A 72,089-nucleotide genomic window follows, 5' to 3' on the forward strand; every position below is an offset into this window, starting at 1 on the left:
ATAGCATGGTCGAACCATGGAAGCTCACGGCAAGGTCCTAAGTGAGGGACGTGGCCTCTTCTCCCCCGAAATTAGTTGGTTCCCATATTTTACGTTCATTAATCACACGTAATATGTTAACATGGCGAGAAAAGATTAAGATCGTGGTGGGAGAGACTATCTTGATCCGCTTGAACCATAGAAACTCACGGCCATTCCTCATGGGAGGTGGCCGAGAGTTCCCTTGGATCACACGGATTCAAGGAGACCTCTCTCACTTCGAAATAAATTGGGTCCCGCGTCTTCATATATTGTCATTGTATGAGACGATGCCATTTTATCGAGTTCTTTAAATACAATGTTTGTGTTTGCATTATGTGCTCGTTTGCATATTTAAGACCATGGTAGCATCGACTTTATAAAAATGTGTGTCATTGTCGTGCTTGATGTATTATGTATGCAAGAAATGGCTAAAACTGATATAGGAGACCATCAATGACCCAAGCCGCGTCAAGGGGATTCTCGGCCCTCTTCCTTAGAGAGTGGCTGAATGCTCCTTGACCTCCCTTGGGTTGGGTATGGCATCTCGTATCGCTTTAATACTGATTCTTGGAATTGATTGCAATTACATTTTTCATTTAATCATTAGTTTCGTGTTAGTTTGTATGTTAGGCGCGTTAATTTCGAACAATCATCTCATTAATCCATACCAATTGAGGTTCAAGGCCTCGATCACTAAACCATGACACAAACGGGAAATGGGACGTATCATTTGGTGAATTAAAATCATTTGGCTTAAATAAAATCATATGAACCAGTTATTGATTTATAAACGCGTCAACGAATCATGAACCAACGGAAATGCCCTTTTAAAATTCACAATTTCAAAATGCCAAGACGCGTAACACGAATAGAGTCGATGTCTAGGGTGGACTTGTGCACCTTGACTTGAGTCTGGGCCCGATTTGAGGCGGCTCAAGTCGAAGCACATAAGTCTCCTTTAGACCCTTTCGTGTCACGCGATTTCAATTTTTCACTAACTCTTTACACATTTCACAAACCAAAGGGCATGACCATTGTTTCATGATTCGTCGACATTCTAGGCGTTAAGGAGGTCGAAACACCTTGATCTATGGGTAGGAAAGGGCAGCCCGTTCGGGCGCGAGTCTTATTCACGTGGCCCATTTCATCCACTTTCGATGTTTCTGTCATCTTACCGTAGAGTCGGTAGTTAGCACTTTTATTTCTGTCACAAAACGTGTAAAATCGGACTAATCATTCACTCGGCTTATATAAACATTAGATAATGGCTAGGCGGAACTCTAGGTTCCAAATCTAGAGTCAAAACACAAGTTTGGCATATTCAGTGAAATTTCAGTGTCATTTGCAGAGTAAAGTCTTAAAACAAGCTCACACACATAGTTGACTTGAGAACTGCATTCTAGCACATTCATCTGCTTGCTTAGGGTAGGGAGATTGTTTGCCAAGTAACCCCGGTTAATAACTGATTAAGTCGCATAAATTCGGTCTAATACACAACTTGTCTGTAATCGTCTGTTTATCAGTTATTTGTCTGTTTTTATCTGTTTATATCAGTTTTCTTCTAGTTTCCACTTTTATTTGTTGATTTGTTGCGGTTCGGGTTCGAACCCATAGGTCACATATTACACGGGATCCAATGCCGCAAACCATCAATCACGGGGTCCAACGCCCCTCATACACTGAATGCGCGCAACCCGAGTGCGGAATGGGATCTAACCTCAAGTCACCATCACGCTCCAAGTACGGCCTATGTGGAAGGCGATTTGGATCGGGTGTGCGAATTGTGGTTAGATATCACCCGGGAGCTCGATCGGTTCAATGGTTACCATGAGAATCAATCGGTTCTCTTGACGCTCATCGATCTAATCGGACCCGGCCCTCGGCTATTTGAGCCTGCGTTGCTCTAATTCATTTGTAGGTCATTTCAAACACATAGTGAGCCGGAGTAGAATATTGACCCAATGCAAACTGATCGGGGATTCATTTATTCAGTTGTATTCTGTATTTTTTAGAGTACATTGTAAGGAACTTTATTTGTACATTCATTTGTAAGGATCCCTGATTCAGTGAGCGAGAGGTCTGAGTACAGAATCGATCGAGTCGGTTCATTTACCCGAACGACAAGTAGATTTAACGTTTCGTTGTTTCGGTTCATGCGGGGAATTGACCACCATGGTTCGACAAACCATAGCTAGGATAGCGAACCGTTTCTTTGACGCACGAACCTACTTCCCTTTCGGATTCTTGATTCGAATCGATCAATTCATCGGTTTTACGGCGACAAAACGGACAAGGAGAGTGCAACCTAATTCACGCAGTAAATAAATAATAAATGGCAAGCCTAGCAAACTAGAGTACCGAAAGGGCCTGCGGGATATAGGCCCGCACGTAATAGAATTCCCGAATTCGAAATTTCTTATTTCGTAAGACCATTGCCTTAACATTTAGGTGCACCTTGTATCCCTAGACCCGAGCAACTCAACGGCCCTCGACCCTCGGGTCGTAGACAGTAAGTGGCGACTCCTTCTCAGGCAGTGTCCGTCGCACATCCCCGGGAAGGTGGACACTCCCAAGCCGTGTTGCATAGGTGCGCGCACGCGTGCCCCGACGAGATTAAAATTCGGGTGCGCACAAGAGTGATTCACATTATTGAGTGTAAACACATAAGGGAGAGAATTGTGATGTCATTTCTTTCGAACTTTGTTTTGCAACAATCATGTCTCACAACAGTGCTAAGAATATTGCCGAAGGTGCTTTGGAATTGGCTGATCCAAAAGTACTTATGGAGGCCATGATGAGTGAGATGAGGCGTGTGATGAGGTTAGAGTTGGAGCAGGTTCATGAATAGATAGATCAGATGGAGAACACATGTGTGGAGCAGCCACGAAACGCTCGTAATGCGCGTAGAAAGGAAGTGAGGATTGAAGATGAAGGGAATTATAGGGCTGGTTTTGATGAAGAAGATGATCGGGATTTGGTTGTTAGTAATAGGAAACGTGGAGGGTGGTTTAGAGAAATTAGGAATCGGGAAGACAATAACTTGGGTAGTATTACGATGAAAATCCCATCGTTCTAAGGAAAGTGTGATCTCGAAGCATACCTTGAATGGGAGAAAATGGTGGAATCTGTATTTGACTGTCATAGTTATTTCGAGCTTAAGAAAGTCTAATTGGCAACCATTGAATTCTCGGATTAAGCAATTGTTTGGTGGGATCAATTTGTGATAAATAGGCGAAGTAATAGAGAGCCACCCATAGATACGTGGGAAGTGAAAGTAGTGATGAAGAAGCGATTTGTTCCTAGTTATTACTACCTTGAGTTGTATAATAAGTTGCAAAATCTTAGGCAAGGTAACCGGAGTGTAGAGGAATATTTTAAGGAGATGGAAGTGGCCATGATTCGAGCAAATGTAGAGGAGAATTAGGAGGCTACTATGGCAAGATTTTTGGAGGAATTGAACCGAGAAATTCAAAATGCCATGGAATTACAATATTATGTGGAGTTGGAGGATATGGTGCACATGGTCATAAAAATTGAGAATCAATTCAAGAGGATGGGCAGTACACGTGCAAGCCAAAGTCCAAGCACATCCACTTGGAACCAAATCAATGGAAGAAAGATAAGAAGCAATCCACGTCAAAGTAAAAAACCGAGCAAAACCAAGAAGCAACCAGTAACGTTCCTCAAGGTAAAATCCACACTTTTACCTCCAAGAATCGTGACATTAAGTGATTTAAATGCCAAGGCAGGGGACACATAGTAAGTCAATGCCCAAACAAGCGAGTCATGGTGATGCGAGACAATGGTGAAATTGTGACCGACAATGAAGATTCCGACATTGATGACATGCCACAATTAGAGGACGTTTTCATGGATGAATATTTAACCCCTGATGCATTGACATTGGTGGCAAGGAGAGCATCGAGCTTGCAAACAAAAAGAGTTGAAGAAGTACAGCGGGAGAACATCTTTCACACTAGGTGCTACATCAAAGACAAGGTATGTAGTGTGATTATTGATGGTGATAGTTGTATTAATGCCGCAAGCACAACAATGGTGGAAAAATTAGGATTGTCCATGTTGAAACACCCTTGGCCATACAAGTTACAATGGTTAAATGTTAGTGGTGAGATAAAGGTGAACAAGCGGGTGTTAGTTGCATTTCGAATTGGTAAATACGAAGATGAAGTGTTGTGTAATGTAGTATCGATGCAAGCAGGACACTTGTTGCTACGGCGTTTATGGCAGTTTGATAGGTGTCAACACCCCATTTTGGCCCACCGACTACAGTAGAGAACACACGATCAAAGCTCGGGTCACTATTCATGGTCAGACCGACGGAGGTGAACACGCGGGCATGGGGACATGGACTACAGAAGAGAGGTAGGGACCACCAAGAAGACATAGAGAGCAATTAGAAAAGCAAACGAGCAGCGAACCTTAAAACGATAGAAGCCGGCACTGTAGCACTAATCATCGCTAGAAGGTATCCAATAGGGGACTCTAAAAATCCCTCTTGGCACCAAAATGACCAATGGTGCCTCTGAGCGCATTTCAGAGATCTCCTGCTTAAGCCGGGGCACCCCCGAACATGCGCATACGCTTTCCTAAAGGGGTCCCGGGACGCCCAATCCACAAACAAATAAACGGCACTCGGAAACAGGCCTGCACACACCCTTGGGTCACCAGGACCAGGGAATAGGTTTCAGACTGCTTTTCGGAACTCATCTTGGTGTACTGAGTGGATCTCGACCTAGGTAAAATAGGCCATTTCTACAGAAAAACATAGCCGGAGACCCTTTAAACAAATCGTCAGTGCACGAAATCTACGCTAATCAATCCTAGGGACCTCAAGGGCTTGGGAAATAAACCCTAATCGCATTACACAACCCATTTAGGTTTCTCATGTACCATTTCGGCAACATAAAGGCCTCTTTCACTCGGAATCTTGCGCTCATAACTCATTCGGGGAAATGTTGACGTCCGAGCTCTGCACCACCCACTCCCAGTAACCCCTAGGGCCTGGGAAATTATTTCGGCTCGGACCAAGCAAATCATACCGGTCTCCCGAGTGGCGTTTCAATGGTCACGAACGCCTCACGGCAAGTCTTCGGGACTCGTTTCTGACAAACGGAGATCACAGCGATCTCTGAATACATCAGAATGCTTGGGAAACACTGAGAGAGCCCCGTTCGCGGATTCCTATGACGTCTCCGGTTATCGATCTCTAGCCGAGGTCGGCGAGTCAACCGTTTTGCCCAGAGAACAAAGCACGCCAACACGAGCAGCACAGCACGCAGAGGGGCGAACAAGCGACAAAAACGAATAACTTCGCTCCGATCATCCAAACGGAGCAAAACCGGCTTTTGAGTCTTCGGGCCAATTCCGCCTATCATTTTTGACATTTCTTCACTTTTTGTTTTGCAGATCGGGTCGATCCGAGTCACTTCTTGCAAAACGACCACCACAGCCACCTCCGGAGGCTTCTTAGGAGTCGAGAGCCACCGACCATGCATCAAAAAACCACCGGGAGCCACCTGTAGATCCGTTTTTTTATCGGGTGCCAGTCGGATTTGTTTTGCCCTTGTACGGACCCGAATGTGGACTCTCGTTGGGGCCCATATTGCGCGCTTTTGGATCGCGCGGCTTGGGAGTGTCCACCTTCCTGTGGGGACGCGTGACGGACACGCGTGAGAGAAGGAGTCGCCACTTATCATTTTACGACCCGAAGGTCGAGGGCGGATAAGTTACCCGGGTCTAGGGGTATGGAACACCTAGTTGTTGTTAAGGCATTGGTTTGTGCGGAACCGGAAAATCCATGTTCGGGGGTTCATGTTACGTGCGGGCCTATATCCCGCACACCCTTTCGGTACTCTGGTTTGCTAGGCTTGCATGTTTTATGATTTACCGCATGAATTAAGCTGCACTCGGCTCGCACGTTTTGACACCGAAAATTCGGTGAACTAAACGAGGTCGGTTGAGAAGCCGAGAGAGAATTAAACCCTTATGTCAGGGAGTTGGTTCACAATCTTGCGTTACAGTTCATCTAACCATGGAGGTTGAATCCCTGCGTGAACCAAAACCGCGAGTTCTTGGGCTTACTTTCCTTTGGGCAAGCATTAAACCGATTCCATTAATTCGACTCTAGGACCGTTCGCTCACCGACTGGAATTCTTACAGAACAAAATGTACAAAATAAAAGTCCTTACAATGCTCTCGAAAACAATAAATACAAATTACAAATGGCCGAATTCCAGTCGACTCGCGTTCGGTTATTATTCCACTCTAACTCACCGTGAGTTTAGGGAAAAAAACCGAAGAACTGAAATTCAATGGACGCTCTCACTGAATAGGGCATTGGACCCTATGAGTGTTGATTAGGGCGTTGAACCCTGTGCTCGATGATTAGGGTGTTGAACCCTAATATTATTCGGCCTAGGGATCAAGCTCGACCCGCATGGCAAACAAGTGCAGAAAGATAACACGCAACATGTTAATAACAGACAATGTGTTTTGTATTTACCGAATGTACGTGGATTAACAAGTTTATTAATCCAAAAGTGTTTTTGCAAGTAAATGCCATATGCTAAGCAATCAAATACGTGCCAATGTTTTAGTATTATGCTTTTGTTGGAAATTTGGAATAGAGAATCGAATATCATGTGTGTGGATTGCTTTTATAGTGATTCGGTGTTGTGACACTGAATTACCACTGAATTGATCCAAACTTGTATTTTGACTCTAGATTTGGAACCTAGAGTTCCACCTAACCATTTTCTAGGATTTGGTTAAGTCGAGTGAAATGATTAGTCCGATAATTGTATTTTGATACAGAATACCCAACTGACATCTTAAACTGCGCTAGGATGTCGGCGAATCACGAAATGATGTTCTTGCCCTTGATTTGAAAATTTGTTTTCAGAAAAGGAGAACAACACAATAAGGATTTGATAGTATGAGGGTTTTGAAAAGGGCATTAACACCGTTTGTAATTCGTCGACGCGAGTTACAAATTAATGTCCAATTCGTGCAAAGTTGTTTAAATTGAATGAATTAACCGTGTGAACGTCCCGATTAACCCGTTCGTGGAATTAATGCTTAAGGTTATTGCCGAATACTTTAATTGTGAAAACGATTCGTGATTCGACGACCAACACTAATCCGTAAGGATCGAGGATATTTGGTCCAATGACTAAAACTACCCTCGTAACCGAATGGACCCGAATGAGTCAACGATACCTGAATCCATGCATGTTTTGTTTTGAAAAGACATGTAATCGATGTTTTAACATGGGAATCGTGGAAATATCGAAACTACGATTTCATACAATCCGAGAAATGAATTAAACTCGAAATAAGGAAATCATTCTTGATTCAAAAAGGCCAAGAAGCCCTCGGCTTCACCTTGTCAAAGACGGCCGAATACTCTCATGGCTCGATTCAAATCACAAATAATTTCCTTGTCTTGGTTTAATCATTTTTCGCATGCTCAAACATCAAACATGATGAAAAACACGTTTTTGACAAAAGCCGGTATTACCATGATTTGATTAACTCATTTAAACATGCAAACATTCACAAACATGTTATTTAAGGAATCGATAAAATAATACCGGCTTCATGCATGCAAGACCAACAAAATAAACTCGGAAACTAACTTGGATCGTGCTAAGGAGACCAATCTTAACCCGAAAAGAGCAACTTAAGACTCGGCCATCCCATTTAGAGACTTGGCCGTGAGCTTGCTCGCCATTTCCGGGTCGGGATGGTCTTCCAAACGACAATCCAAACCTTTTTCTGACATGCTAGCAAGTTATAAGGTGGTAAACATGCATAACATAACATAAAAGTGTATAAAAATTAAGTCTTGCAAGTTAAGTATGCATAAAATACCATAATACTCCATAGCCACGCAAATAATGTAAAGAGCCCTAACTCCTCTAAGTCAAGAGTGATTTACCTAGCTTCGGGATACGAAAAAAGAGTCGGGGAAGTGTTCGAGAGTCGGGTGACTCGGTTGAACGCTTGGAAGAGTGTTTGGGTGCAAGGGATGCATGCTCGGGGAGCTAGGTGCACGGGAAGTGCGGCTGGAATGCACGGGAGGCGCGCGAGGTACGCGGGGCGCGGGCAGGCGCGCGGACGTGCAGGCGTGCGCGCGGGGCGCGCGGGCGTGCGCAGGGTGCGGGCACGGACGTGCAGGCATGCGCGGGGCGCGTAGCGTGCGCGCGGGCGTGCCCGCGGCTGGCGCTGGCGGGTCACTATTCACCCGAGAGTAGCGATTTCACCCGAAATGCACTATTTGACCTGAAACAATAATTTAAAGACTTCAAATGGAAAAACCAACTTCACCAATGAACTCCATGGGTCCAAAATGAGTGGGATATGAAGTTTGAGAATTTTTGAGCTTAAGTCAGGATGATGAACATCGGCTTCCGACTTAAGAACTCAAGGCTCTCTTTGGATCTTTTCGGTTTTCTTTTCTCTTCCTTCTAAGTGCTGAAGTTTTCTGGTTCTTGAGTGTTCTTGGCTATGGAGTTTGAGAGGATTTCTTGAAGGAGAAAGGTTGGAGAGAGTGTGTAAGAGGAGAAGTCCTTATTTTAATCACTTTTGGGCCATTTATAGACAAAGCTAATGACACAATTAGCAAAAGCAAGTGCTCTTAACCCCCATGCTTAGAAAATATCAAGCCTCATCCTCTTCCATTGCATTAATGAAGAAGAGATAAGACATTGATGAGCATTGATGAGCATTGATGAGAAGTTGAGTGTTGTCTTCAATCTCTCCAAGATATTTTGGCTAAGAGAGGGCAAGTTGGCTTCTTGAATTGAAGAAGAAGAAGAAGCTTCTAGAGTAAAGGGTGACTCATCTTGAGTAGCCCGTGGGTCCCACGACCGAAGAGGAGAAACCGGGAAAAAGCTCCGATCTCGATTGGTCGCGCATTCGAAGTTCGTGGTTTGAATTGAACGTCGAATTATCGATATACGCGAGGAAATGGATTTAATGAGTTCGAGATTGGCATTTTCCGTGAGAAATTGCCAAATGTCTGTATGAGGCTTGGAAGCCGGTTTTGCTCCTTTTATGCATTCAGAGCGAGGTTACCCACTTCTGACAGCATATCTTGTATCTGCATCCCACGTCGGTCATTTTGACATAAATTGTCAAATTACGTGGGCACTTGTCCCTTAAGCCGGTAAATACAAATATGGAGTCGGAGATGTCCTAGGAGGCCGAAACTGGATTTCTCAGATTGCTTTCTGAGTTTCTTGGGCGATCCGGAGATTACTGCGATCTCTGTTTGCTGAGATTGGGCCTCTAAGGATATGAAAAGTGCATCTGAGACCCTTAAAGCACTGCTCGAGGGGTCTAGATGAATTGTGTGATTCATTCCGACGATTCCACATTGAGCCTTGAGAAGGCTAGCATTGTGTAAGGTAAGCATCCGGCGTCAAGTTTCCCCAAAGAGGACCTCCGGATATGGATTTTCACTGAAAATGGCCTTTTGTGCCCCTCGGAGGTTACTCGGGAAACCGTGAAGGGTTTTGCTGTATGTTTTGCCCAATTGCGAATGTCCGCTGGAGTTTTCAGGGCAATGTAGTGTGAACTTCGTTTGCCGTAATTTCATCAGACCAGTCTCCGGTTACGCTCTTCCGAAGAAGGGTATGCCCGTTTTGTCGTTCGGAAGTCATTCACAGTGTCTGTATGGCTTCTAAAAGACAATATGAAGCACTACTCGTGCTCTGTATGATTGAGGGGCATGGCCGCATCTGATATTTGGAATTAACTTTTCTCCGAGAAACCGCCATTTTTAGACTTCCACTGAAAAATTGTCTGTATATAGAAAGTTGTTCTGTATAGAGCAGATGATTTGCAAAATGCCTTTGGGGACACTTTTCATCTGTTTGGCATTGGAGTGGATTTTTGGAGTCCAATATTGGCTATCTTCCGATGATTGAGCGAACTATCGGAAAATAGGACTGTCTGTGTGATATACTGAAAATGCCGGTTTTGGATATTGCTGAGCTCTCTAGTCACTCTGTTGCTCCTTGATGACCCCTGGACTCCTTCTGTCCAATGCATGTGTCATTTGCCCGATTTTGCCGACTTGTGGATGAATAGTGATTTTCTGCTCTGTTAAGTCGTTTTTCTGTATTCTGCTCAGGTTGTGGCTTGGATCATTGCTGATATTGTCGTTTGGGAAAGGTGAGCCAAAATGGGGTGCTGACAGCCCTAACTAGGTCTATCATTTTTTACTGATCCGACTTTGCTTTTAATTTTCGAAAAATCTACGTGTGCAATCTTCATGAAAACATAACAGGAGTGATCCTTAGTCTCTTGGGAATCCAACGCAACCGACCCGCGCGAAAAAGCTACCCCGATCAACCGGTACAGCCCCGACAAGTTGGACTGCTAGTCAGGTCTGCCAGCCGACCCGACTTCACCGATTCGGGTCTGTTCGTTCCAGGGGCAGAACCGACTTCCCAAACTCGTTTTTTCGACTATTCTCGGCTTTTCCCGCATCCCAGGGGTAGGTATAACTATTCTCGACTTAGAGAAGTTAGGTCTGTTACGTTTTCTTTGCATTTGTGGGGCGATAAGGAGGTCCATGACCATTTTGCATACAAGTTTGCGTTTTTATGTGTTTTTATGTCATATTATGCACGTCTTAGTCGTGCATGCTAGCATGTCGAGAAAAGGTTTGAATCAAAGTCGATGAAACCTTATTGGCTCGGGCAAGCCAAGGGAGCCTCTCGGCCTCACCCCAAGGGAGGTGGCTAAGAGCTCCTCTTGACTCTCCCGGGCCATACACGGCTCCTTTGGCCCGACTTAAGTCGTTTCCCGAGTTTTTACATTTTTCGCCTCCATGAGTCGGTGTCATTTTATCGATTCCTTTAAAAATAGTGCTTGTGTATGCTTGCGTGCTTGTATGTGTTTTCAAGATCATGACGGCGCCGAATTTGCAAAACATATGTATTATTGTTGCGTGATGCATGCGAGAAACATTCAAAATCGGGGTGAAGAAACCACTCAAAACCCAAGCCGAGTCAAGGTGGCTCATGACCTCTCCCTTGAGGAGTTGGCCGAGAGCTCCTTGACTCTAATCGGGGTCAAGGGTGGCCTCTTCATCCGCTTTCAAATTGATTCTCGAAATTGATTACAATCGCATTTTTTGTTTAATCGTTAGTTACGCGTTGGATTGCATGCTAGACACATTTGTTTAAGTACTTGCATGGGTTTGGGATATTGATAACTATCTCGAGCCCACGGGAATACAAGAGTGTATTGGCCTCCATAGACCGAGCATTCTTGACTCTCGAGGACCCGTCGTGGTTTTCACATCACAAATCGTCTCATTAACCCCTTTGCGCTCGAGGCTCAAGGCCACAATTATCAACAATTCCACAAACGGGAAAATGGGACGTGTCATTCGGCTAATTAAATCATCCGACTTAAATAAAATTGCACGAATCAATCATTAACTTGTAATCGCGTCGACGAATTACGAAATATCGGAAACGCCCTTTTAAAACCCACAATTTCGAAAGCATCGAGACACTTGACATGCGTAGCATGAGCATCTAGGGAATGCTCGTGCGCCTCGGCTCAAGTCCGGGCCCGATTTGAGGCGGCTCGGGTCGGGGTGTACGAACCTTCCTTAGACCACTCCCGGACGGAACGATCGTTTTCTCGGCTCTCTCAGGGTCGGCATGATCCTGATGGACCCAAGGGATCGATTGGCACCGGCTACCGACTTTCGATAGTTCGCGTCACGTGATCTCAAATTTTGCATGAACACTTTACACACTTTATAGTTCAAGTGCATAACCGTCTTTTCGTGAATCGCTGACTCCCTAAGCGTTAGGGTGATCCAAACACTTAGATCCATGGTTGGAGACGGGCAGCCCGTTCGGGTGCAAGCGTCATTTGCATAGCCCACTTCGTCATGTTTCAGTGTTTCCGTTATCCTACTGTAGATTCGGGTAGTTAGATCTGTATTTATGTAATAAAACATGTGAAATCCGACTAACCCTTCATCCGACTTAATCAAACATTAGACAATGGTTAGGCGGAACTCTAGGTTCCAAATCTAGAATCAAAACACAAGTTTGGCATATTCAATGTAACCACAGTGTCACTATACAGAACAAAGTCTTAAAATAAACTCAGACACATAGTTGACCTAGAACTGCATTCTAGCACATTCATCTGCTTGCCTAGGGTAGGGAGACTGTTTACCAACTAACCCCGGTTAATAATTGGCTAAATCACGTAAATTTGGCATAACACACAACTTGTCTGTATTGTATGTTTTTGTCGGTTTTCATTTGTTTTTATCAGTTTTTATCAGTTTTCCTCTGTTTTCCACTATTACTTGCTGTTTGTGGCGGTTCGGGTTCGAACCCTTAGGTAACGCATTGCACGGGGTATCGATCATGGGGTCCAATGCCCTCACACACATCGAGCGCGCGTAACCCGATTGCGGAATGGGGTCTAACCTTGAGTCACTATCTTGCTCCGAGTAGGGTCTATGCGAAAGACGACTTGGATCGGGTGTGTGAATCGTGGTTAGACATCGCCTGGGAGCTCGACCGGTCCAACGGTTATCTCGAGAATCGATCGGTTCTTTGGTCACCCGTCGGTCCGGTCGGACCCGACCCTCGGCTCTTTGAGTCCGCGTTGCGTTAATGTATTTATCGGTCGTTCAAAATTCACGACGAGCTGGACCGAAATATTGGCCTAGAGCAAACCGATCGGGATCCATGTATTTTATTCAGTTATCTTCTGTAATTATTGAGAGTACATTGTGAGAGCATTTATTTGTATATTTATTCATTTGTAAGGATCCTTGGTCGGCGAGCAAGAGGTCCGAGTGTCGAATCGATCAAGTCGGTCTATTGCAACCTAGAGATGAGTAAGCCAAGTACTCGCGGTCTCAATTCGCGCAGGGAGTTGACCACCACTGTCCGACGAACTGTAATGCGAAGATAGCGAACCAATTCCCCGATGTGTGGGCCTACTCTTCTTTCAGGTCCTTGGTCCGAAACGATCGTTTCGTCGAATTTTCGGTGTTAACATGGGCAAGGAGTGTCAACACCCCATTTTGGCCATCGGCTCCAATAGAGAACGCTCAACAGAAGCTCGGGTCACTATTCACAGTCGGATCAATAGAGGCAAACACGCAGGCATGGGGACATGAACTACAAAAGAGAGGCAGGGGCCACTAGGAAGATACGGAGGGCAATCAGAAAAGCAGACAAGCAGCGAACCCCAAAACCACAAATGCCGGCATTGTGGCACTATTCATCACCGGATCATCGGAGCTTCAAAAGGTGTCCAATATGGAACTCTAAAAATCCCTTTTGGTACCAAAATGTCTAATGGCACCCCTAAGCGCATTTCAGAAGTCTTCTGCTTAAGCTGGGGCACCCCCGAACATTTGTAAGCTCCTTCCCAACGGGGTTCTCGGAACGTCCGATCCACGAACTAATAAACGGCACCCTGAAACAGGTCTGCACACACCCAAGGGCCACCAGGACCAGGGAACAGGCTTCAGACTGCTTTTCAGAACTCATCTTGACCTCCCGAGTGGATCCTGACCCCGAAAAAGGGGTTATTTTTGCATAGAAACATAGCCGAAGACCCTTTTAACAAATCATTGGTGCACGAAATCTGCGTCAATCAACCCCAGGAACCTCAAGGGCTTGGGAAATAGACCCTGATCACATTGCGTAATCCATTTAGGTTTCCCGAGTACCATTCCGGTATTAAAAGGGCCCATTTCAAACGGAATCTCGCACTTAGAGCTCATTCGGGGAACTGTTGACGTCCGAGCTCTACACCACCCACTCCGAACAACTCCCAGGGGTTAGGATATCATTTTGGCTCGGACCAAGCAAAGCGTATCGATTTCTCAAGTGGCGTTTTAATGGTCACGAACACCTCCCGGCAAGCCTTCAGGACTTGTTTGAACAAACAAAGATCGTAGTGGTCTCCGAACACATCAGAACACTTGGGAAACACTGAGAAAGCCCCGTTTGCGGATTCCTAGCACATCTCCGGATATCGATCTCCAGCCGGGGTCGACGAGTCAACCATTCTACCCAAGGCACAAAGCACACCAACACAAGCAGTACAACACGCAAAGGCACAAACAGGCGATAGAAACGGACAACTTCGCTCCGATCGTCCGAACAGAGTAAAACCAGCTTCGAAGTCCCCGGGTCACCCGAGCATTCGCTTACAAGAAGCATGTCAATATTAGGCTCATTAAAACCATATTCGCGCTTACATTGATAATTCGTTGTTCAAGCGAACCACGAAAATCGAACGCACGATCAATCGAGCCCCGAGCTTCTTCCGGCTTTTCTCCTAGTCATGTAAGACCCTTGAGCTAGCCAAGCCAAGCCGAACCGAGCCAAGCCGCGAGTCATGGCTCTCCTCTAGAGGCAAGCCAAATGAGCCTCCTCCATTCAATTTCAAAATATCTCTTACACCCATCAACTCCACTCTTCCATCCATCACTTCCCATCAATTTTTGAAGACAACTTCTCCACCCTAATCCAACTTAAAAAATTCGGATTCCCCTAACCCCCTCCCTAATTGTGCTTTGCTTTCACTAATTGGGCCATTAAGCTCACCTATTTATGCCTCTTGGGTCATTAACTAAATCACAACACACTACTCATTCTCTCTAAAGCTCTCTCACTCTAGGAGATCCTCTCAAGCCTCCTTAGCACCAGCAAATTCCAGAAAATCGCTCAGCCCAAGCACAGCCCGTTACAAGGCAAAAATTGCCGGAAAACTCAACCGTTTTCCGGCGACCGCCACCCAACCCAAACCAAATTCAAACAAACTTCATACCCCACATGCAATCGACCTCCTAAGTCCATTTCTGAGCTTAATTTTTCAGTTTAAGTCCCCGAACCCCATGTTTCAGCTCAGCACAGAAACAACACAGAATCGGGCTTTCATAGTCACTCCCGGGTCCTAGATGTGCCATTCCTTCCCACGACCCTGGCAAGTCGTGCCCACATGTCCTAAGGACCCCCTCACGGTCCTCTCTCTCCCCGTGACAAGGTGGTCACGAGCCGAGAGCCGATCAACCTTGCACAGCCACCGTTTCACCCATTTCTTCTTACCGGGTTTCTTTAGTTTTTTTTTACCGGTTTTCTCTTTGTATTTTCGGTTTGCTGGAGTCTTGGCACGCCACGAGCTGATCAAGTACACCTCCAGCATCCTCTTGGGGGTCAGCATGAGTCGTGCCAGACCGTGCAACCATTCCGAGCTTCTCGTGCAAGTTGATCTTTCCCCGCAGCCCGCTATTTCTTTCCAGGACAGCTTCTGTGCTTTCCTTTCAGCCAAGTCTTCCGACTCTCTAAGCCACTTCTCCGACTCTTTCCTTGTATACTGAGGCAAGGTATAACCCCTCTACGACTTAGAGAAGTTAAGTCTTCGATATTTGGTTGTTGTGGGGAGACAAGGTGGTCAATAACCGAATCACATGCAAGTTTAGGTTTTTATTCATATTTATGCGTATTCATGCAGTTTGCCATGTTCGTACGTTATTATAATGCACGTATCATGGCTGGAAATGACCGAAGTCGAGGTGGGGGAGACCGCTATGGTATAGTTGAGCTATGGAAGCCCACGGTTAGATCTCATTGGAGGGAGCTGTGAGCTTCCCTAGCTCACCTGAGGCCATGATGGTCTCTTCTTCCCCGAATATTGTCATTTCCCGTGCTTTACGGATCTATCATTGTATTGCATGATATTATGACGGGAATAAGTCGATTTTGGTGTCGAGGAAACCACCTTGGCTCGGGAAAGCCAAGGGAGTCCCTCGGTTAACTCCTCAAGTGGAGATGGCCAAGACCTCTTGTGACTGGTCCAAGCCACAAATGGTTTCCCCCTCCTCGAAATAGACCGATTCCCGTATTTTACATTCTTGACATTGTATGAGTCGGTGCCGTTTTATCAATTCCTTTAAATTTCGTGTTTGTGTTTGCTTGCATGTTTGTTTGCGTTTCCAAAGAGCATGACGGCACCAGCTTTGTAAAATGTGTGTTATTATCGTGTTTAATATTTTATGCATGCAAGAAATAGTTTAGAATCGATGTAGGAAACCCTTCATGACCCAAGCCGGGTCAAGGGAACTCTCGGCCCTCCTCTTTAGAGATTGGCCGAATGTCTCTGACCTCCCTTGGATCGAGGACGACCTCCTCTATCGTTTTAAAACCGGTTCTTGGAGTTAATTGCAATTAGTTTTTTTGTCTAATCATTAGTTTCGCGTCAGTTTACATGTTAGGTGCGTCAATTTCGAACAACCATTTCATTAATCCATAACATTTGAGGTTCAAGGCCTCCCCCACTGAATAATTCCACAAACGGGAAAGCGGGACGTATCATTCGGTTAATTAAATCATTCGACTCAACTAAAATTGTATGAATCGGCGATCAATCTATAAACACGTCAACGAATCATGAACCGAAGGAAATGCCCTTTTGAAATTCACAATTTCAAAACGCAAAGACGCGTAACACGAATAGAGTCGATGTCTAGGGTGGACTTGTGCACTTTGACTCGACTCCGGGCCCGATTTGAGGCGGCTCAAGTCAAGGTACATAATTCTCCTTTAGACCCCTTCGTGTCACGCGATCTCAGTTTTTCACTAACGCCATACACATTTTGCAAACCAAGGGCATAACCGTCATGTCATGATTCGCCGATATTTTAGGCATTAAGGAGATCCAAACACCTCGATCTATGAGTAAAAGGGGCAATCCGTTCGGGTGCGAGTTTCATTTGCATGGCCCATTTCGCTCACTTTTGGTGTTTCTATCATCTTATCGTAGATTTGGTGGTTATCGTTGTTACCTCTATCATAAATTACATAAAACCGAAGTAAACGTTCACTCGGCTTATATAAACGTTAGACAATGGTTAGGCGGAACTCTAGGTCCCAAACCTAGAGTCAAAATACGAGTTTGGCGTATTCAATGAAACCGCAGTGTCACTAATAGAATAAAGTCTTAAAGGAAACCCACGCACATAGTTGACCTAGAACTGCATACTCGTACATCCATTTTGCTTGCCTAGGGTAGATAAATTGTTTGCCAAATAACCCCGGTTAATAACTGATTAAATAACGTAAATTTGACCTAATACACAACTTGTCTGTTTATCAGTTATTTGTCCGTTTTTATCTGTTTTTATCAGTATTTATCAGTTTTCTTCTATTTCTCCACTTTTATTTGTTGATTTGTTGCGGTTCGGGTCCGAACCCATAGGTTACGTATTGCACGTGGTCCAACGCCCCAAACCATCAATCACGGGGTCCAACGCCCCTCATACACTGAATGCGCGCAACCCGAGTGCGAAATGTGATCTAACCTCAAGTCACCATCACGCTCCAAGTACGACACATGTGGAGGGCAATTTGGATCGGGTGTGTAAATCGTGGTTAGATATCATTCGGGAGCTCGATCGGTTCAACGGTTACCATGAGAATCAATCGGTTCTCTTGTCGCTCATCGGTTCGATCGGACCCGACCCCCGGCTCTTTGAGCCCGCGTTGCTTTAATTTATTTGTCAGTCATTTCAAACACACGGTGAGCCGGAGTGGAATATTGACCCAATGCGAACTGATCGAGGATTCATTTATTCAGTTGTATTATGTATTTTTTTTAGAGTACATTGTAATGAACTTTATTTGTACATTCATTCATTTGTAAGGATCCCTGATTCGGCGAGCGAGAGGTCTAAGCGCAGTATTAATCGAATCAATTCATTTACCCGAATGGCAAGTAGATTTAACGTTTCGCGGTTTCGGTTCGTGCGGAGAATTGGCCACCATGGTTATACGAACCGTAGCTAGGATAGCGAACCGTTTCTTCGACGCACAAGCCTACTTCCCTTTCGGATTCATGATTCGAATCGATCAATTTATCGGTTTTACGGTGTCAAAACAGGCAAGGAGAGTACAACCTAATCCATTCGGTAAATAAATAATAAACGGCAAGCCTAGCAAGATAGAGTACCGAAAGGGCGTGTGGGATATAGGCCCACACGTAATAGAACCCCCGAATTCGAAATTTCCAGTTCCGTACAGACCATTGCCTTAACATACTATGTGTATCCCATACCCCTAGACCTGGGCGACTCAACGGCCCTCGACCTTCGAGTCGTAAACAGTAAGTGGCGACTCCTTCTCACGTGCGTCCGTCGGGCGTCCTCGAGGATACTTAGTGGGTTCGGGCTCGATCCGATCGTTTGCTTGTGTGCTTACCGGGTTATTTACCGCTTTCATTTAAATTCCGCATTTTATTCCCTCGTTTACATACGTGCATGCATTTCGCATCATTTAGCGGGTTTCCAAGTACCTCGTCCGAAATCCCACGGGCGCCAAAGTAGGGAGCTAGGTTAGTCAGAGGTTCCGAGTGAGGGAACGGATCGAGTCGGCTATGCCACCGAACCGGCCCCAAAGATCCTCGCTCGGTTTCAAAGAATTCACACCCTTGTACTGGGAACCCCCATCCATAGTTAGTGGTTATTCTAGTAGAACCGAAACGATGCATAAACAGGGATCATCATGCTAGATCAATTTAACCTTCATGCTGTCAACCGACCCCAAAGTCGAGTCTTTGAGTCGGCCTGTAGTTTTTTCTTCCTTAGGTGGACCTTCTGCTGTTTTTACTGAAAGAGTGATGTACAGTGTAAAGAACTGTGCTATAGTTTATTTTTTCTGCACTTGCATGCATGTTTTCAAACAACTAGGGTATTACATCAGTTTGTCTGTAAACATTAAACCGACATATTTTCCATTTAGGTAAGAATGGACCGCTCACATCCCTGTCTTAGGCTCGATGTCATCATTATACCGGTCGCAGATATTATTCGCCTTTGGAGAACATTTCGCCCAATTGACCGCGCGTTCCTCCGGCTCATTATAGGAGACTTGCCACTACTTGTTGATTCTCCCATCGACTGGACCTTGCTCAAAACCGCTATCAGCTTTCGAGACACTCAGCGAGCCGTATTCGACTTTTAGGGGATAGAGCAAGCTCCTACAGTAGAGGAATACAAGACACTTATCCAACGACCCATGCAGACTCGGGACTTCGTGGTGCCCAACCAGTTCACCACGATACAGAGTAGACTCGCCATTCTTTTAGGTCTTCGCGACGAAGAAGTTCGTCGTGAGCTCGAGAATGGATGGGAGCATAGTGTTAGGACTGCATGGCTCGTAAACTTCATACACATCCATGCACTCCGCGCTACAGGAGAATCCTATCAGTGTGACGCCTGTCATGGGTTCCTCCTACTCATATTCGAGACCATTCTATTCTGGTACTCGTCAAAACTCATAGACGGGGCACTTGCCCAAGTCATCCTCCAAGTGGTAGGAGGCCATAGTTACGTTGAAGTCGTTTTGGCTGAGATCATACGGTCTCTTGACTATGTACTAGAGGTTCGACGCGGTAGAATGAGAGGATCTCCGCATCTTCTGCAGATTTGGCTCCTCGCACACATCAGACCGTTCCGCTCATCCCACCATTTTTCCTACATCACTGTCAGCACCCTATTTTGGTCCGCCAACTCAAATAGAGAACACCCGACCAAAGCTCGGGTCACTATTCTCGGTTGGGCCGACGGATGCAAACATGCGGACTCGGGGACATGAACTACAGAAGAGAAGCAAGGACCACTAGAAGAGCACGGGAGGGCAATCAGAAGAACAGCTGAACAACGAACCCTGAAAGCAGCAGAGGCCGATATTGCGATACTATTCATCGCCGGATCATCGGAACGTCAAAAGGTATCCAATATGGGACTCTAAAAATCCCTCTTGGTACCAAAATGATCAATGACACCTCCCAGCGCATTTCGAAAGCCTCCTGCTTAAGTCAGGGCACCCTCGAACCTCCGCAAACGCCTTCCCTGACAAGGCCTCGGGAGGCCCGATTCACGAACAAATGAACGACACCCGAAAACAAGCCTGTGCACACTCAAGGGTCACCCAGACCGTGGAACAAGGGTTAGACTGCCTATCGGACTTCATCTTGATCTCCCGAGTAGATCCCGACCGGGAAAAAGGGGCCCTTCTAGACGGAACCTAGCACTCAGAGCTCATTCGGTGGAAAGTTAACGTCCGAGTTTCGCACCACTCACTCCTTACAACTCCTAGGACTAGGGAAATCATTTCGCCTCAAGCCAAGCAAGTCAGTCAGGTCTCCCGAGTGACATTTCAGTGGTCACGAACGCCTCTCGGCAAGTCTTTGGGGCATGTTCCTCACAAACTGCGGCCACAGCGGTCTCTAAACACCTCAGAACATTCGGGAAACACTGAGAAAACCTCGATCGCGGACCCCTAGGCCACCTCCGGCTATCGATCTTCGATCGAGGACGACGGGTCGACGGTTCCACACAGGATAAGAAGCACACCAAGACGAACAATACAATGCACGAAAGAGCAATTGGACAACGGGGACGGTCAAGTCCACTCAGAACGTCCAAATGGGGCAAAACCGAATTTCGAGGTGCCGAACCACCCGAATATTCATTTACATGAAGTATGGCAATATTGGGCTCGTTTGAATCCTTTTCATGCAAGCATTCCAAATCTATATGTACGGACCCAAATGTGGACTCTCGTCGGGGCCCGCATTGCGCGCTTTTGGATCGCGCGGCTTGGGAGTGTCCACCTTCCCGTGGGGACGCGAGACGGACACGCGTGAGAGAAGGAGTCGCCACTTATCATTTTACGACCCGAAGGTCGAGGGCGGATAAGTTACCCGGGGTCTAGGGGTATGGAACACCTAGTTGTTGTTAAGGCATTGGTTTGTGCGGAACCGGAAAATCCATGTTCGGGGGTTCATGTTACGTGCGGGCCTATATCCCGCACGCCCTTTCGGTACTATGGTTTACTAGGCTTGCATGTTTTATCTTTTACCGCTTGAATTAAGTTGCACTCAGCTCGCACGTTTTGACACCGAAGATTCGGTGAACCAAACGATGTCAGTTGAGAAGCCGAGAGAGAAGTAAACCCGTATGTCGGGGAGTTGGTTCACAATCTTGCGTTACAGTTCATCGAACCATGGAGGTTGAATCCCTGCGTGAACCAAAACCGCGAGTTCTTGGATTTACTTGTATCTGGGCAAGCATTAGACCGATTCGATTAATTCGACTCTCGGACCGTTCGTTCACCGACTGGAATTCTTACAGAATAAATGTACAAAATAAAATCCTTACAATGCTCTCGAAAACAATAAATACAAATTACAAAAGGGTCGAATTCCAGTCTTTTCGCGTTCGGTTATTATTCCACTCTAACTCACCGTGAGTTTAGGGAAAAGACCGAAGAACTGAAATTCAATGGACGCTCTCACTGAATAGGGCGTTGGACCCTGTGAGTGTTGATTAGGGCGTTGAACCCTGTGCTCGATGATTAGGGCGTTGAACCCTAATATTATTCGGCCTAGGAATCAGGCTCAACCCGTATAGCAAACAGGTGCGGAAAAATAACACGCAACAGGTAAATAACAGACAAGGTGTTTGTTATTATCGAGTGTACGTGTTTTAACAAGTTGTTAATCCGTGGTATTTTGGCATGCAAATCCTACCCTAGACAAACAAGCACGTGCCAATGTTTTAGCATTCGGCTTTGTTTTGAGAACTCGACAAAGAGAGTCAAATCTCATGTGTGTGGATTGCTTTTACAATTGTTCTGTATTGTGACACTGAATTTCCATTGAATTAGCCAAACTAGTGTTTTGACTCTAGATTTGGAATCTAGAATTCCTCCTAACCATTATCTAGTGTTTGGTTAGGTCGAGTGAAAGGTTAATAAGCATTTTTGCATGTTTTCTGACAAAGATAACCGTTCTAGTTACCCGAGTCTATGTTAGGATGACATAAACTCATCAGTTAGATAAGAAAAGGCTATGCAGATAAACCTGCACTTGAACATGTAGCCAGTTCTTCTCCCGTACTGTACTGTTTCTGTCATGCTAACCCTAGGAGTGTCGCTGAATTGTGAAAAGACGATTTTGCCCTTTATTTGAAAATTGTTTTTAGAAAAGGGGAAACATCGTAGTGCGGGCCACCTCGGCCTGTAGCCGGTGTCGACCAATTCCCTGGATCGTCCAGGGTTGTGCAAGAACCCCGAAAAAGTCAAAGGACATGTCGATTTGCCCGGAAGTGATCTAGAAAGATCTTCTGTATCTTGACCTGAGTTACCTGGAATCAGGTAAAAACTCAAGTTGAGACACATAAGCCCTTTTCAGACGTCCATGCTACATCGGACCGCGCGTTTCGGGTTTTTGAAATTGATAAGTTTGAAAAGGGCACCAACGTCATTTGACAACTCATCGACGCGAGTTATCAGTTAATGGCCAATTCGTGTAAACTTTATCAGTGTGAAGTGGGTTTAATCATGTGAGCGTCCCGATTAACCCGTTCGTGAAATTAATGCTTAAGGGTTGTGCCAAATGCATTAATTGTGACCGAAACTACCCTCGTAACCGAATGGACCCGAATGAGTCATCGATACTCGAATCCATGCATGCTTTGTTTTGGACAAACATTTCATGTGAGATTGCGACAATAATGGAAATTGCAAATTACACGAAAGCCGAGAACGGACTCAAAACGGGAAGAGGAAGCCTTATGCAACCCGTACGAGTCTAAGAGGCTTTCGGTTACTTCTCCTTGGAGATAGCCGAGAGGTCCCATGGCCCGAATGGGATTCCACGAGGTTTCCCCGTCTCGTTTCGAATCATTTCTCGCATGCTTAAATGTCAAACATGATAAATGACACGATTAAACGAAAGTCGGTATTGCCATGATTTGAATAACGCATTCGAACATGCAAACATGCACAAACAAGTTATTTAAGGAATCGATAAAACAATACCGACTTCATGCACGTGGGAAAATACGATGGAACTCGGGAATCGAACTTGGATTGGGTCAAGAAGATCGTTCCTTGCCCGAAAGGAGCAAGAGAGCATTCGGTCACCTCCCTTGGAGGGAAACTCGTGAGCTCTTTGCCTTTCCCGGGTCGGGATGTTCTTCTTGACTACGATCCAAACGTTTCCCGACATGCTACCATATAAATCAAGGATAAATATGCATGATATAACATGGAAAGTGCATAAAGATTAAAACTTGGAAATAAAACATACATAAAACCCCTTATAACTCCATAAACGCAATGAGAATGTAAAAGTCCTAGCTCCTCTAAGTCGGGAATGGCCATACCTAGTCCCGAGATGCGGGATGGGACCTTCAAGAGTCGGGTTGGACCGTTGATGGGTCGGGTTTGGGCTGTTTTCCGTTGAACAGACCCGAATGGCATCAAACAGACCCGGCTGAAATACTGGACAGACCCGACTGGCACAAGTCGGGTCGGACGTCGCCACGGAGGCTCCCGATGGAGTTTTGAGGCAAGGTCAGTGGCTCCTGACTCCTAACTGACCCCCGGAGGTGACTGTGGTGGTCGTTTGGTCCCAGAGTTATCGGGTCGACCCGTACAGCCCTGCAAAGATCACGGAAAACAGAGCACGTCTGGAAATTCGGACCCGTCTGGCACCAGTCGGGTCGGACGTCGCCACGGAGGTTCCCGATGGAATTTTTGAGCAAGGCCAACGGCTCCCGACTTCTAACTCACCTCCGGAGGTGGCTGTGGTGGTAGTTTTCCAAAAACAGTCTTGGATCGACCCGATCTACAAGAAAACCGTATAAACAGTCAGAAATTTCGACCCGACTGAGCAGTCGGGCTGTTTCTTCTTCCTGGGGTTAAACCGGCCGGTTTTTCTTGGATTTCTTGACTCCTTGACACCCTAGGGTTGTGTGGGGAGGTGTTTGATGGGTTTTGGTAGCTCAAACCGACTTGGAAAGGCTTGAAACCCGGTTTGTCATTTTTGACCCGAGAAGGACCAAATCTGTCCAGATTTTGTTCAAGGCTGGTTCTATGGCTTAGAGGCTTCAAACTTAAAATCTAAGTTCAGAAATGGATAGAGGGGGTCAAAAACATGTGGGATATGAAGTTTGGTGAAGTTTGGATTTAAGTCGGGATGGATTCCGACTTAAGTCTTAATTGTTTTGCTTTGTTTTTGGGTGGTTCTTGCTTGCTGCGATTTTGCTGAAGTTCTTGGGAGGTTGAGAGCACTTGTTTGAGTGAGAAATGCTAGAGAGAGAGTGCTTGAAGGTGTATGATTAAGTTAATGACTTAGAAAGTATATATAGGCTATGCTTAAGTGCAATTAGTGAAAGGAAAGTGCAATTAAGGGACATGGATTAGGAGATCCGAATTTGCTTAAGGAAATATCAAGCTTCATCCTCATCCATTGCATTAATGGAGAAGAGATAAGAGCATTGATGAGCTTGGAGTGTTGTCTTCAAACACTTAGATATTTTAAAGTGGAAGACAAAATGCAAGTTGCCTTGAAGGAAGAAGCCAAGGGACATGGAGGGCAATGGGCATGGGTGAGGCGGCAATGAGTTGGCCGTGGGTCCCACGGGTCGCGAGGTAAGTTCGGGCCAAAGTTCGGGTCTCGATTGGTCGCGCATTCGAAGTTCGTGATTCGAATTGAACGTCGAATTATCAACATGCGCAAGAAAACGGGTTTAATGAGCCCGAGATTGGCATTTTTCATGGAGAAATGTCCCGGAAGTATATGAGGCTCGAAAGCCGGTTTTGCTCATTGTAGGTGACCAGAGTGAAGTTGTCCACTTCTGACAGCATATCTTGTGTCTGCATCTCACGTTGGTCATTTTGACATAAATTGTCAGACAACGTGAACAATTGTCCCTTAAGCCGGTAATGCTAACGTGGGGCCGGAGACGTCCTAGGAGGCCGAAACTGAATTTCTCATAATGATTTCTCAGTTGCTTGGGCACTCCGGAGATTACTGTAATCTCTGTTTGTCGAGATCAGACCTCCAAGGACTTGAAAAGTGTATCTGAGACCTGTAAAGCATTGCTCGGGAGGTCTAGATGTGTCGTGTGATTTATTCTGACGATTCCACGTTGAGCCCTGAGAAGGCTAGTATGGTATAGGGTAGACACCCGGCGTCAAGTTTCCGTAAAAAGGACCTCCGAATATGCATTTCCACTGAAAATGGCCATTTCCGCTCCTCGAAGGTTACTCGGGAAACTGAAAAGGATTTTGCTGTCTGTTTTGCCCAATTGTGAATGTCTGCTAGAGTTTTCTGGGCAATGTGGTATGAACTTCGTTAGCCGTAATTCTATCAGACCATTCTCCGGCTATGCTCTTCCGAAGAGGGGTATGCTTGTTTTGCCGTTCGGAAGTCATTTGAAGTGTCTGTGTGACTTCCAAGAGACAATCTGAAGCATTGTTCATGCTCTGTGTGCTGGTGGGGCATGGCCGCGTCTGATATTTGGAATTAACTTTTCTCCAGGAAACCGGCATTTTTGGACTTCCACTGAAAAGTTGTCTGTATACAGAAAGTTGTTCTGTATAGAGCAGATGATTTGCAAAATGCCTTTGGGGATACTTTTCATCTGTTTGGCATTGGAGTGGATTTTTGGAGTCCAATATTGGCTATATTCCGATGATCGAGCGAACTATCGGAAAATAGAGCCGTCCGTGTGATATACTGAAAATGCCGGTTTTGGACATTGTTGAGCTCTCTGGTCGCTCTGTTGCCTTTTGGTGACTCTTAGAGTCCTTCTGTCAAGTGTATGTGTCGTTTCCCCGATTTCGCCGACTCGAGGATGAATAGTGATTTTCTGCTCTGTTAAGTCGTTTTTCTGTACTCTGCTCAAGTCATAGCTTGGATCATTGCTGATAATGTAATTTGAATCGGTGAGCCAAAATGGGGTGCTGATAGCTTGCCCCTCTTTGACTGCGTGCTCGAGTAGAGGATGCAGCCAAAGACTTCAGAAGCACCCCAGTTTGATAGCAATGATCGATGTGGAATTTCCTACATGGCCTTCTCCTTCTTGCTTTGGATATACGGGATATTGTGCCTATCATAAAGATAAAGGAAGTGAGGTGAGATTTGCATAAGTTTGGCAGTAAACAAATGGGATACATGCATACAGGAAATTGCAGTTAACGAGAAATGCTTTGTTTAATTAGAAATGCGGTATGCCAAATTTAATGAAAAGTGCTGATCTTAATGAAAGGTGCACTGCATTCCTGAGAAGGTGCACGCCAATTGAAAAGTGCCTTGCGGAAATAAAAGGTGCACTGCGTTCCTGAGAAGGTGCACGCCAATTGAAAAGTGCATTGCAGAAATAAAAGGTGCACTGCGTTCCTGAGAAGGTGCACGCCAATTGAAAAGTGCTTTTGCAAGAGGCATGGGCGCTTGCCCAATATGTTGCCCGATGTATGGACGCTTGCCCGGGGTTTTGCAATATGCACGGGGCGCATACCGAATGAACTGCATGGTTTAAAGGCGCCTACCCAGTGGACCTGCAGGGTGCACGAGCACTTGCTCGGCGGGTTTGCAAGGTGCACTGCATTCCTGAGAAGGTGCACGCCAATTAAAAGTGCATTGCATAAATAAAAGGTGCACTGCGTTCTTGAGAAGGTGCACGCCAATTGAAAAGTGCATTGCAGAAATAAAAGGTGCACTGCGTTCCTGAGAAGGTGCACGCGAATTGAAAAGTGCATTGCAGAAATAAAAGGTGCACTGCATTCCTGAGAAGGTGCACGCCAATTGAAAGGTGCATTGCAGAAATAAAAGGTGCACTGCGTTCCTGAGAAGGTGCACGCCAATTGAAAGGTGCATTGCGGAAATAAAAGGTGCACTGCGTTCCTGAGAAGGTGCACGTCAATTGAAAATTGCATTGCGGAAATAAAAGGTGCACTGCGTTCCTGAGAAGGTGCACGTCAATTGAAAAGTGCATTGCGGAAATAAAAGGTGCACTGCATTCCTAAGAAAGTGCACCCCAATTGAAAAGTGCATTGCGGAAATAAAAGGTGCACAAAGTAAATGCAAACGCTGAGGAGTTGCGTGAGGTGTGAAAGGAATCATTGTGATTCCTCCATCACTGAGCTTGCTCGTGTTGCAATTGATGTGGTGGCAAAATGCTTCGTTACTTGCCAACTGATTGCGATGCAACTGAGTGCCTGGAGTACTGCTCTGAAGATTCTCTTCTTGGGTTGAGATTGTCACCCGTCACATGAAGTAGAGATGAATCGATCTTGGGGAGACATCTTCCAAGGAGAGTTGATTTGTCGGAGGCAGGCGTTGATGCTGGGACGAAGTCATTTCACTGAAGCCTTACCTCTGTGGCAGTGATGTGTTTGATCTGCCGAAAGCCGGGCTCGCAGCTAGGCGGTTACCTATTGGGCTACCGGAAATCGACTTTGCTGCTGAGGAATGATTGTGCTTTGTCGGAGGCCAGCTCCGCTGCTTGGGCGGTCATGCTTTGACCTGCAAAAAGTTCGCCGAAAGTCGGCGTCTTGTATTACGAGGCTCGAGCTCTAAGACAGAGCGTCCACGTATCCCGTGGAACTAGGAATCAGAGTCTGTTGTAGTTCATGCCGTTTGCAGTACCTGTGATCCTGACATTACTAGTAAATCATGTTAGAAATACTAACAAGTAATGGACACAGGTAAGCATGAAAATGTTGTTGCGACACGCAGATCTTCAGTTTTGGGTCACCTGAGCAACCCATGAAGACTTTTGCTTTGACAGTGTAAGTGGGTCCCGTTTTCGGAGGCCTAGATGCGAGGCCTCATGGGGCTCCCGTTAGCCATGCTTGGGCATATCGAGACTTTCCAATGATGCCCTAGCAGTTCTATCGTTTGTTCGACGTGCCCGTCGGCTTTGAACCCTTCTCAATAAAGTACCGTAGGACGGCTGTATTTGCAACCCGCTTGGGGATTTCTGTTCAGATTCGGTCATACTCGGTCTGACCATTTCCAAAGCGTTATGACTAGACCCCCGGAGAGGAATGTCTGGGATTTTGGCTCTGTGGTAGCCTGTTAAAGGGTGGCTATGACCCATTTGGAGTTATGCAAAGACAAAGAGAAAAGAGAAAGCTTGGGAAGCACGTTGCCCCAAGCTAAAAGGATACACGGGTTCACGCCTGCAGTGAGATGTACCCTCATTTTCCTTCGTCCTTCTGTTGTGTAGGTTGTACTGAACTGCTTGGACGGCATATTCAGTTACGCACTGTGCTTGAGGAAGGTTCCTTCTTGGACGGTTGAATGGTATCGGAGAGCCGATCGGGGATTGTGTTGGAATAGATAAACTGGCCACTTCCCTTGGGGATCCCTTGTCCGTAGGATGTGCGAGAGACTAGGGGGCAATTTTATCTATCTCTCGTTTTGTTCTTCTTTTGCTACGGTCACCCACCTCGGGGCCGCACCTCTCAACCTAAAGGGGAAGAGCTCTCCTTTTGCTACGACCGCCCCAAAGGGTTTCCGGTCGTGCCTCTCTTTTTCCCTAGCTTTTGCCTAAGCCGCCCCAAAAGGGGTTTTCAACCTAGCGGGCTCGATTCATTTATCTCTCGAGTTTGCAAGGGTGAAGGGTTCGAAGGATTCAACCTCCAAATGCATTGTTTTTTTGTCTCCGTCGAGGAGTTGTATCTGCTGCTCCCCTTTTGTCGGGGTTTGTTGATTTCTCTAGATTGGCGGCGTCGGTGCTTTTGATGAACCTCGACATTGCCTTTCTTTTGTTAGTTGGCGGGTTTTTCCCGCTTCTTTTCTCTCTCTCTTCATTGGCGGGTTTTTCCCGCTTCTGTCCGCTCTGTTTTTTTTTTGCAGCCAGGGTTTGTTTTGTGCCCCGTGTCTTTGTTTGAAACTCCTGGACTTTGCATCGCCGAGGCCGCCTTGGTGCGCTTCGCCTCGTGGAGACTCGTTGCATGTTGCTAGCCCTATTTTGTGAGGGCTGGTTTTCTTGGAAGTTTGACTCTCGTGCACTTAGAAGTCGAATTCCGTGTCATTTGCCCTTGCAAGCATTGCATGTAAATTTCCCCTGTTGACTAGAAAGAAAATGTAGAATTGCCCCGTGAATAGGGAACCGAGGTTGCCCCGGTGTGAATATTGATCGGGGATGCCCCGGTCTTCATTTGTGGAAGTGACCTGTGGCAGGTGCCTTGTGCGATGTCTCCGATCATCTCTCGCTGATCTTTGCAGTACGTGCCTCTTGGAGGGTGCACGCTGCTGAAGTCACTGGATGTTCAAGGAAGACTGTTGCATAAATGCTGATTGATTCGTTCGATTGTCTTCGTCTTCGACTTCATAGGGGGTACCTCATCGTTGGACACCTCTCTCGTTAAAGTATAAGGAAAGGGTCCGAGACAAGTTCTCGGGAAAACGTGAACTCGTGCATCGCTCTTTGCCTGTGGTCAATGTGCCCCTGTGAAGGATGACAAAGAAGACAATGCATTAATTGATTATGCGAGGGATTATGTGGTAAGAAATATGGGGTGATCCCATGGGAAAATCCCTTTTTGTCCCGCTCGCGACCCATGGGGGTGCCGCGTGCATACGACATTTGTTTCCGGGAATCTGGTCATCACCACTCTGGAGTGGTTAGACCGTGACTGAGGTCACATAAGCATATTTTCCCTAATTGCGAGTAGGCTTGCGCAGCCGTCCTAGGGAAGGCTCGAGGAGCCGGGTCCCATGAGGACAGGCGAGTCGAATAGGTCCAACAGAACTAATAGGGCGTCGCAAAGACTGTCCTAATGCTCCATTGAAGGATTTGTTCATGTCGGGAGCCCATTTGTGGGAATGCATTTAAATTAAAGCAAAAGAGAGTTTAAAGAAGACTGCGTGTGTTGTTCCAGTATTCAATCGGCGACCACAACAGAGGTGAATGAGATCCATTCTGTGATTAGAGGCATGATCGTGCTAGTATCTCCTGTGATTAAGAGTTGGATCATGCTCTGTTTGTGGAACTGTCACTTCCGGTCTTTGCAGTTGAAGGATTAGACTTGCTCCTCGGAGTATCGCTTGGATGAATTTGAATCCAAGTCGATTTTGGATTTCAGATGAGTCTGAAAGCAGTAAATGCAAAGTGTCAAAATCAAAAAAGCAGTAAATGCGGGGCTGGAGCCCAAAAGCAGTAAATGCAGGGCTGAAGCCCGAAAGCTGTAGATGCGAGGCCGAAGCCCGAAAGCAGTAGATGCGGGGCCGAAGCCCGAAAGCAGTACATGCGAGCTCGAAGCCCGAAAGTGGGGCCGAAGCCCGATGCAGTAAATGTTGGGCCGAATCTCGATGCAGTCGGGGCAAAAGCCCAAAAGTTGGGCCGAAACCCGATGCAGTAAATGCTGGGCCGAAGCCCGATGCGGGGCAAAAGCCCAAAAATTGGGCCGAAGCCCGATGCAGTAAATGCTGGGCCGAAGCCCGATGCGGGGCAAAGCCCAAAAGTGGGGCCAAAGCCCGATGTGGGGTGGGAGCCCGATGTAGTAAATGCATGCTCGATAAGAAAGTGCAAGAGATGCAAAAGCAATGGTCAATGCTAAGCGACAGTGCAAGACGCTGCAAAGCAGTGACTCTGATTTTCTCGCATTCTTTGCGGAGGGAGGGTGGGAACTCAGTGTTGAAATCCCAATGAGCTGGATGAGAGACGTTTGTTGCCTCAATTGTGATGGTTCAGTATTCAGGCTGTCATCTTGTTAGGGATTTCCTGCAATGGAAGAAGAAAACAATGAAGGAGCATGAACTGTTCGCAATTCCAATACAAGGGTGTAGGGAAGCGAACTGGCCTGGTAGGTGTTGTGCGAACTCGCCGAGAGACGTGCATCGATATGTTGAGCACGCGTGCATGAGTTGGTGCAAACATGTTTGGACATGTGTGAGGCGCGCTCGATCGCTGGTAAATGCGCGGGGTCACTCGGAGGGACGTGCGTCCGATCACGCGGTGACACTCTCTGTTAGGAAGAAGTTAGTGTTGGTTAACTTCGCCTGGGAAGATTGATCGGCCCTCGGGCCACAGCTCGTCTTACCGTGGAGGAAGGGTGAAGGCCGCGAGTGGCCTGCCCGCGAAAGTGGGCACGACTCGCCTATCGTGCGGGGTGGGTAGCCGGGATGGACTCGGCTTCTGATCACAGCGCATCTCGCTATGGAGAAGTGAAGACCGCGGGTGGTCTACCCGCGAATGTTGGCACGACTCGCCTGTCGTGCGAGGTGGGTGGCCGGGATGGACTCGGCTTCTGGTCACAGCACATCTCGCTATGGGGAAGTGAAGACCGCAAGTGGTCTACCCGCGAATGTTGGCACGACTCGCCTGCTGTGCGAGACATGGCAGCTGCTGTGCAAACATAGAAATAGATAGAATGCATGCACTGTATAAGTTTTCAAAAGTTAATGCCACTGCATCGATTTGGTTCAAGTTCCTTAATTTACAAAGATAGTTTGAAAAGGGGAGCTTAAACATTAAACCGATGCAATGTCTTAGGTTGTTTTGAAAACATGCATGCAGGTGCAGAAAAATAAACTATAACATGAGTTCTTTACATTGTACAACACTCATTCAGTGAAAACAACAAAAGGCTCGCCTAAAAGAAAAACTACGAGCCGACTCAAAGACTCAACTTTTGGGTCGGTTGGCGGCGTGATGGTTATTTTTGGTCCAGCATGACGGTCCCTGTTTATGCATGGTTTCAGTGTTCTACTGGGAAAACCACTAACTAGGGATGGGGGCTCCCGATTCAAGGGCGTCAATTCCTTGAAATCGAGCGAGGATCTTTGGGGGCCGGTTCGGTGGCAGAGCTGACTCGATCCGTTCCCTTACTCGGAACCTCTGACTAACCTAGCTTCCTAAATTGGCGCACGTGGGATTTCAGGCGAGGTACTTAGATCCACTAGGATGATGCAATGCAAGTGCAGAAAAGTAAATGTGCATAAAGTAGATAAGCGAAAAATTGCGGAAAGCGGCAAATGAACATGCAAGCAAGCAAACGGATCGAGCCTGAACCCACTAAGTGTGTCCCCAGCGGAGTCGCCAAGCTGTACAGACCCGAATGTGGACTCTCGTCGGGGCCCGCATTGCGCGCTTTTGGATCGCGCGGCTTGGGAGTGTTCACCATCCCGTGGGGACGCTTGACGGACACGCGGGAGAGAAGGAGTCGCCACTTATCATTTTACGACCCGAAGGTCGAGGGCGGATAAATTATCCGGGGTCTAGGGGTATGGAACACCTAGTTGTTGTTAAGGCATTGGTTTGTGCGGAACCGGAAAATCCATGTTCGGGGGCTCATGTTACGTGCGAGCTTATATTCCGCACGTCCTTTCGGTACTCTGGTTTACCGCTTGAATTAAGTTGCATTCAGCTCGCACGTTTTGACACCGAAGATTCGGTGAACCAAACGATGTCGGTTGAGAAGCCGAGAGAGAAGTAAACCCGTATGTCGGGGAGTTGGTTCATAATCTTGCGTTACAGTTCATCGAACCATGGAGGTTGAATCTCTGCGTGAACCAAAACCACGAGTTCTTGGATTTACTTGTATCTGGGCAAGCATTAGACCGATTCGATTAATTAGACTCTCGGACCGTTCGCTCACCGACTGGAATTCTTACAGAATAAATGTACAAAATAAAATCCTTACAATGCTCTCGAAAACAATAAATACAAATTACAAAAGGGTCGAATTCCAGTCGTTTCGCGTACGGTTATTATTCTACTCTAACTCACCGTGAGTTTAGGGAAAGGACCGAAGAACTGAAATTCAATGGACGCTCTCATTGAATAGGGCGTTGGACCCTGTGAGTGTTTATTAGGGCGTTGAACCCTGTGCTCGATGATTAGGGCGTTGAACCCTAATATTATTCGGCCTAGGAATCAGGCTCAACCCGTATAGCAAACAGGTGCAGAAAAATAACACGCAGCACGTAAATAACAGACAAGGTGTTTGTTATTATCGAGTGTACTTGTTTTAACAAGTTGTTAATCCGGGGTAGTTTGGCATGCAAATCCTACCCTAGACAAACAAGCACGTGCCAATGTTTTAGCATTCGGCTTTGTTTTGAGAACTTGACAAAGAGAGTCAAATCTCATGTGTATGGATTGCTTTTACAATTGTTCTGTATTGTGACACTGAATTTCCACTGAATTAGCCAAACTAGTGTTTTGACTCTAGATTTGGAATCTAGAATTCCTCCTAACCATTATCTAGTGTTTGGTTAGGTCAAGTGAAAGGTTAATCAGCATTTTTGCATGTTTTCTGACAAAGATAACCGTTCTAGTTACCCGAGTCTATGTTAGGATGACAGAAACTCATCAGTTAGATAAGAAAAGGCTATGCAGATAAACCTGCACCTGAACAGGTAGCCCGTTCTTATCCCGTACTGTACTGTTTCTGTCATGCTAACCCTAGGGGTGTCGCTGAATTGTGAAAAGACGATTTTGCCATTTATTTGAAAATTGTTTTTAGAAAAGGGGAAACATCGTAGTGCGGGCCACCTCGGCCTGTAGCCGGTGTCGACCAATTCCCTGGATCGTCCAGGGTTGTGCAAGAACCTCGAAAAAGTCAAAGGACCGGTCGATCTGCCCGGAAGTGATCTAGAAAGATCTTCTGTATCTTGACCTGAGTTACCTGGAATCAGGTAAAAACTCAAGTTGAGACACATAAGCCCTTTTCAGACGTCCATGCTACATCGGACCGCGCGTTTCGGGTTTTTGAAATTGATAAGTTTGAAAAGGGCACCAACGTCATTTGACAACTCATCGACGCGAGTTATCAGTTAATGGCCAATTCGTGTAAACTTTATCAGTGTGAAGTGGGTTTAATCATGTGAGCGTCCCGATTAACCCGTTCGTGAAATTAATGCTTAAGGGTTGTGCCAAATGCATTAATTGTGACCGAAACTACCCTCGTAACCGAATGGACCCGAATGAGTCATCGATACTCGAATCCATGCATGCTTTGTTTTGGACAAACATTTCATGTGAGATTGCGACAATAATGGAAATTGCAAATTACACGAAAGCCGAGAACGGACTCAAAACGGGAAGAGGAAGCCTTATGCAACCCGTACGAGTCTAAGAGGCTTTCGGTTACTTCTCCTTGGAGATAGCCGAGAGGTCCCATGGCCCGAATGGGATTCCACGAGGTTTCCCCGTCTCGTTTCGAATCATTTCTCGCATGCTTAAATGTCAAACATGATAAATGACACGATTAAACGAAAGTCGGTATTGCCATGATTTGAATAACGCATTCGAACATGCAAACATGCACAAACAAGTTATTTAAGGAATCGATAAAACAATACCGACTTCATGCACGTGGGAAAATACGATGGAACTCGGGAATCGAACTTGGATTGGGTCAAGAAGATCGTTCCTTGCCCGAAAGGAGCAAGAGAGCATTCGGTCACCTCCCTTGGAGGGAAACTCGTGAGCTCTTTGCCTTTCCCGGGTCGGGATGTTCTTCTTGACTACGATCCAAATGTTTCCCGACATGCTAGCATATAAATCAAGGATAAATATGCATGATATAACATGGAAAGTGCATAAAGATTAAAACTTGGAAATAAAACATACATAAAACCCCTTATAACTCCATAAACGCAATGAGAATGTAAAAGTCCTAGCTCCTCTAAGTCGGGAATGGCCATACCTAGTCCCGAGATGCGGGATGGGACCTTCAAGAGTCGGGTTGGACCGTTGATGGGTCGGGTTTGGGCTGTTTTCCGTTGAACAGACCCGAATGGCATCAAACAGACCCGGCTGAAATACTGGACAGAACCGACTGGCACAAGTCGGGTCGGACGTCGTCACGGAGGCTCCTGATGGAATTTTGAGGCAAGGTCAGTGGTTCCTGACTCCTAACTGACCCCCGGAGGTGACTGTGGTGGTCGTTTGGTCCCAGAGTTATCGGGTCGACCCGTACAGCCCTGCAAAGATCACGGAAAACAGAGCACGTCTGGAAATTCGGACCCGTCTGGCACCAGTCGGGTCGGACGTCGCCACGGAGGCTCCCGATGGAATTTTGAGGCAAGGTCAGCGGCGCCTGACTCCTAACTGACCCCCGGAGGTGACTGTGGTGGTCGTTTGGTCCCAGAGTTATCGGGTCGACCCGTACAGCCCTGCAAAGATCACGGAAAACAGAGCACGTCTGGAAATTCGGACCCGTCTGGCACCAGTCGGGTCGGACGTCTCTACGGAGGCTCCCGATGGAATTTTTGAGCAAGGCCAACGGCTCCCGACTGCTAACTCACCTCCGGAGGTGGCTGTGGTGGTCGTTTTCCAAAAAAAGTCCTGGATCGACCCGATCTACAAGAAAGCCGTATAAACAGTCAGAAATTTCGACCCGACTGAGCAGTCGGGCTGTTTCTTCTTCCTGGGGTTAAACCGACGGGTTTTTCTTTGATTTCTTGACTCCTTGACACCCTAGGGTTGTGTGGGGAGGTGTTTGATGGGTTTTGGTAGCTCAAACCGACTTGGAAAGGCTTGAAACCCGGTTTGTCATTTTTGACCCGAGAAGGACCAAATCTGTCCAGATTTTGTTCAAGGCTGGTTCTATGGCTTAGAGGCTTCAAACTTAAAATCTAAGTTCAAAAATGGATAGAGGGGGTCAAAAACATGTGGGATATGAAGTTTGGTGAAGTTTGGATTTAAGTCGGGATGGATTCCGACTTAAGTCTTGAGTGTTTTGCTTGGTTTTTGGGTGGTTCTTGCTTGCTGCGATTTTGCTGAAGTTCTTGGGAGGTTGAGAGCACTTGTTTGAGTGAGAAATGCTAGAGAGAGAGTGCTTGAAGGTGGATGATTAAGTTAATGACTTAGAAAGTATATATAGGCTATGCTTAAGTGCAATTAGTGAAAGAAAAGTGCAATTAAGGGACATGGATTAGGAGATCCGAATTTGCTTAAGGAAATATCAAGTTTCATCCTCATCCATTGCATTAATGGAGAAGAGATAAGAGCATTGATGAGCTTGGAGTGTTGTCTTCAAACACTTAGATATTTTAAAGTGGAAGACAAAATGCAAGTTGCCTTGAAGGAAGAAGCCAAGGGACATGGAGGGCAATGGGCATGGGTGAGGCGGCAATGAGTTGGCCGTGGGTCCCACGGGTCGCGAGGTAAGTTCGGGCCAAAGTTCGGGTCTCGATTGGTCGCGCATTCGAAGTTCGTGATTCGAATTGAACGTCGAATTATCGACATGCGCAAGAAAACGGGTTTAATGAGCCCGAGATTGGCATTTTTCATTGAGAAATGTCCCGGAAGCATATGAGGCTCGAAAGCCGGTTTTGCTCATTGCAGGTGACCAGAGTGAAGTTGTCCGCTTCTGATAGCATATCTTGTGTCTGCATCTCACGTTGGTCATTTTGACATAAATTGTCAGACAACGTGAACAATTGTCCCTTAAGCCAGTAATGCTAACGTGGGGCTGGAGACGTCCTACGAGGCCGAAACTGAATTTCTCATAATGATTTCTCAGTTGCTTGGGCACTCCGGAGATTACTGTAATCTCTGTTTGTCGAGATCAGACCTGCAAGGACTTGAAAAGTGTATCTGAGACCTGTAAAGCATTGCTCGGGAGGTCTAGATGAGTCGTGTGATTTATTCTGACGATTCCACGTTGAGCCCTGAGAAGGCTAGTATGGTATAGGGTAGACACCCGGCGTCAAGTTTCCGTAAAAAGGACCTCCGAATATGCATTTCCACTGAAAATGGCCATTTCCGCTCCTCGAAGGTTACTCTGGAAACTGAAAAGGATTTTGCTGTCTGTTTTGCCCAATTGTGAATGTCTGCTAGAGTTTTCTGGGCAATGCGGTATGAACTTCGTTCGCCGTAATTCTATCAGACCATTCTCCGGCTATGCTCTTCCGAAGAGGGGTATGCTTGTTTTGCCGTTCGGAAGTCATTTGAAGTGTCTGTGTGACTTCCAAGAGACAATCTGAAGCATTGTTCATGCTCTGTGTGCTGGTGGGGCATGGCCGCGTCTGATATTTGGAATTAACTTTTCTCTAGGAAACCGGCATTTTTGGACTTCCACTGAAAAGTTGTCTGTATACAGAAAGTTGTTCTGTATAGAGCAGAGGATTTGCAAAATGCCTTTGGGGATACTTTTCATCTGTTTGGCATTGGAGTGGATTTTTGGAGTCCAATATTGGCTATATTCCGATGATCGAGCGAACATCGGAAAATAGAACCGTCCGTGTGATATACTGAAAATGCCGGTTTTGGACATTGTTGAGCTCTCTGGTCGCTCTGTTGCCTTTTGGTGACTCTTAGAGTCCTTCTGTCAAGTGTATGTGTCGTTTCCCCGATTTCGCCTACTCGAGGATGAATAGTGATTTTCTGCTCTGTTAAGTCGTTTTTCTGTACTCTGCTCAAGTCATAGCTTGGATCATTGCTGATAATGTAATTTGAATCGGTGAGCCAAAATGGGGTGCTGACGCTATCAATTAATCGGACCACAGAAATCGGATGCGCGATCAATCGAGCTTCGAGCTCCTTCTGGCTTTCCTCCTAGTCAAGTTGGACCCATGGCTTAGCCAAGCCAAGCCCCCAAGCCACGACTCAAACCTAAGCTTCGGCTCCAACCCCAAGCCACGGCTTGGCTGTACCTAGCCACGGCTAGATCCCTATGGCCGGCGGCTCAATCCCTCAATTCTTCCCTCCACCACACAATTCAAATATCTTCTTACACATATCTCCCATCCATCACTTCTCATCACTTCTCCTCTTGCTTCCCCCACACTCTAAGTGACATTTTCCCATCCTAATCCCCCTCCAATTTTCGGCAGCCCACACTTAGCTCCCCTAAGCACACTTAACTTGCCCTAATTGCTACATTAAGCTCCCCTTTATAAGTCCTTGCACCATTAAGCTTAATCACTTCTTCAACATGACTCTCTCTCAAGCCAACCTCTCTCTAAAATCCTCTCAACCTCTAGCCCACTCCCTCACCATCGTACAGCCCATCCCGTGGCCAAAACCGGTCCAAACCAACGGAAAACCGCCCAACCCGACTTAAGCCAAACACAACCAAATTTCGTATCCTACATGCTTTCCACCTCCTAAGTCCATTTACGGGCTTAGATTCTCCATTCGAGGCCTCCAACCCCGAATTCTAGCCGTGGACAATATCGGGTCCGAAGGGCGCTCATCCGATGCACCCGAACTTCTACAACGTGCCATTTCCTCCCGCGACTTCGACGAGTCATGCCATCGCGTTCGAAGGGTTTCTCATGACCCTCACTCTCCCCCGTGAAAGAGGTGGTCACGGTCCGAGAGCCCTCCATTCGTGCACAACCTCCTTTTCGCTCACTTCCCCTTATCGGGTTTCCACGTTTTCTTACCAGTTATTTGCTCACCTTTCTCGGGCTTGTTCAGGCTTTGCACGTTCAAGGCTTGCCACGAACATCTAGATCTATCCCTTAGGAGTATAAGGAACCCAACCTTGTTCGGTGCCGTGGTCGGAGTCATCGTGCCGACTTCATTTTCTCCAAGCTGTCACTGCCGTTATCTCTCGGGTACATTTTGCCTTCTACGTCCAGCCGGGTCACCCGACCCCCCTTGCCACTTCCCCGACTCTTTTCCTCATACATCAAGGCTAGGTAACACTCCTCTATGACTTAGAGAAGTTAGGTTCTTGATATTTGCTTGTCCTAGGGTGTTGAGGTGATTACTAACCGAAAAAGCATGCAAGTTCGAACCTTTATTCTCTCTCATGCACGTTCACGTTACTTATTATGTCCGAACGTTGTTTACCACGTATATCATGGCCGGAAACATCCAAAGTCGAAGTGGGAAAGGTCATTTGAACCATGGTTGAATCACCGAAGCTCACGCCCTAGTCCCAACGGGGGGATCCGTGAGCCTCCTTAGTTCGTCCAAGGTCATCGTGATCGCTCCTTCTCCGAAATTGGTTGGTTCATGCATTTTATGTTCGCTCATCACATATTGCATGTTAGTATGACGGGAAACGGCTAAAATCGAGGTGGGAGAGGCCGTCTTGGCCGTGGTTGAACCATGGAAACTCACGGCCTAGTCCCAAGGGAGGGACCCGTGAGTTCCCCTCGGTTCATTCGAGGCCACCATGGCCTCTCCATCCCCGCAATTAGATGGTTCCCGTGTTGTCTTCCCTTCACACATAAATTGTTGAACGAGTCGAAACCGTTTTATCGATTCCTTCTAAATTTAATGTTTGTGTTTGCTTCATGTGTTTGTTTGTGTAACCGAGACCTTGGTGGTGTCAATATTAATGTCTTTAGTGTATAAAGCATGCAAGAAACGACTAAAACCGGTGTAAGAGACCACTCATGATTCGGGTTTGAGCCAAGGAAGCATTCGGCTACTTCCTCTGGGATATGGCCGAGTGCCCCGTGGCTCCCTTCGAGTCTAGGCTGGTCTCTTCCTCCGCTTGGAAGTCGATTCTTGGAATTGTTTGTAATTGCGTTCTCGTTTAATTGTTGGTTACCCGTTAGTCGTATGCTAGGCGCGCTAGTTTCGGGCGATCACCCATAAATCCATAATAATTGAAATCCAAGACCTCAATCATTGAATGATTCCACAAACAGGGAAATGGGACGTGTCATTTGACTAATTAAACCACTTGGCCTAAATAATTGGACAAACCGAATATCAATTTGTAAACGCATCAACGGATTACGGAACGGTGGAAATGCCCTTTTCAAAGTCCACAATTTCATAACATCGAGACGCATAACACGAATAGAATCAATGTCTAGGGAATACTCACGTACTACGACTCGAGTCCGGGCCCAATTTGAGGCGGCTCAAGTTGGAATATGTGAGTTTTCTTTGGACCTCTTTGTGTCACGCGATCTCCATTTTACACATGCGCTTTACACATTTTACCGCCCAAGGGCATAACCGTCATTCCGTGATCCGCCGATATCCTAGGCGTTAAGGAGACCGAAACACCTCGATCTATGGATAGAAGAGGGCGGCCCGTTTGGGTGCGAGTTTCATTCGCACGGCCCTTTTCATCCACTTTCGGTGTTTCCATCTTCTTATCGTAGATTCGGTAGTCAACATTGTTACGTCTGTCGTAAAACATAAAAAATCAGATTAATCATGCATTTGGTTTAATCAAACATTAGATAATGGATAGGTGGAATGCTAGATTCCAATCTAGAGTCAAAACAAAAGTTTGGTGTATTCACTGAAATCGCAGTTGTCAGCACCCTATTTTGGTCCACCGAATCCGACAGAGGACTTCCGACCAAAGCTCGGGACACTATTCACGATCAGAAAACCGGAGGCGAACGTGCGGGCACAGAGTCATGAATAACAAGAGAAAAGCAGGGTCCACTAGGAGAGCACGAGAGGGCAATCGGAAGAGTAAACAGACGACGAGCCCCGAAGCAACAGTAGCTGGCACTGTGGCACTATTCATCACCGAATCACCGAAGTATCGAAAGGTGCCCAATGTGGGACTCCAAAAATCCCTCTCGGTGCCAAAGTGACCAATGACATGTGTGCGCACCCGAATTTAATCTCATCGGGGCATGCATGCGCACGCCTAAGCAAACGCGGCTTGGGAGGGTCCACCTTCCCGGGGACGCGCGACGGACGCACGTGAGAAGGAGTCGCCACTTGCCATTTTACGACCCGAAGGTCGAGGGCCGGCAAATTACTCGGGTCTAGGGGTACGAGGTACACCTAAATACTAAGGCAATGGTCGTACGGAACCGGAAATTCCGAATTCGGGGATTCTATTACGTGCGGGCCTATATCCCGCACGCCCTTTTTATTTATTTACCGCGTGACTTAGGGTTGCGCTCGACTCGCCCGTTTTGACACTGTAAATTCGATGAATTGATCAAGTTGGGCCAAACGTCCAAAAGGTGAGTACGCTTGTGCATCGGGGAATCGGTTCACTATCTTAGCGCTACAGTTCACCGATCCATGAGGACCGATTTCCTGCGCGATCCGAAACCACGAGTATCCGAGCTTACTCACCCTTTGGTAGGGATAGACCAACTTTAACCGATTCGACGCTCGGACCTCTTGCTCACCGATCGGGATCCTTACAAGTATACAAATGAACATACAAATAGAATTCTCGCAATGTTCCCTCTACTAATTACACAGTACAACTGAATGAGTAAATGGATCCCAATCGGTTTGCATTGGACCAATATTCCGCTCCGGCTCACCGTGTGTTTTGAATGTTTGATAAGTAAATTAAGGCAACGCGGGCTCAAAGAGTCGGGGGTCAGGTCCAATCGAACCGACGGTTTGCAGGAGAACCGATTAGTTCCCAATGTAACCGTTGGACCGATCGAGCTCCTGGGTGATATCCAAACACGTTTCACACATCCAATCCAAATTGCCTTCCACATAGGCCATATTTGGAGTGTGATGGTGACTCGAGGCTAGATCCCATTCCGCACTCGGGTTGCATGCTCTCGGTGAGTTAGGAGGCGTTGGACCTCGTGTTCGGTGGTTTGGGGGCGTTGGACCCCGTGCAACACGTAACCTATGGGCTCGGGCCCGAACCGCAATAAATCATCATAGGCAAAGACAAAACAGAAGAAAACTGATAAAACTGACATAATACAGACAATAACTGACAACTGTTGGTGAATACAGACAAGTGGTGTATTAAGTCGAATGTACGAGATTTAATCAGTTATTAACCGGAGTTGATTAGCAAACAATGCATCTAACCTGGGCAAACATAGAGGGCGGGCTAGGATGCGGTTCTAAGCCAATTATATGTGTGAATTCGTTTTAGGACTCTTGTTCAGTTAAGCGTCGCTACGGTTTCACCGAATTAGCCAAACTCGTGTTTTGACTCTAGATTGGAATTTAATATTCCGCCTATCCATTATCTAATGTTTGTTTAAGTCGAGTGCACGATTAATCCGGTTCTTCGCGTTTTATAACTGAAATAAAAATGCTCCCCACCGAATCTACGATAGGAAGAAAGAAATACCGAAAATGAGCGAAATGAGACACGCGAATGAAACTCGCACCCGAACGGGTTGCCCCCTCTCATTCATATCTCTAGGTGTTTCCGACCCCCCCTAACGCCTAGGGTATCGGTGAATCGCGGAATGACGATTATGCCCTTGGATGATAAAATTGCAATGTTCGTGTATAAATTGGAGATCGCGTCACACGAAGGAGTCTAAGAAGGACTCTCGTGCCCCGACTCGGGCCGCCTCAAATTGGGCCCGGACTCGAGTCACGGCACGTGAGTACTCACTAGACATCAATTCTATTCGTGTCACGTGTCTCGGTATTTTGAAATTGTGAATTTTGATGGAAAAGGGCATTCTCACCGTTCCGTAAATCATCGATGCGTTTACAAATTGGGGATTGATTAGCCCAATTGTTTAGTCCAAGTGATTTAATTAGCCGAATAATTCGTCCCTTTGTCCCCATTTGTGAAATTATTCGGTGGTTATCAATTTATACCACAATTATGGACTTGATGGGTGATTTTCCAAAACTAACATGTCTAGTGAGCAATTGATACGAGATTGATGAATAAATGACTAGTATAATTACAAAGCAACTCTAAGAACCGACTTCCAAACGGAGGAAGAGACCGGTCTAGACTCGAGGAGAGCCACGGGACATTCGGTCCCATCCCGAGGGAAGTAACCGAATGTTTCCTTGGCTCATCCCCGAGCCTTAGGCAATCTCTTACACCGATTTCAATCGCTTCTTACATTCATAACGCATCGACCACAATAATGATACATGTTTTGGTTATCTCGGTACCGCTATGGTCATAATCACATGAAATCACATAAACACGCACGAACGGGATATCTAAACGGAAATAACAAGAGGACATCGACTCAACTAATGACTAAATAGATAAAACGCGAAAACCGGCCCGTCTCGGGGCGGAAGAAAAACTTCCCGGACTCGTGTGGTCCAAGGAAGCTCTCGGCCACACTCCTCCATGGAGGGCCGTGAGCTTCAATGACTCACACGAGTCGGGAGAGTTTCTTCGGCCCCGATTCGGAACGTTTTCCGCCATATTAACGTATTACAAGTGATTAATGATAAAGGGACATAGGAATCGACTCGATTCGGGAAAGGAGAGGCCACCACGGCCCCGGATAGGCCAAGGGAGCTCACGGGTCTCTCCCTAGAGACTAGGCCGTGGGTCTTGTGGCTCAACCGTGGCCAAGGGGGCCTCTCCCGTCCGGATTCGAGCCATTTCCCATCATGGCATGCAAGTTCGAGCATCATATGTACATGGCGTGGACATACAAACGGAAAATAATGGGCGTACGTTGTATGGGGTGCATGGCATCACGGATCCAAGAGAAAAAAAAAAAACTTTCATGCATCCCGAACCTTAAGAACGTATAAATATTTCATGCCAGCAAAGATTAAGGATTCTAACCCTTCTAAGTTGTAGAGGGACGTTACCTAGCCTCGTTGCACGAGAAAAAGAGTCGGGGAAGCCGCCGTGGGAGTCGCTAGACTCGGTTCGAAGCTACGGGTGGGTGACCCGAGAAGGAGACAGCTGCGGCAACTCGGGAAAAACTTGGTCGGCACGCTAGCTCCGGTCACGGCATGGTGCAAGGCCGGGCTCGTTGGACTCCTAAGAGGCGGATCTAGATGACCATGGGCAGACCCGAACGTGCCAAGGCCTGAACAAACCCGAAAATGTGAGAGAAAGTTCGGTAAAAATGTGAGGAACCCGGTAAGAGAGAAACGGATGAATGATTGTTGTGCACGGTTGATCGGCCCTCGGACCGTGACCACCTCTTCACGGGGGAGGGTGAGGGTTGTGAGGAACCCTTTGGACGTGATAGCACGACTGGCCGAAGTCGTGGGAAGAAATGGCACGTCGGAAGGCTCGGTGTGCACGGCTTGGAGCTCTCGGGACCCGATTAAACTTTTGGCTGGAAAGTGATGTTGGGGACCTCAAATGGAAAATCTAAGCCCGGAAATGGACTTAGGGGGTGGAAAATATGTAGGCTAGGGAGTTTGGTGATTTTTGGCTTAAGTCGGGTCGGGTGGTCACCGGAATACTGAGTGGTTTTCCGGCGATTTCGGCCTGTTTCGGCCTCGGCAAGGGCTGGACGAGCTGGAGGGGAGGGCTGGAGTTTGAGAGGATTCTTGAGAGAGATTGGCTTGAGTGAGTGGGAATGAAGAAGTGATTAGAGTTAATGAGGAATGGGAACTTATAGAGGGCTCTAACGAGGCAATTAGGGAAAGTTAAGTGTGCTTAGGAGGGGGTTAGGGGGGCTGCCGAAATTTCAAGGGATTAGGGTGGGGAAGATGTCATGTTGAGTGTAGGGGAAGTTAAGGAAAAGTGGATGGGAGGTGATGGATGGGTGATGTGTGTAAGAGATATTTGAAATGTGTGGAGGAGGGAAGGCCTTGTGGGGTGGAGCCGCCGGCCATGGGTTCTAGCCGAGGCTAGGTGCGGCTAACCCGTGGCTTGGAGGGTTGAGCCGTGGCTTGGGGTTGAGCCGCGGCTTGATGGCTTGGCTTGGCTGAGCTGTGGGTCCCGTTCGATCACGAGAAAAGCCGGAAAACACTTGAGACTTGATTGAGCTCGCATCCGATCTCCGATGTCCAATTAATTTATAGATTTGGAATGCTTGATCAAAGAGGACTTGAATGAGCCTAATATCGCCATACATCGTGTGAACGAGTGTTCGGGCGACTCGGCGCCTCGAGAGGCTGTTTTGCCCTGTTTGGACGTTCGGAGTAGAGTTTAGTGCCCCGCGGTCCCCGATTGCTCTTGTGTATCCTAACATTCGTTTCGGCGACCCTTTTGCTTTGTGGAACATCGTTGGCTCGTTGTCCCCGACCAAAGACCGTTGACCCGGGAAAACCTAGGGACTTGTGATCGGGGTCTTCTCAGTGTTCTCTGAACGTCTTCAGGTGCTCGGGGATCGTTGTGGTCTCTGTTTTCCGTGGATGTGCCCCGAAGGCCCGCCGGGAGACGTTTGTGGCCACTGAAACGTCCCTCGGGAGATCAAGTCGAATTCTTGAAGGTCATCTGAAGCTCGTTCCCCGACCTTGGTGGTCCCTGGGTGTCTGTAGGCTCGTTTCCGGGTGCCGTTTACTTGTCAGTGGGTCGGGCCTCCCGGAGCCCCGTTAGAAAAGGGGTCCGTGGGGGATCGGGGTGTCCCGGCTTATGTGGCATGCCCCGGAAATGCACCCGAACGTGTCGTTGGTCACTTTGGCACTGAGAGGGAGTTTTAGAGTCCCATATTGGGCACCTTTCGGTGCTTCGGTGACTCGGTGATGAATAGTGCCGCAGTGCCAGCTCCGCTGTTTTCGGGGTTCTTTGCCTGTAAGTTCTTCCGACTGCTCTCTTCGGCTTTTCTAATGGACCCATCTCTTCTCCTGTTGTTCATGACTCCGTGACCGTACGTTCGCCCCTGGTTGCCGGGTGATGAATAGTAACTCGGGCTTTGATAAGGGATTCCCATGTAGGAAGCCAGTGGGCCAAAATGGGGTGCTGACAACATGTCCGGGAGCGTTTCGGAGGCATCCTGCTTATGCCGGGGCACCCCCGAACTCTCACAGACGCCTTCTCTAACAGGGCTCCCGGGGGCCCGATCCAAGGACAAGTAAACGGCACCCGGAAGCTGGCCTGCACGCACCCAAGGACCACCTGGACCTTGGAACAGGTTTCAGATTGCCCTTCGGAACTCGACTTGGTCTCCCGAGTGGACCCCGACCTGGAAAAAGGGCCCCTTTGTCAGCACCCCATTTTGGTCCACCGGCTCCGACAGAGGACTTCCGACCAAAGCTCGGGACACTATTCACGATCGGGAAACCGGAGGCGAACATGCGGGCACAGAGTCATGATTAACAAGAGAAAAGCGGGGTTCACTAAAAAGGCAGAGGAGAGCAATCAGAAGAACAGACATACAACGAACCTCGAAAACAGAAGAGACTGACACTGTGGCACTATTCATCACCGAATCACCGGAGCGTCGAAAAGTGCCCAATGTGGGACTCTAAAAATCCCTCCCGGTGCCAAAGTGACCAATGACACGTCCGGGCGCGTTTCAAAGACATCCTGTTTAAGCCGGGACACCCCTGTACTCTTATAGACGCCTTTTCCGACAAGGTTCCCGGGCGCCCAACCCACGGGCAAGTAAACGGCACCCGGAAACGGGCCTGCACGCATTCGGGGACCACCGGGATCATGGAACAAGTCTCAGATGACCTTTCAGAACTCGACTTGGTTTCCCGAGGGACGTTTCAGTGGTCACAAATGCCCCTCGGCGAGTCTTTGGGGCATATTCATGGCAAACAGAGATCACAGCGATCCCCGAACACCTTAGGGCCTTCAGTGAACATCAATAACACCCGGATCACGAGTCCCTAGGTCACCTCCAGCTAATGGTCTTCGGTCAAGGATGACGATCCAATGATCCCACGCAGAGCAAAAGGCTCACTGAGACGAACACTACAATGCACAAAGGAGCAATTAGAGAACGGGGACGGTTAATTCCACTCTGAATGCCCAAACGAGGCAAAACCGACTCTCGAGGCGCCGAGTCACCCGAACATTCGTTCACATGACATATGGCGATATTAGGCTCATTCAAATTCTTTTCGTGCAAGCATTCCAAATCTATTAATTAATCGGACATTGGGGATCGGACGCACGTTCAATCAAGTCTTGAGCTTTTCCCGGCTTTTCTCTCAATCGGATGAGACCCACAACTCAGCCAAGCCAAGCCTCCAAGCCACGGCTCAACCCCAAGCCACGGCTCAATCTCCAAGCCACGGCTTGGCCGTAATTAGCCTCGGCTAGAACCCTTGGCCGGCGGCTCCAACCCCTCTCCTCTTCCCTCCACCACACAATTCAAATATCTTCTTACACACACTCACATCCATCACCTCCCATCACCTCCCATCACCTCCCATCACTCTTCCTCTTGCTTCCCCTATACTCTAAGTGACCATTGCCCCTCCCTAACCCCTTCTTGAAATTCGGCAGCCCTCATAAGCATGCCCTAACCCCACTTAACTTCACTTAATCACACCATTAGGGCATCCTTTATAAGCTCCAAGCCTCACTAATCTAATGACTTCTTTAATTCCATTCTCTCTCAAGCTAACTCCTCTCAAGAATTCTCTCAAACTCCAGCCCTCTCCCTCATTCCGTCCGACCCATCCCTAAGGCCGAAACCGGCACAAAACCAACGGAAAACCACCCGGTATTCCGATCACCGCCTGACCCGACTTAAGCCAACATAACCAAACTTCATAGCCTACATATTTCGGATCCTCTAAGTCCATCCCCGAGCTCAGATTTTCCATTTGAGGCCCCTAACATTGCATTCCAGCGGTTGAAGCTATCGGGTCCCGAGAACCCCGCCGGGCGCATCTAGCCTTCTACGCTTGCCATTTCCTCCCACGACTTTTCCGAGTCGTGCCATCACGTCCGAAGGGTCCCCCATGACCCACACTCCCCCCGTGAAGAGGTGGTCACAGTTCGAGGGCCGATCCACCGTGCACAACCGCCGTTCCACCCGCTCCTTCTTTACCGGGTCCATTTTTTTTTACCGAGCTTTCTCTCACTGTTTCGGGCTTGTCCAGGGTTTGGCACGTTTGGGACTGTCCACGAACGTCTAGATCTGTCCCTTAAGAGTCCAAGGAGCCCGATCTTGCACCGTGCCGTGGCCGGAGCTAGCGTGCCAAGCTCGATCTTCCCAAGCTGCCACGGTCGCTGCTCTCGGGTACCCGTCACCCGTCACGACCAGCCGAGTCTTGCGACTCCCAAGGCCGCTTCCCCGACTCTTTCCCTCGAACATTGAGGCTAGGTAACACTCCTCTATGACTTAGAGAAGTTAGGTTCTTCATATTTGTTTGTCTAAGGGTGTTAAGGTGAGAATAAACCAAAGAGCATGCAAGTCAGTTTTTTTTTTTTGGATCCGAGCTTATCCCATGCAATCCCATGCACGTATGTCATTCATATCTCGTTTATATGCCGTATGAATGTATATATCGCGATGGGAAATAGCTTGAATCGAGGTAGGAGAGGCCCCCAAGCCATGGCCGAACCATGGGGACCCACGGTCTAGTCCCAAGGGAGGGACCCGTGGGCTCCCTTGGCTCCTCCGAGGCTAGGGCGGTCTCCTCTTCCCCGAAACTAGTTGGTTCCCACGTTTTTTGCCGTTGTTTATCACGTGTAATATATTAGCATGGTGGGAAAGGGCTTAGATCGGAATTGGAGAACCCCCCTTGACTCGTGTGAGCCATGGGGACTCATGGCCACTCTTGAGGAGATGTGGCCGAGAGTCCCCTTGGACCACACGGGTCCAAGGAGGCTTCTCTCTTTCCGAAATGGGTCAGTTCCCGCGTTTCACGCTTTTCCATCGTATGAATCGACGCCGTTTTTATTGACTTCTTTATATTACGTGTTATATGTGCTTGCTCGTGTGTTTGATTGCGTCTAGAGATCTTGACGGTGTCGATTTCCTTTTGTTTTATTGAAATAGATATTGTCCTTGTGTTTAAATGTATTATGCATGCAAGACACGATCGGGATCGTCTCTTGGAATTGATTGTATCCGTGTTTTACATTTTTACCGTTAGTCACGTGATAATTAAATGATAGGCACGTTAGTTTTGGGTAATCTTCCATCAAAACCATAATAGTTACATGAAATCACTACCACCGAATAATTTCACAAATGGGAGAAACGGGACGTATCATTCGGTTAATTAAATCATCTTGGACTAAATGATTGGATAAATTGATTGCTAATTCGTAAACGCATCGATGATTCACGGAACGGCGGAAATGCCCTTTTCTTTAAAAAGCGCACAATTTCAAAGCATCGAGACTTGTAACACGAATAGAATCGGTGTCTAGCGAGTACTCGCGTACTATGACTCGAGTCTGGGCCCAATTTGAGGCGGCTCGAGTCGAGGCGCGCGAGTCCTCTTTAGACCTCTTCGTGTGATGCGATCTTTAATTTGCATAACATCACACGTTTTATTATCCAAGGGCATAATCGTCATTCCGTGATTCACCGACATCCTAGGCGTTAGGGAGTTGGAAACACCTCGATCTGTGGACGGAAAAGGGCAACCCGTTCGGATGCGAGTCTCATTCGCACGGCCCATTCCATCCACTTTCGGTGTTTCTATCTTCCTATCGTAGATTCGGTGGTGAACATTTTATTTCAGTTGCGAAACGCGAAGAACCGGATTAATCATATATTTGACTTAAAAAAACATTAGATAATGGATAGGTGGAATGCTAGATTCCAATCTAGAGTCAAAACACGAGTTTGGCTAAATCGGTGAAACCGCAATGTCACATCACTGAATAAGAATTCTAAAACAAATTCATACATGTAATCGTTGTAGAACCATAATCCAGCCTACCTCTTTGTTTGCCCGGGTTAGATATATTGCTTGCTAATCAACCCCGGTTAATAACTGACTAAATCACGTACATTCAACTTAATATACAACTTGTCTGTATTTACATATATTTGTCAGTTATTGTCTGTTTTCATCAGTTTTTATAATTTTTCTTCTGTTTTCCATTTGCTTTTGCTGATTTGTTGCAGGTCGGGTCCGCGCCCATAGGTCACGTGTTGCACGGGGTCCAACGCCCCAAATCACCGAACATGAGGTCCTACGCCTCCTAACTCACTGAGTGCGTGCAACCCGAGTGCGGAATGGGATCTAGCCTCGAGTCAGCATTATACTCCAAATATGGCCTATGTGGAAGGCAATTCGGATTGGATGTGTGAAACGTGTTTGGATATCACCCGGGAGCTCGATCGGTCCAACGGTTACAGTGGGAACTAATCGGTTCTCTTGCAAACTGTCTGTCCGATTGGACCCGACCCCCGGCTCTTTGAGCCCGCGTTGCCTTAATTTATTTATTGGTCATTCGAAACACACGGTGAGCCGGAGCGAAATATTGGCCCTATGCAAACCGATCGGGATCCATTTACATTATTCAGTTGTATTCTGTAATTATTCGAGTGTACATTGTGAGGATCTTATTTGTACATCTATTCATTCATTTGTAAGGATCCCCGATCAGCAAGCGAGAGGTCCGAGTGTCGAACCGGTCAAGTTGGTCTATTAATGCATAGAGACGAGTAAGCCCGAATACTCGCGGTTTCGGTTCACGCAGGGAGTCGACCGCCGAGGTTTGACAAACTGTAAACGTTAGGATAGTGAACCGATTCCTCGACGCACGAGCCTACTCACCTTTTGGGTTCTTGGCCCAACTTGATCAATTCATCGACTTTACGGTGTCAAAATGGGCGAGTCAAGTGCAACCCTAAATCACGCGGTAAATAAACAAAACGGCAAGCTTAGCAAACTAGAGTATCGAAAGGGCGTGCGGGATATAGGCCCGCACGTAATAGAACCCCCGAATCCGGAATTTTCGGTTCCATATGACCATTACCTTAGTATTTAGGTGTACCCCGTACCCCTAGACCCGGGAGACTCAACGGCCTTCGACCTACGGGTCGTAAACAGTAAGTGGCGACTCCTTCTCACATGCGTCCGTCGCGCGTCCCTGGGAAGGTGGATACTCTCAAGCCGCGTTGCGTAGGCTTCGCGCATGCGTGCCTCGACGAGATTAAAATTCGGGTGCGCACAGCTTGGCGACTCCGCTGGGGACAGTTAGAGGGTTCCAGCTCGATCTCGTTTGCTTGCTTGCATGTTTATTTATCGCTTTCCGTACATTCATTTTTAAGCACCTTTATTTCTCGCATTTACTTTACGCATTTGCATCGCATCATTCTAACGGGTTCTTAGGTACCTTGTCCGAAATCCCACGGGCACCAAAATAGGAAGCTAGGTTAGTCAGAGGTTCCGAGTAAGGGAACAGATTGAGTCGGCTATGCCACCGAACCGGCCCCCAAAGATCCTCGCTCGATTTCAAGGAATTTACACCCTTGTATCGGGAGCCCCCATCCCTAGTTAGTGGTTCTCCCAGTAACACTGAAAACCATGCATACACAGGGACCGTCATGCTGGACCAATCTTTGCCTCCATGCCGCCAATCGACCCCAAAGTCGAGTCGTTGAGTAGGCCCGTAGTTTTTTTAGGACGGGATTTTTGTTGTTTTCCTTTGAAAAGAGTGATGTATACTGTAAGAGATACGGTTATAGTTTATCTTTCCGCGCTGCATGCATTATTTCCAAAATGACTAGGGACATTACATTGGTTTGATTCTCAAAACGTTGAGTCGACATCTCCTCCATTTAGGTAAGGATGGACCGCCCGGCTCTCGGTCTCAGGCTCGAAGCAATCACACCGCTTAGGCAAGAGATCATGCGCATTTGGAAGACTCTCCGCTCGGTGGATCGCGCCTTCATTCAAGGCATCATCGGAGACGTGGTTATGCTAACGGAAACTCCGGTGGATTGGATCTTCTTGAGGACCGCCATCGAGTTTTGGGACCCCCAACATGCAGTGTTCAACTTTCAGGGAACAGAATTGGCACCCACGATCGAGGAGTACACGACGCTCATCCAGAGGCCCATGCCCATGACCCAAGGCATCTTTGTGCCCAACTCGTTCGCGGTAATTCGGAGTCAACTCTCCAACCTCCTTGGCATACCCACCCAAGATGTCCACCAAGAGTTTCATCAAGGATGGGATCACGGCGTCAGGATCGCATGGCTCTCGGATTGGATGCTTCTCCGTGCATTGACACCTTCGACGACGTCCTACCAGCGCGACGCGTGTCACGGGTTCCTGCTTTTGGTCTTCGGCACCCTCCTGTTCCCATACGCGCCGAACCTCATTGACGGGGCTATAGCCCAAGTCGTCCTCCAAGCGGTAGGAGGCCATAGTTATGTGGAGGCTTTGCTAGCCGAGACTGTTCGGTCTCTCGACTATGTTAGAGAGGTTCGGCGCGGCAGGATGAGAGGATCCCCGCACCTTCTACAAGTTTGGCTCCTCGCGCATGTTCGCCCCTTTTGCTTATCACATCCTTTCTCCTACATTGCGGACGAGCGTTCGCTGATCGAGCGCCTGGTACCGGTCATCCCACCTCCCTAGCGTAGCTTTTCGGAATGGAGGCACTTTTGGCGCGAGTTGACACCCGCGCGGTTCCTATGGGTCGCTCGCTGGAATCCCGGCGGTCCCATGATCATAGGGTGTCCCGAAATAGTGGGAGTCCCTCTTCTTAGCCACTTGGGGAGCACGCTCATATTCCTCGGCCGAGTAGTCAGACAACTTGGCGGCATACAGGACATTCCCGCCGAGGCGGACCGCCTACCCTACAGCATCCAGTGGGCCGACTCCACATCCACGGCCCCCGCAAGATTCCTGCAGATCCGGGAGATCCACCGTCAACGGGACGCTAGCAACATACAGCATCTACTTCCCCGAGCACCCCACCGACGAAGAGCGAGCACTTTCCGCCACATCAGCATACGTGGCTCAGTTTTATTCGCCGGGATTGACGTCGCCGCAACGGTCCCAGACCACCCCGATTCCCCGAGCTACACCTACCGTCGCCCCCGAAGCCAAAAGCTCCACCCAAGCGGCTATGCGTGCAAAGCTACAGTCTATCAAGGAGAAGCGAGATAGACTCCGTTGTGAGTTTGTTGACTCCCGTGCGGAGGTCGCGGACTACAGAGAGCTTCAGACGGAGTTGGCTCGAGCACGTGCTCGAGTCGCACACTTAGACAGGGAGATGGCTCGCCTGAGCGCGACGTTGGACCGAGTGAGTGCAAGGGCGCGCGAGATCTCCCATCCCTAGGATTAGTGGATGCACCCGTTTTGCCCTCGCTCGGACCTACGCCGCTCTCGACCGGCCACCGAGCGCAAAGGGATGTTGGCGGGGTTGGGAAATAAGCCTGCGATGTTTGGTAGGGCTGATAATGCACGGGATGTGCATATGCCTGAGGAGTCTGTAATGCAGGAGTATAGTCCACTGAAATCGGCTGTGAAGCCTGATATCCGGAGTTGACGGCGCCAATAGTCATATCTTTGCATCTCCTGGAGGTTCCAGCAATCTGCTTCTTTGACGTCTCTCCATCATTCTTCTTTGATGGGCCTTCGATTCTTCCTAACTTAACACCCATATCAAGCTTCTTTCCTGCCTCGATCAAGTCCGAGAAGGAGGAAGTATGAGCCAGGAGATGTGAGTAATACGCGCCTCTGAGTGTGGAGTGGAATAACTGAACTTGTTGTCGCTCAGTGATTGGAGGAATGTGCTTTGCTGCTCTTCCTCTCCATTCCGTTGCGTATGCTTCGAAAGCTTGACCCTCCTTCATCTCTGTCATGCTGAGATCGAGAAGGGTAGGAGGTGTTTCTGCACAAAATCGATACTGGTCGAGGAACTTCTGAGAAAGATCTGTCCATGTAGGGACATCGCCGGCTTTCAGGGTCATAAACCAATCTAGCGCCGATCCCATAAGACTATCTTGGAAAGTCTGAATGACGAATTCCTCATAATCCCAGTATGAGAGCATTTTGCTCTGATAATGACGGAGATGATGTCGAGGGTCTCTGGTCCCGTCATATCTTTTGAACTCTGGAATTTTGATCTTAGGGGGCAGCCGCATGCCTGGAAAGAGGTTCCAGTCACTGTCACTGAAATCGAAACGGGGGATGCCTACTTGGAGGGCTCGAATGGTTTCCTCCATTCTCTTTATTCTCCTCTCCTGTTCATTCTCCACTTCGGGAGGAATGTTTGTCGGTAGAGCTGGAGGGGCAGCCTGAGTAGGCGTGCCCGGTTCAGTGGGAGGAATGTTTAGAGGCGGTGGAGCAGGGTAAGAAAAGCTTATTTGGGGTTGTGGAGTTTGGAAAGGAAATTGGTCTGCAGTGGAAATAGGAGCCTGTGCGATCGTGACCGGAGGAACTGTCGGTGGTGGCACAGTATAGATTGGAGGATGCATTGACACGGTTAGCGGTGGCAGCGTATGCATAGTAGAGTCCGTGGATAAGAAAGCTGCTGGTGGCAACGGAACTACTGTTGGAGCAGGTGGTGGCGGTAAAGGATCATTGATCGGATGGACCGTTGGTGCAAACGCCATTGCTGAGAAAGATGCGTCTTCAGCCTCCGAAACAAAGGTTGGAGTGACTATTGGATTTGGATCGACAATTGGTCTATGCTCCAGAGGCGGAGTAAGGCTCGATGAGGCCTGATTCTGGTTCCTGAGCATGGCCATGAGTGAACGTTGCGTGGGTCCGGTGCTGGGCAAAAGCGTTAACAAACTAAACCTAAGGATGAAAGACCTTGCGAGCTTTTGCCCGCGCTCGGTCCAGCATAGCGCTCAAACGCACTATCTCCCTGTCTTGGTTCGCTATGCGTATGCGAATCTGAGCCAACTCGCTCTGAAGCTCTCTGTGATCAGTGAGTTCTGCGCGAATATCCACAAGCTCACAACGGAGTCGATCTCGCTCTTCTCTGATGGACTGCAATTCTGTGCGCATGACTCCTTGGACTGAGCTCTCTGCGTCTGGAACGTCTGCATGCGGTGCGTGAGGAATCCGCGGCAAATGTCGTCGACGAACGGGTATGAGTCCCTGCGGATGGAATTGCGCCACATATGCTACGGTAACTGAGAAAGCTCGTTCGTCGTCGGTAGGGTGCTCCGGGAAATAGAGCTCTTGAACGGTGCGCGTGTTCCATAAACGTTGAACTTCTCTAATCCGCAGAACCCTATCTGGAAGTAAAGTTATAATATCCGTCCACATGAAACGGTGTGGAGTGCGATCAGCCTCTCTAGGAATATCCTGTAAGCCGCCAAGTTGTCTGATGACTCGGGCTGGGAAAACAAGTGTGCTCCCTAAGTGACTGATCAGAGGAAGTCCTATGACTGAAGGACATCCAATGGTCATGGGACCACTAGGATTTCAGCGAGCAGCCCACAAAAACTGTGCCGGGGTGAGTCTCTTGAAGAACTGGATCCAATCGGTGTAGTCGCGATCGGAGGGCCGAAACACTTGAAGTAGGCGAGCGATGAGCGAACGCTCGTCAGTGATGTAGGAAAAGGGATGTGATGAGCAAAACGGCCTGATGTGTGCGAGGAGCCAAATCTGAAGAAGATGCGGAGCTCCTCTCATTCTACCACGTCGAACCTCTCATACATAGTCAAGAGACCGAATGGTCTCAGCCAAGACGGCTTCTACATAACTACGGCCTCCTACCACTTGGAGGATGACTTGGGCAAGTACCCCGTCTATGAGGTTCGACGAGTGGGGGAATAGGATGGTCCCAAAGATGAGCAAGAGGAACCCGTGACAGGCGTCACGCTGGTACGATTCTCCCCTGGCATTAAGAGAACGAACATGTATAAAGTCTATGAGCCATGTGGTCCTAACGCTATGCTCCCATCCATGCTGAAGCTCAAGACGAATTTCTTCGTCGTGGAGATCTAAGAGGATGGCGAGTCTACTCTGTATCGTGGCGAACTGGTTAGGCACCACGATGTCGAGGGTCGGCATGGGTCGCTGAATGAGTGCCGCGTACTCCTCTACTGTGGGAGCTAGCTCTGACCTCTGAAAACTGAGTACGGCCCGCTGAGTGTCCCAAAAACTAATAGCAGTTCTGAGTAGGGTCCAGTCAATGGGGGAATCAGCGAGTAATGGCAAATCTCCTATGATGAGCCGAAGGAATGCACGGTCAATTGGGCGGAATGTGTTCCAAAGGCGAGTAATGTCCGCGGATGGCATGATGATGACATCGAGCCTAAGACAGGGATGCGAGCGATCCATCCTTACCTAATGGAGAGATGTTGGTTTAATGTTTATAAACAAACTGATGTAATGTCCTAAGTTGTTTTGAAAACATGCATGCAGTGCAGAAAAGTAAAGTATATCTGTATCTATTACAATGTACATCGCTCATTGTAGAAAAACAACAAAAGGCCCGCCTAAAAGAAAACTAGGGGCCGACTCAAAGACCGGACTTTGGGTCGGTTGACGGCATGAGGTTTGTTTTGGTTCAGCATGACGGTCCCTATTTATGCATGGTTTCAGTGTTCTACTGGGAAAACCACTAACTAGGGATGGGGGCTCCCGATTCAAGGGGATCAATTCCTTGAAATCGAGCGAGGATCTTTGGGGGCCAGTTCGGTGGCGGAGCCAACTCGATCCGTTTCCTTACTCGGAACCTCTGACTAACCTAGCTTCCTAAATTGGTGTCCGTGGGATTTCAGGCATTTGGTACTTAGAATTCCGCTAGGATGATGCAATGCAAGTGCAGAAAAGTAAATGTGCGTAAAATAAATGTGCGGAAGGCAATAAATAAACATGCAAGTAAGCAAACGGATCGAGCCTGAACCCACTAAATATGTCCCCAGCGGAGTCGCCAAGCTGTACGGACCCGAATGTGGACTCTCGTCGGGGCCCGCATTGCGCGCTTTTGGATCACGCGGCTTGGGAGTGTCCACTTTCCCGTGGGGACGCGTGACGAACACGCGTGAGAGAAGGAGTCGCCACTTATCATTTTACGACCCGAAGGTCGAGGGCGGATAAGTTACCCGGGTCTAGGGGTATGGAACACCTAGTTGTTGTTAAGGCATTGGTCTGTGCGGAACCGGAAAATCCGTGTTCGGGGGTTCATGTTACGTGCGGGCCTATATCCCGCACGCCCTTTCGGTACTCTGGTTTGCTAGGCTTGCATGTTTTATGATTTACCGCATGAATTAAGCTGCACTCGGCTCGCACGTTTTGACACCGAAAATTCGGTGAACTAAACGAGGTCGGTTGAGAAGCCGAGAGAGAATTAAACCCTTATGTCAGGGAGTTGGTTCACAATCTTGCGTTACAGTTCATCTAACCATGGAGGTTGAATCCCTGCGTGAACCAAAACCGCGAGTTCTTGGGCTTACTTTCCTTTGGGCAAGCATTAAACCGATTCGATTAATTCGACTCTCGGACCGTTCGCTCACCGACTGGAATTCTTACAGAACAAAATGTACAAAATAAAAGTCCTTACAATGTTCTCGAAAACAATAAATACAAATTACAAATGGCCGAATTCCAGTCGACTCGCGTTCGGTTATTATTCCACTCTAACTCACCGTGAGTTTAGGGAAAAAGACCGAAGAACTGAAATTCAATGGACGCTCTCACTGAATAGGGCGTTGGACCCTGTGAGTGTTGATTAGGGCATTGAACCATGTGCTCGATGATTAGGGTGTTGAACCCTAATATTATTCGGCCTAGGGATCAAGCTCGACCCGCATGGCAAACAAGTGCGGAAAGATAACACGCAACACGCAACTGACATCTTAAACTGCGCTAGGATGTCGGCGAATCACGAAATGATGTTCTTGCCCTTGATTTGAAAATTTGTTTTCAGAAAAGGAGAACAACACAATAAGGATTTGAAAGTATGAGGGTTTTGAAAAGGGCATTAACACCATTTTGTAATTCGTCGACGCGAGTTACAAATTAATGTCCAATTCGTGCAAAGTTGTTTAAATTGAATGAATTAACCGTGTGAACGTCCCGATTAACCCGTTCGTGGAATTAATGCTTAAGGTTATTGCCGAATACTTTAATTGTGAAAACGATTCGTGATTCGACGACCAACACGAATCCGTAAGGATCGAGGATATTTGGTTCAATGACCGAAACTACCCTCGTAACCGAATGGACCCGAATGAGTCAACGATACCCGAATCCATGCATATTTTGTTTTGAAAAGACATGTAATCGATGTTTTAACATGGGAATCGTGGAAATATCGAAACTACGATTTCATACAATCCGCGAAATGAATTAAACTGGAAATAAGGAAATCATTCTTGATTCAAAAAGGCCAAGAAGCCCTCGGCTTCACCTTGTCAAAGATGGCCGAATACTCTCATGGCTCAATTCAAATCACAAATAATTTCCTTGTCTTGGTTTAATCATTTTTCGCATGCTCAAACATCAAACATGATGAAAAACACGTTTTTGACAAAAAGCCGGTATTACCATGATTTGATTAACTCATTTAAACATGCAAACATTCACAAACATGTTATTTAAGGAATCGATAAAATAATACCGGCTTCATGCATGCAAGAACAACAAAATAAACTCGGAAACTAACTTGGATCGGGCTAAGGAGACCAATCTTGACCCGAAAAGAGCAACTTAAGACTCGGCCATCCCATTTAGAGACTTGGCCGTGAGCTTGCTCGCCATTTCCGGGTCGGGATGGTCTTCCAAACGACAATCCAACAGGAATTTAAACTGGGATGGACCCGAACAGGAATTTAAAATCGGAATGGACCCGAAACAGGAATTTTAAACCGGGATGGACCCGAAACAGGAATTTTAAATTGGGATGAACCCAAAACAGGAATTTGAAACCGGGATGGACCCGAACAGAAATTTGAAACCGGGATGGACCCGAACAGGAATTTAAACCGGGATGGACCCGAAACAGGAATTTGAAACCGGGATGGAACCGAGCTGGAATTTAAACCAGGATGGACCCGAACAGGAAATTTAAACCGGGATGGACCCGAAATAGGAATTTTAAACCGGAATGACCCGAAACAGGAATTTTAAACCGGGATGGACCCAAACAAGAATTTAAACCGGGATGGACCCGAACATGAATTTAAATAGGGATGGACCCGAACAGGAAATTTAAACTAGGATGGACCCGAACAGGAAATTTAAACCGAGATGGACCGGAAACATGAATTTTAAACCGGGATGGACCCGAACAGGAATTTAAACCGGGATGGACCCGAACAGGAATTTAAACCGAGATGGACCCGAAAAGGAATTTAAACCAGGATGGACCCGAAACAAGAATTTTAAACCGGGATGGACCCGAAACATGAATTTTAAACCGGGATGGACCCGAACAGGAATTTAAAACCGGAATGGACCCGAACAGGAATTTAAACCGGGATGGACCCGAAACAGGAATTTTAAACCGGGATGGACCCGAACAGGAATTTAAAACCGGGATGGACCCGAAACAAGAATTTTAAACCGGGATGGACCCGAACTGGAATTTAAACCGGGATGGACCCGGACATGAATTTAAACCGGGATGGACCCGAACATGAATTTAAACCGGGATGAACCCGAAACAGGAATTTAAACCGGGATGGACCCGAAACAGGAATTTTAAACCGGGATGGACCCGAACAGGAATTTGAACCGGGATGGACCCGAAAACAGGAATTTTGAACCGGGATGGACCCGAACATGAATTTTAAACTAGGATGGACTCGAAAACTAGTTTGGGAATTGCGCAAAGCGTCGTGTGGTGTGGTTCGCTTGGCCTTGGGCCCGGATTGCATTGTGTACGACGACCGATAATGATTTCCCATCGCTACTCGCCCTTCTTTGGACGTCTGTTGTTTGGTAGCGTGGAACATCCCTGGACAGTCTTGTGATGTGGGACTCGAGCTCTAGGGTGGAGCGCCTACGTATCCCGAGGGGTCGGAAATCAGAGTCTGTCGTAGTTTTTGCGGCTTGTAGTACCTGTGATCCTAACATCATTGGTAAGTCATAGGATTACTGGTGGTGTGTAAGCACAGGTAAAAGGAAGTGTTTGCGACGCATGCTCTTCAGTTTCGGGTCGCCTGGACGACCCGTGGAGAGTCTTTATTTTAGTGATGCGAATGGGGGTCCCGCTTTTAAAGGCCTCGATGCGAGGCCTCCGGGGCTCCTGTTGGTCTTGCACGGGCATATCGAGACGTACTCAATGATGCCCTAGCGACTTCGTCGGTTATTCGACACGCCCGTTGGCTTAAGACCCTTCTCGTCAGGGTGCCGTAGGGCGGCTGCATCTGTGACCTGCATGGGGATTTCTATGCAAATTTAGTCAAACCTCGATCTAGTCATTTCCGAAGTGTTATGACTAGACTCTCGGAAAGGAATGTATGGGATTTTTGGCTTTATGGTAGCCGATTGAAGGGTGACTGTGACCCGTTATGGAGTTATGCAATGACAAAGAGAAAAGGGAAAGTTTGGGGAGCACGTTGCCCAAGGCTGAAAGGATACACGGGTTCACGCCTGCTGTGAGATGTACCCCCCTTCTCTTCCGTCCTTCGGTTGGTGTTGGCTGTCTTGAACTGCTTGGATTGCGTGCTTGGTCGCCCACTGTGCTTGAGGAAGAATCTGCCTTGGACGGTTGAGTTCAGTAGTAGAGTCGATCGGGGATCGTGTTGGAGTAGATAACCTGGCCATTTCCCTTGGGGATCCCTGGTCCGCGTAGTATGCGAGAGCCTAGGGTGACTGTTTTGTTTATCTCTCGTTCTACTCTCTTTTTGCTACGGTCACCCGCCTCGGAGCCGTACCTCTCAACCTAAAGGGGATAAGTTCTCCTTTTTCCACGACCGCCCGCCTCGGGATTTTCAGTCGTGCCTCTCTCTTGCCCTAGTTTTTGCCTAGGTCGCCCCAAGGGGTTTTCGACCTAGTGGGCTCGATTCTTTTGCCTCTCGAGTTTGCAAGGGCGAAGGGTTCGAATGATTCGACCTCCGAGTGCGTTATGTTCTGTCTCCGTCGAGGAGTTGCGTCTGCTGCTCCCCCTTTTTTTCGGGGTTTGTTGATTTCTTCTTCGAATTGGCGGTGCCGGAGTTTTATATTTTGGCGGTGTCTTGTTTTGTTCACTGGCGGGTTTTTCCCGCATCTTTTCTCTCTCTTCATTGGCGGGTTTTTCCCGCTTCTTTTCGCTATGTTTTTTTTTCTTGCAGCTGGGGTTTGTTTTGTGCCCCATGACTTTGTTTGAAACTCCTCGACTTTACATCACTGAGGCCGCTTTTGTTTGCTTTGCCCCATGGAGACTTGATGTACTTCGTTGTCCTAGCCCAATTTTGTGAGGGCAAGTTTTCTCAGAAGTCTGATTCTTGTGCACTCGAAAGCCGAACTTCGCGTCTTTTGTCCTTTCAAACTTTACAAGTCCTTTCCGCTATTGTCTAAAAAGAAAAAAACATTGCCCCAGGAGTGTGGGTGACCAAGGTTGCCTCCGCGTGAATGTTGGACGGGGATACCTTGATCTTTGTAGCCTGTGTCGGGGGTCTAGTACGATCGCCGCTCCCGATCGTGCATTGTCGCTCCCGTGGAGGGTGCCCCTTGGATGATAGGCACTCTTGAAGCCGAATGTGTCTTGCCCCGGGACTTGTCGTTGCATGTTGTCGGTGATGGGTCTTTGCAGTGGGGAAGGCCCAATTTGCCCCGGGGTGTTGCTCGATCTCGGTGGAGACGCATGCTTCGAGGTTGAACGGTTTGTTCGATTGTCTCTATCTTCGGCTTCGTGGGGGGTACATATTCGTCGGAAACCTCCCTCGTCGAAGTATGAGGAAAGGGTCCGAGAGGAATTCTCAGGGAGATGTGAACCTGTGTATCGTTCTTTGCCTGTGACCGGCGTGTCCCTGTGAGAGATGACAAAGAAGATGATGCATTAGGTGATTGATCGGTGGAATATGCGGTAAGAAATGTGGAGTGGACCCATAGGAAAATCCCCTTGTCCAACGTGCGACCCATGGGGTACCGCGCGTGGGGGACACTCAATTCCGAGATCTAGTCTTCGCCACCCTGGAGTGGGCATACCGTGGCTAGGGGCCACATAGGTGTACTTTCCCCGATTGCGGGTTGGCATGCGCAGCCGTCCTAGGGAAGGCTCGAGGAGCCGGATCCCATGAGGACAGACGAATCGAACAATTCCGACAGAACTAACAGGGCGTCTTCGGGGCTGTCCTAGTGCGCCCGTGAAGGGTTCGTTCATGCCGGGAGCTCGTCTGGGAATAAATGTAAAAGAGAGTTTAGGGAAGAGTGCATGTTGCCCCAGTGACTTGTTGATGGCCACAGCGGAGGGTGGGCAGGGATCATTATCCGGTCGGAGATGTGACTGTGCTAGTGACTTTCGCGGCGGGTGGGCAGGGCCATGCTCTGTTCGTCGGAGCTGTTGCCTGTGATCTTTTGCGGAGGGAGGGTTGGGATTCGGTGTCGAAGTTCCAAGGTGCTGGACGGGAAGTGTTCATTGTCCTGATTGTGGTCGTTCAAGGTTCAAGTTGCCGTCTTGTCAGTTATTTCCTGCAATGGGAAGAGGAAAAGCAATGAAGGAACAAGAACTATTCGTAATTTGAATGCAACAGCGTAAGGGAGCGAACTGGCCTAGTTGGCGTCATGCAAGCACACTGAGAGACATGCACAAGGTGTCTCGAGGATGCGTGCATGGGCAAGGTAGGGGTGTGCTCGCACGACGCGGAAAGGGCACGCTCAATTGTGCTGATGGAAGCACTTGTAGCATAGAGGGACGTGTGCTCAACCATGCAATGACATAATCGATTGCGAGGGATTAATGGGGAGTTAGTGTTGCTTGGATGGTTGCCTCTTGAGCTACTGATCGTCTCGCCGTGGAGGAAGGGTGAGGACCACGAGAGGTCCACCTGCAAAGGCGGTCACAACTTTGTCTACCGTCGTATTCTTGATTTGGAGGATCCTAAAAGATTCTTCCCTTTACTTGTGCATACGTTCCATGGGTTATACCCGTTCCTCCAATGGCCTTCCTGTTTCAAGGACACGGCCACCCTCAAATGGTCACCCAAATAGAATCCCTAATGCATCTTTACATAGATATCTTATACACATCGCAATTCTAGCGGTTTCACGCGACTAACATCCTTCGTTAGCTACTGTTTCTTCTGCACACAGGTATACAGCAGAACCCCAAGGGACATCTCCACTGGGACGGATCCATGGCTGCCTCACCGGTCAGGTAGCGATCTCGAATCAAACAGGGGGAGGTCCTCTAAGGGTCACCCGATGTCACCGCCTCGCGGCTTTCCCCCATCACGCAACAATTGGCATCTACGACGCCCGAGCATGATCTCAATTTAACAACAAGCAAATCTCCTTTCTCAGCACCCTGCGTCAGCACCTAACATCGACTCCCGCTCCTACATTCCCCGTGCTCTCCTATCAAGCTAACACTTTTACTGCTTTCCACGGGCTTCGGCCTTGTAATTTACTGCTTTCCACGGGTTTCGGCCTAATATTTTACTGCTTTCCACGGGTTTCGGCCTAGTAATCTACTGCTTTCCACGGGCTTCGGGTTGTAATTTGTATCTCTTTTATTTGGGAGAACAATGTAAGGGTTTATGTTGTACATTTATTCATGTAAGAATCCCGGTCGGAGAGTGGACGATCGGAGTGTTTCTTCGAATTTACGGTGTCAAAACGCGTAAGATGAGCGGAACTCGATTAAGCAGTAATTAAATTAAAATGGCAAACCTAGACAAGCTAGAGTACCGATAGGGCATGCGAGATATAGGCTCTCATGTAACAAAACCCCCGAATTCGGAACCTCGGGTTTCGTAGACCATATGCCATAGCAATTAAGTGTACCCTGTACCCCTAGACCCGGGTAACTTGCCGGCCCTCAACTTTCGGGTTGTAAAATGGCAAGTGGCGACTCCTTTTCACGTGCGTTCGTCGCGCGTCCCCGGGAAGGTGGACACTCCCAAGCCGCGTTGAATAGGCGCGCGCGCGTGCCCCGACGAGATGAAATTCGGGTACACACAGCTTGGCGACTCCACTGGAGACACTTAGAGGGTTCGGGCTCAATTCCGTTTGTCTGTTTGCTTGTTTTTTTACCGCTTTCATTTAATTTATGTTCGTTTACTTTTCGCATATTTATTTCCTGCACGCGCATTGCATATCATACTAGCTTCAGTTACCTACGGGTCTCGTCCCACGACCGATATTAGGAAACACAGGTTAGATAGGGATTCGAAGTAGGGGCACAATGCGCAGCTCGACTGTCGTCTCGGCCTTGAAAAGGATCCTACTCGATTTCAAGGAATTGACACCCTTGAGTCGGGGCCCCCCATCCCTAGATAGCATGGTCCTTGTAGCACTAAAACGATACATTCTGCAGGAGCTCCATGCAAACCTCCAACCCGACTCCAGCAACTGTCCTTTGGGTCGGTCTACGTGCCATTTGAGTCTTTTCCTATTTCGAGAGAGATGTACATGTGCCTTGTATCTTGTATATTAAGCTGTTCGCATTTACTTTTTCGCAAACATGCATCACGTGTTTTTAAAATTAGGGTGTCATCCATATTGATGAGTCCTAAGTCGGTTTCCTGTCATCTTGGTAAGGGATGCCGCGATCGGCCTCTTGTCTGTGCCTCGACCATGTCTTGCCACCGCTAAACGATAACAATTGCATCTGGACTAGTCTTGCACACAGTTAACCACGACTACGTCACCGCCTTCATTAGAGACATCCCTTTACTAGCCACTTGTCGAATATACTGAAACCTCCTTAAAGACGTTTCATTCTGGGATCTCATCAACGAGGTCTTCGACATCCAAGGCATCGGAATCCACACCAATCATTGAGGGATATTAAACCCTCCTTGAACTCCAAACATTGAGGGCCAACCCTCCCTCCACGAAAGATCACAGGCAGCAACTCCGACGAATAGAGCATGTCCTAGCCCACTCGCCACGGGGCTACCAGCACGATCACACTATCGATCGAAGAATGGGCCCAACCCACCCTCCGCTATGGCCACCAACCTACCACCAGGGCAACTCGCACTCTCCTTCAAATGCTCTTTTACATTTATTTGCATTTCCAAACAAGCCTCCGACATGAACGAACCATTTAAGGGGCACTAGGACAGTCCCAAAAACGCCCTATTGGTTATGCCGGACCTGTTTAACTTGCCTGTCCTCATGGGACCCGGCTCCTCGAGCCTTCCCTAGAACGGCTGCGCATGCATACCCGCAACCAGGGAAAGTACACTTATGCGGCCCCCGGTCACGATTTAACCACTCCTGAGTGGCAATGACCGAACCCTCGGAATTGAGTGTCCCCCACGCGCGACACTCCATGGGTCATGCACTGGACGAGGGAAATTCCCATGGGTCAACCTTACATTTCTTACCACATATTCCATCGCCTAATGCATCATCCTCTTTATCATTCTTCACAGGGACACGCCGGTCGCGAGTGAAGAGCGATGCACGCGTTCACACCTCCCTGAAAACTCCTATCGGGTCTTTCTTCCTATACTTCAGCAGGGAAGGGCTCGATGAGAAGGTACCCCCTCTGAAGCCGAAGACGGAAGCGTCCGAATGAGCCGCATACCTTCAGCGCAACCGTCTAAATCGACAAACAAGCATGCCTATCGGCTTCGAGAGCACACATCTCCAGCGTTCAACTGATACTGGAGCCACAAGCACGATCGGGAACGATGATTGCACAAGGCGCCCATCACGGGTCACACACTCCTTAGGGAAATTTTGCATTTTCTTTTTCTAGACAATAGGGGAAATTGCTTGTAAAGTGTGCAAGAGCAAAGAACACGTAGTTCGACTTCCGAATGCATAAGACAAGCCTCGAGATCCAAGTCTCCACGGGGAAAAGCACACCAACGCGGCCTCGGCGATGTAAAACTGATGAGTTTCAAATAAAGACACGGGGCACAAAATAAACCCTAGCTGCAAGAAAAAAAATAAAGCGAAAAGAAGAGGGAAAAACCCGCCAATGAACAAAACAAGGCACCGTCAAGATATAAAACTTCGGCACCGCCAATTCGAAGAAATCAACAAACCCCGACAAAAAGGGGAGCAGCAGATGTAATTCATCGACGGAGATAGAACACAACGCACTTGGAGGTCGAATCCTTTGAAACCTTTGCCCTTGCAAACTTGAGAGACGAAAGAATCAAGCTCGCTAGGTCAAAAACCCCCTTTTTGGGGGCGGCCTAGGCAAAAGTTAGGGCAAAAGAGAGGCACGACCGGAAACCCCTTGTGGGCCCCATGGAAAAAGAAGAGCTCATCCCCTTTAGGTTGAGAGGTACGGTCCCGAGGTGGGTGATCGTGGCAAAAGGAGAGTAAAACGAGAGATAAACAAAACAAACACCCTAGGCTCTCGCACATTGCGTGGACTAGGGATCCCCAAGGGAAATGGCCAAGTTATCTACTCCAACACGATACCCGATCGGCTCTCCTGTACAACTCAATTGTCCAAGGCGGATTCTTCCTCAAGCACAGCGGGCAACCAAGCACGCAATCCAAGCAGTTCAAGACAACCAACACCAACAGAAGGACGGAAGAAAAGGGGGGTACATTTTGTTGCAGGCGTGAACCCGTGTATCCTTTTAGCTTGGGGCAACGTGCTCCCCATGCTTTCTCTTTTCTCTCGGTTCATAAATGACTCTAAACGGGTCACAGCCACTCTTTTAATCGGCTACCATAAAGCCAAAATCCCAAACCTTCCTTTCCGAGAGTCTAGTCATAACACTTCAGAAATGACTAAACCATGGTCTGACCAAATCTGAAAGGAAATCCCTATGTGGGTTACAAACGTAGCATTCTTACGGCACCTTGGTGAGAAGGGTCATAAGTCAACGGGTGTGTCGAACAACCGGTAGAGCCGCTGGGGCATCTTTGAGAACGTCTCGATATGCCCCCGCATGGCCAACAGGAGCCATGGAGGCTTCGCATCGAGGTCTTCGAAAACAAGGCCCCATTTGCATCTCAAAATAAAAGACTCTTCACGGTTCGCTTAGGCGACCGGAAACTGAAGAGCAAGTGTCACAAAAATTTCCTTTTACTTGTTCCTACACATCTCCAGTAACTCACCCATGGTCTACTATTGATGTGCGCACCCGAATTTAATCTCGTTGGGGCACGCATGCGCGAAGCCTATGCAACGCGGCTTGGGAGTATCCACCTTCCCGGGGACGCGCGACGGACGCACGTGAGAAGGAGTCGCCACTTACTGTTTACGACCCGTAGGTCGAGGGCCGTTGAGTTGCTCGGGTCTAGGGGTACGAGGTACACCTAAATACTAAGGCAATGGTCATATGGAACCGAAAATTCCGGATTCGGGGGTTCTATTACGTGCGGGCCTATATCCCGCATGCCCTTTCGATACTCTAGTTTGCTAGGCTTGCCATTTTGTTTATTTACCGCATGATTTAGGGTTGCACTTGACTCGCCCGTTTTGACACCGTAAAGTCGATGAATTGATCAAGTTGGGCCAAGAACCCAAAAGATGAGTAGGCTCGTGCGTCGAGGAATTGGTTCACTATCCTAACGTTTACAGTTTGTCAAACCACGGCGGTCGACTCCCTGCGTGAACCGAAACCGCGAGTATTCGGGCTTACTCATCTCTAGGCATTAATAGACCAACTTGACCGGTTCAACACTCGGACCTCTCGCTTGCCGATCGGGGATCCTTACAAATGAATGAATAGATGTACAAATGAGATCCTCACAATGTACACTCGAATAATTACAGAATACAACTGAATAAAGTAAATGGATCTCGATCGGTTTACATTGGGCCAATATTCCGCTCTGGCTCACCGTATGTTTTGAATGACCGATAAATAAATTAAGGCAACGCGGGCTCAAAGAGCCAGGGGTCGGGTCCAATCGAACCGACGGTTTGCAGGAGAACCGATTAGTTCCCACTGTAACCGTTGGACCGATCGAGCTCCCGGGTGATATCTAAACACGTTTCACACATCCAATCCAAATTGCCTTCCACATAGGCTATATTTGGAGTGTGATGGTGACTCGAGGCTAGATCCCATTCCGCACTCGGATTGCACACGCTCAGTGAGTTAGGAGGCGTTGGACCTCGTGTTCGGTGATTTGGGGCGTTGGACCCCGTGCAACACGTAACCTATGGGCTCGGACTCGAACCACAACAAATCAGCAAAAGCAAATGGAAAACAGAAGAAAACTGATAAAACTGATAAAAAACAAATAATAACTGACAAATATAGGTAAATACAGACAAGTTGTATATTAAGTCGAATGTACGTGATTTAATCAGTTATTAACCGGGGTTGATTAGCAAACAATGTATCTAACCTAGGCAAACATAGATGGTGTGGTTCTAAGCCAATTACATGTGTGAATTTGTTTTAGAATTCTTATTCAGTGAGGTGACACTACGGTTTCACCGAATTAGCCAAACTCGTATTTTGATTCTAGATTGGAATCTAGCATTCCACCTATCCATTATCTAATGTTTGTTTAAGTCAAATGCATGATTAATCCGGTTCTTCGTATTTCATAACTGAAATAAAAGGTTCACCACCGAATTTATGATAGGAAGATAGAAACACCGAAAGTGAACGAAATGGGCCGTGCGAATGAAACCCTCACCCGAACGGGTTGCCCTTTCCCGCCCATAGATTGAGGTGTTTCCAACTCCCTAACACTTAGGGTATCGGTGAATCACGGAATGACGGTTATGCCCTTGGATAATAAAATTGTGATATTCGTATGCAAATTGAAGATCGCGTCACACGAAGGGGTCTAAAGAGGACTCGCGCGTCTCGACTCGAGCCGCCACAAATTGGGCCCGGACTCGAGTCATAGCACGCGAGTACTCGCTAGACACCGATCCTATTCGTGTTACGTATCTCGGTGTTTTGAAATTGTGATCTTTTAAGGAAAAGGGCATTCCTGCCGTTCCATGAACCATCGATGCGTTTACAAGTTAATAATCAATTTATCCAATTATTTAGTCCAGGTGATTTAATTAGCTGAATGATACGTCCCGTATCTCCCATTCGTGAAATTATTCAGTGACGGTGACCTTGTATTATGGGTATTATGGATCCAACGAGTGATTATCCGAAACCAACGCGTCTATCATGTAACTATCACATAGCCAATGGTAAACACGAACATTATTACACCCAATTTCAAGAAACGATCCTAAACGACTAGGGAGGTCGCCCCAAACTCAGGAGGAGTCCGGGAGCTCTCGGCCACTTCCCGAAGGGGGGAGCCGAGCGGTCTCCTTGACTCGTCTAGAATTTTGGGCGATCTCCTGCGTCGACTCTAATCGTTTCTTGCATACACAATATGTCAAACACGATAATAATACATGCTTTAATCACATCGACGCCGCCATGGTCATAATCACGCAAAAACATACAAACACGCACGAACAAAATATTTAAACAGAATCAACAAAATGGCATCGACTCAAGCGATAACGAAACGGCATCGACCCGTCTCGAAACAAAAGAGGGCCTCCCGGACTTGTGTGGTCCAAGATGTTACACATAATTAACGATATAGAGACGTAGGAATCAACTCGTTTCGGGGAAGAGAGAGACCGTCCTAGCCCCAGGTAAGCCAAGGGAGCTCACGGGTCTCTTCCTTGGGACTAGGCCGCAAGTTCCCATGGCTCAACCGTGGCCAAGGGAGTCTCTCCCGTCCCGATCCGAGCCGTCTCTTATCATGGCATGGGCACATAAATGGAATATAAAGGACGTACGTGCATGGGAATGCATGGGAAGCCCGGATCTAAAAGAAAAATGTCGACTTTCATGCATTCGGGTTCTTTAGATCACATTAACACTTCATACAAGCAAACATCGAGGATCCTAGCTTCTCTAAGTCGTAAAGGGACGTTACCTAGTCTCGATGCACGAGGGAAAGAGTCGGGGAAGTGGCCTTGAGAGTTGCAAGACTTGGGTGGTCGCTACGGGTGACGGGTACCCGAGAGCAGCGGCAGCGGCAACTTGGAGAAAATGGAGTCGGCATGCTAGCTCTGACCACGGCACGATGCGAGGTTGGGCTCCTTGGACTCCCAAGGGACAAATCTAGGCGTTCGTGAAAAGTCCCGAACGTGCCAAGGCAGTGGTATGGCTCTCGGACCGTGACCACCTCTTCACGGGGGAGAGTGAGGGTTATGAGGGACCCTTTGAACGTGATGGCACGACTCGGCAAAGTCGTGGGAGGGAGTGGCACGTTGTTGAAGCTCGGATGCACACGAGAGGCATCCTTGAGACCCGATTGTTCGCATGGCTGGAACGTGGTGTTGGGGGCCGCAAAGTAAAGTCCCTCATTGCAAGACCGGGACATCCCCAGCGAACTACAATCGCCCCTGGGACAGAGCCGACATCCGGCAGAGCAACGAGCAACCGCCCCAGCAGCAAAGTCGGCTTCCGGCAGATCAAACACACCGCCACCCAAGGAGCAAAGCACCGATAAAGCAACTTCATCACGGCAGCAACGCCAATCTACAGCAAATCAGCACCTTTGAGACAGCATCAGCTTGCACACTCAGCGCGCACCACTGTCCACAAGACTAACGAAGAGTTATGCCCTTCTCTGTAGGTAAGTCACTTGTGGTTCCCACTCTCCTTTGAGACAAGATAGTTCTCGATCCCGAGAGCTAGTCCAATCCACAACACCGCTTCTCTACGGCAACATTCACAAGCGGCTAGGGCATCCTCGGTGAACACAGCAACCGAACCAATCTCGCCAAGTACACAATGCAATTATCCAACAAGCCTTCAATCATGCGACAAGCGGCAGGCCACAACTTCTGCTTCACCATCTCAGCGCAGTCCCAACTCAACATCAAGCAAACCGCCGTTCCAAGTGCCCCATGCCATCGCCTAACACGGACTCCCGCTACTACATCCTCTGCACTTTTTCCTATCAAGATTACATTCACTACTATCCATGGGCTTCGGCTCAGCGTTTACTACTTTCAGGACTTCGCGTCCACATTTATTGCTTTTTGGACTTCGCGTCCAGGACTTCGTGTCCATATTTACCGCTTTCCGGACTTCGCGTCCATGGACTTCGTGTCCACATTTACGACTTTTTGGACTCCGTGTCCAAATTTACTATTTTCTAGACTTCGCGTCCATGGACTTCGTGTCCACATTTACTGTTTTTCGGACTTCGCATCCACGGACTTGGTGTCCACATTTACCGCTTTCCGGACCTCGCGTCTACATTTACTGCTTTTCGAACTTCGCGTCCACAATTACTTTTTTCGGACTTCGTGTCCACATTTACTGCTTTTAGGACTTCACGTCCACGTTTACTACTTTTCGGACTTCGCGTCCATGGACTTCGTGCCCACATTTACTCCTTTTCGGACTTCATGTCCACATTTACTGCTTTCCGGACCTCGCGTCCACATTTGCCGCTTTCTGGACTTAGCGTCTATGCGCACCTGAATTTTATTTCGTCGGGGCACACATATGCGAAGCCTATGCAACGCGGCTCGGGAGTGTCCACCTTCCCGGGGGTGCGCGACGGACACGCGTGAGAAGAAGTCGCCACTTACTGTTTACGACCCGTAGGTCGAGGGCCGTTGAGTCGCCCGGGTCTAGGGGTACGGGGTACACCTAAATACTAAGGCAATGGTCATAGGGAACCGGAAATTTCGAATTCGGGGGTTCCATTACGTGCGGGCCTATATCCCGTACGCCCTTTCGGTACTCTAGTTTGCTAGGCTTGTCGTTTTGTTTATTTACCGCGTGATTTAGGGTTGCACTTGACTCGCCTGTTTTGACACCGTAAAGTCGATGAATTGATCAAGTTGGGCAAAGAATCCGAAAGATGAGTAGGCTTGTGCGTCGAGAAATCGGTTCACTATCTTAGCGTTACAATTCATCGAACCGTGATGGTCGATTCCCTGCGCGAACCAAAACCACGAGTATTCGAGCTTACTCATCTCTTGGTAACAATAGACCGACTTGACCGGTTCGACACTCGGACCTCTCGCTCGCCGATCGGGGATCCTTACAAATGAATGAGTGAATGTACAGATAAAATCCTCGCAATGTTCTCTCGAATAATTACAAAGTACGACTTAATAAGTAAATAGATCCCGATCGGTTTGCATTGGGACAATGGCATTAGGTATGCGACCGTGAAGGCATTGATTTGCCGGAGACTGGTCCCGCTGTTGGGGCAGTTGCCTGTTTGTTGGGGATGCCCCAGTCTTGTGATGTGGGACTCGAGCTCTGGGGTGGAGCGCCTACGTATCCCAAGGGGTCGAAAATCAGAGTCCGCCATAGTTCTTGTGTTTATTGTACCTGTGATCCTGACATCATTAGTAAGTCATGGGATTACTAGCGATTTGTAAGTACAGGTAAAAGGAAGTGTATGCGACGCATGCTCTTCAGTTTCGGATCGCATGGGCGACCCATGGAGAGTTTTTGCTTTGGTGATGCGAATGGGGATCCCGCTTTTAGAGGCCCCGATGTGTGGCCTTCGGGGCTCCTGTTGGCCTTGGACGGGCATATCGAGACGTTCTTAAAGGTGCCCAAGCGGTTGTATCGGTTGTTCGACGCGCCCGTGAGGTTAGGACCCTTCTCATCAAGTTGCCATAGGGCGGCTGCATTTGTAACCCGCATGGGGAATTTTTGTTCAAATTTGGTCAGACCTCGGTCTAGTCATTTCCAGAGTGTTATGACTAGACTTCCGGAAAGAAATGTCTAGGATTTTGGCTTTGTGGTAG

This window comes from Punica granatum, chromosome 4 (assembly GCF_007655135.1).
Source record: "Punica granatum isolate Tunisia-2019 chromosome 4, ASM765513v2, whole genome shotgun sequence".
NCBI classification, from domain to species: domain Eukaryota; kingdom Viridiplantae; phylum Streptophyta; class Magnoliopsida; order Myrtales; family Lythraceae; genus Punica; species Punica granatum.